The 72,089-nt window shown below is 44.8% G+C and overlaps 1 protein-coding gene and 2 pseudogenes across 3 annotated transcripts; 1 reads left to right on the forward strand and 2 right to left on the reverse strand.

The window, feature by feature from the left end:
* Positions 1–26,994: 26,994 nt before the first annotated feature.
* Positions 26,995–28,288, reverse strand: LOC147957277 (uncharacterized; annotated as a pseudogene).
* Positions 28,289–29,126: 838 nt separating this feature from the next.
* LOC147957278 (uncharacterized) lies at positions 29,127–41,183 on the forward strand. Of its 3 annotated transcripts, XR_015612138.1 has the most exons (9): positions 29,127–29,382; positions 29,713–29,851; positions 30,043–30,114; positions 32,692–32,826; positions 33,081–34,011; positions 34,150–35,602; positions 40,104–40,216; positions 40,534–40,722; positions 40,818–41,183. XR_015612138.1 is itself a non-coding variant. In XM_087537527.1 (5 exons), exons 2-4 carry the CDS (start codon positions 39,488–39,490, stop codon positions 40,712–40,714), a joined length of 438 nt encoding a protein of 145 aa, XP_087393653.1. In that variant the 5' UTR covers positions 35,033–35,602; positions 39,452–39,487; the 3' UTR covers positions 40,715–40,722; positions 40,818–41,183. The 3 variants fall into 3 exon arrangements, 2 of the variants coding, with proteins under 2 accessions (XP_087393653.1, XP_087393654.1); XM_087537527.1 differs by lacking the exons at positions 29,127–29,382; positions 29,713–29,851; positions 30,043–30,114; positions 32,692–32,826; positions 33,081–34,011 and adding an exon at positions 39,452–39,589 and having other exon boundaries at positions 35,033–35,602; positions 40,062–40,216; XM_087537528.1 differs by lacking the exons at positions 29,127–29,382; positions 29,713–29,851; positions 30,043–30,114; positions 32,692–32,826; positions 33,081–34,011 and adding an exon at positions 39,452–39,589 and having other exon boundaries at positions 35,049–35,602.
* LOC125518181 (exocyst complex component EXO84B pseudogene) lies at positions 30,901–36,755 on the reverse strand (annotated as a pseudogene).
* Positions 41,184–72,089: the final 30,906 nt, after the last annotated feature.

The raw sequence follows: 72,089 nt of genomic DNA on the forward strand, positions 1-72,089 counted from the left end.
GATACTTGACATTGGAAAACTCTAGCAAACGAACTATACGATCTTGTGCTATGTTTAGGATTGGGTCTCGTCCATCACATCATTCTCCTAATGATGTGATCTCGTTATCAATGACATCCAATGTCCATAGTCAGGAAACCATGACTATCTGTTGATCAACGAGCTAGTCAACTAGAGGCTCACTAGGGACATTTTGGTGTCTATTATTCACACATGTATTACGATTTCCGGATAACACAATTATAGCATGAATAAAGACAATTATCATGAACAAGGAAATATAATAATAATGCTTTTATTATTGCCTCTAGGGCATATTTACAACAGTCTCCCACTTGCACTAGAGTCAATAATCTAGTTACATTGTGATGAATTGAACACCCATGGAATTCTGGTGTTGATCATGTTTTGCCCTAGGGAGAGGTTTAGTCAACGGATCTGCTACATTCAGGTCCGTATGTACTTTACAAATATCTATGTCTCCATCTTGAACATTTTCACGAATGGAGTTGAAGCGACGCTTGATGTGCCTTGTCTTCTTGTGAAACCTGGGCTCCTGGGCAAGTGCAATAGCTCCAGTGTTGTCACAGAAGAGTTTGATTGGCCCCGACGCATTGGGTATGACTCCTAGGTCGGTGATGAACTCCTTCACCCATATTGCTTCATGTGCTGCCTCCGAGGCTGCCATGTACTCTGCTTCACATGTAGATCCCGCCACGACGCTCTGCTTGCAACTGCACCAGCTTACTGCCCCACCATTCAAAATATACACGTATCCGGTTTGTGACTTTGAGTCATCCAAATCTGTGTCGAAGCTAGCGTCGACGTAACCCTTTACGACGAGCTCTTCGTCAGCTCCATAAATGAGAAACATTTCCTTAGTCCTTTTCAGGTACTTCAGGATATTCTTGACTGCTATCCAGTGTTCCTTGCCGGGATTACTTTGGTACCTTCCTACCAAACTCACGGCAAGGTTTACATCAAGTCTGGTACACAGCATGGCATACATAATAGAACCTATGGCTGAGGCATAGGGGATGACACTCATCTCTTCTATATCTTCTGCCGTGGTCGGACATTGAGCTGAGCTCAATTTCATACCTTGTAACACAGGCAAGAACCCCTTCTTAGACTGATCCATATTGAACTTCTTCAATATCTTATCAAGGTATGTGCTTTGTGAAAGACCTATGAGGCGTCTCGATCTATCTCTATAGATCTTGATGCCTAATATATAAGCAGCTTCTCCAAGGTCCTTCATTGAAAAACTCTTATTCAAGTAGGCCTTGATGCTGTCCAAGAGTTCTATATCATTTCCCATCAAAAGTATGTCATCTACATATAATATGAGAAATGCTACAGAGCTCCCACTCACTTTCTTGTAAACGCAGGCTTCTCCATAAGTCTGCGTAAACCCAAATGCTTTGATCATCTCATCAAAGCGAATGTTCCAACTCCGAGATGCTTGCACCAGCCCATAAATCGAGCGTTGGAGCTTGCACACCTTGTCAGCATTCTTAGGATCAACAAAACCTTCCGGCTGCATCATATACAATTCTTCCTTAAGGAAACCATTAAGGAATGCCGTTTTGACGTCCATTTGCCATATCTCATAATCGTAGAATGCGACAATTGCTAACATGATTCGGACGGACTTTAGCTTCGCTACCGGTGAGAAAGTCTCATCGTAGTCAACCCCTTGAACTTGTCGATAACCCTTAGCGACAAGCCGAGCTTTATAGATGGTCACATTTGTTGGGGAACGTAGCATAAATTCAAAATTTTCTTACGTGTCACCAAGATCTATCTATGGAGTCATCTAGCAACGAGGGAGGAGTGGATCTACATACCCTTGTAGATCGCGCGCGGAAGCGTTCAAGAGAACGGGGTTGATGGAGTCGTACTCGTCGTGATCCAAATCACCGATGACCAAGTGCCGAACGGACGGCACCTCCGCGTTCAACACACGTACGGAACGGAGACGTCTCCCATGCCTTGATCCAGCAAGGAGGAGGGAGAGGTTGATGGAGATCCAGCAGCACGACGGCGTGGTGGAAGTAGCGGGATTCCAACAGGGCTTCGCTAAGCGCTGCGGGAAGAGGAAGATGTGTGACGGGAGGGAGAGGGAGGCGCCAGGCCTTAGATTGGTTTGCTCCTCCTTTTTCCCCACTATATATAGGGCCAAGGGAGAGGGGGAGGCGCAGCCCTTGCCCCTTCCTCCAAGGAAGGGTGCGGCCAAGGTTGGGGAGGAGTCCATCCTCCCCAAGGCACCTCGGAGATGCCTTCCCCTTTTAGGACTCTCCCCTTTTTCTCTTCTCTTGGCGCATGGGCCTCTTGGGGCTGGTGCCCTTGGCCCATATAGGCCAAGGCACACCCCCTACAGCCCATGTGGCCCCCCGGGGCAGGTGGCCCCACCCGGTGGACCCCCGGGACCCTTCCGGTGGTCCCGGTACAATACCGGTGACCCCGAAACTTGTCCCGATGGCCGAAATAGCACTTCCTATATATAATTCTTTACCTCCGGACCATTCCGGAACTCCTCGTGACGTCCGGGATCTCATCCGGGACTCCGAACAACTTTCGGGTTACCGCATACTAATATCTCTATAACCCTAGCGTCACCGAAACTTAAGTGTGTAGACCCTACGGGTTCGGGAGACATGCAGACATGACCGAGACGACTCTCCGGTCAATAACCAACAGCGGGATCTGGATACCCATGATGGCTCCCACATGTTCCACGATGATCTCATCGGATGAACCACGATGTCAAGGACTTAATCAATCCCGTATACAATTCCCTTTGTCTATCGGTATGTTACTTGCCCGAGATTCGATCGTCGGAATCCAATACCTAGTTCAATCTCGTTACCGGCAAGTCTCTTTACTCGTTCCGTAACACATCATCCCGTGATCAACTCTTTGGTCACATTGCGCATATGATGATGTCCTACCGACTGGGCCCAGAGATACCTCTCCGTTTACACGGAGTGACAAATCCCAGTCTCGATTCGTGCCAACCCAACAGACACTTTCGGAGATACCTGTAATGCACCTTTATAGTCACCCAGTTACGTTGTGACGTTTGATACACCCAAAGCGTTCCTACGGTATCCGGGAGTTGCACAATCTCATGGTCTAAGGAAATGATACTTGACATTAGAAAAGCTTTAGCATACGAACTACACGATCTTTGTGCTAGGCTTAGGATTGGGTCTTGTCCATCACATCATTCTCCTAATGATGTGATCCCGTTATCAACGACATCCAATGTCCATGGTTAGGAAACATAACCATCTATTGATCAACGAGCTAGTCAACTAGAGGCTCACTAGGGACATGGTGTTGTCTATGTATCCACACATGTATCTGAGTTTCCTATCAATACAATTATAGCATGGATAATAAACGATTATCATGAACAAGGAAATATATTAATAACTAATTTATTATTGCCTCTAGGGCATATTTCCAACAACATTACCATCCGCGTCTGTCTTCTTCTTAAAGATCCATTTATTTTCTATGGCTCGCCGTTCAACGGGCAAGTCAGTCAAAGTCCATACTTCGTTTTCATACATGGATCCTATCTCGGATTTCATGGCTTCTAGCCATTTGTCGGAATCCGGGCCCGCCATCGCTTCTTCATAGTTCGAAGGTTCACCGTTGTCTAACAACATGATTTCCAAGACAGGGTTGCCGTACCACTCTGGTGCGGAACGTGTCCTTGTGGACCTACGAATTTCAGTAGCAACTTGATCTGAAGTTTCATGATCATCATCATTAACTTCCTCTCTAGTCGGTGCAGGCGCCTCAGGAACATTTTCTTGAGTTGCGCCATTTTCCGGTTCAAGAGTTAATACTTCATTAAGTTCTACTTTCCTCCCACTTACTTCTTTCAAGAGAAACTCCTTCTCTAGAAAGGATCCATTCTTGGCAACAAAGATCTTGCCTTCGGATCTGAGGTAGAAGGTATACCCAACAGTTTCTTTAGGGTATCCTATGAAGACGCATTTTTCCGACTTGGGTTCGAGCTTTTCAGGTTGAAGTTTCTTGACATAAGCATCGCATCCCCAAACTTTTAGAAACGACGGCTTAGGTTTCTTCCCAAACCATAATTCAAACGGTGTCGTCTCAACGGATTTCGACGGAGCCCTATTTAAAGTGAATGCGGCAGTCTCTAAAGCATAGCCCCAAAAAGATAGCGGTAACTCGGTAAGAGACATCATAGATCGCACCATATCTAATAGAGTGCGATTACGACGTTCGGACACACCATTACACTGAGGTGTTCCAGGCGGCGTGAGTTGTGAAACTATTCCACATTTTCTTAAGTGTGTGCCAAATTCGTGACTCAAGTATTCTCCTCCACGATCTGATCGCAAAAACTTGATTTTCCTGTCACGTTGATTCTCAACCTCACTCTGAAATTCTTTGAACTTTTCAAAGGTCTCAGACTTGTGTTTCATTAAATAGACATACCCATATCTACTCAAGTCATCAGTGAGGGTGAGAAGATAACGATAGCCACCGCGAGCCTCAACACTCATTGGACCGCACACATCAGTATGTATGATTTCCAACAAGTTGGTTGCTCGCTCCATTGTTCCTGAGAATGGAGTCTTGGTCATCTTACCCATGAGGCATGGTTCGCACGTGTCAAATGATTCATAATGAAGAGACTCTAAAAGTCCATCTGCATGGAGCTTCTTCATGCGTTTGACACCTATATGACCAAGGCGGCAGTGCCACAAGTATGTGGGACTATCATTATCAACCTTACATCTTTTGGTACTCACATTATGAACATGTGTAGTATTACGTTCGAGATTCATAAAGAATAAACCATTCACCATAGGAGCATGACCATAAAATATATCTCTCATATAAATAGAACAACCATTATTCTCGGATTTAAATAAGTAGCCATCTCGAATTAAACGAGATCCTGATACAATATTCATGCTCAAAGCTGGCACTAAATAACAATTATTAAGGTTTAAAACTAATCCTGAAGGCAAATATAGAGGTAGCGTGCCGACGGCGATCACATTGACCTTGGAACCATTCCCGACGCGCATCGTCACCTCGTCCTTTGCCAGTCTCCGCTTATTCCGCAGCCCCTGCTTTGAGTTACAAATGTGAGCAACTGCACCGGTATCAAATACCCAGGAGCTACTATGGGTACTAGTAAGGTACACATCAATTACATGTATATCATATATATACCTTTTGTTTTGCCGGCCTTCTTGTCCGCTAAGTATTTGGGGCAGTTCCGCTTCCAGTGACCACTTCCCTTGCAATAAAAGCACTCAGTCTTGGGCTTGGGTCTATTCTTTGGCTTCTTCCCAGCAGCTTGCTTGCCGGGCGCGGCAACTTCCTTGCCGTCCTTCTTGAAGTTCTTTTTACCCTTGCCCTTCTTGAACTTGGTGGTTTTATTTACCATCAACACTTGATGTTCCTTCTTGACTTCTACCTCTGCTGATTTCAGCATTGCAAATACCTCAGGAATGGTCTTTTGCATCCCCTGCATATTGAAGTTCATCACAAAGCTCTTGTAACTTGGTGGAAGCGACTGGAGGATTCTGTCAATGACCGCGTCATCCGGGAGATTAACTCCCAGCTAAGTCAAGCGGTTATGTAACCCAGACATAGTGAGTATGTGCTCACTGACAGAACTATTTTCCTCCATCTTACAGCTAAAGGATTTGTCGGAGACTTCATATCTCTCGACCCGGGCATGAGCTTGAAAAACCAATTTCAGCTCTTCGAACATCTCATATGCTCCATGTCTCTCAAAACGCTTTTGGAGCCCCGGCTCTAAACTGTAAAGCATGCCGCACTGAACGAGGGAGTAGTCATCAGCACGTGTCTGCCAAGCGTTCATAACGTCTTGGTTCTGTGGGACAGGCGGGTCACCTAGCGGTGCTTGTAGGACATAATCTTTCTTGGCAGCTATGAGGATGATCCTCAGGTTCCGGACCCAGTCCGTATAGTTGCTGCCATCGTCTTTCAGCTTGGTTTTCTCTAGGAACGCGTTGAAGTTGAGGACTACGTTGGCCATTTGATCTACAAGACATATTGTAAATATTTTAGACTAAGTTCATGATAATAGAGTTCATCTAAATCAAATTATTCAATGAACTCCCACTTAGATAGACATCCCTCTGCTAGTCATCTAAGTATAACATGATCCGAGTCAACTAGGCCGTGTCCGATCATCACGTGAGACGGACTAGTCAACATCGGTGAACATCTTCATGTTGATCGTATCTACTATACGACTCATGCTCGACCTTTCGGTCTTCTGTGTTCCGAGGCCATGTCTATACACATGCTAGGCTCGTCAAGTCAACCTAAGTGTTTGCATGTGTAAATCTGTCTTACACCCGTTGTATGTGAATGTTTGGATCAAACACCCGATCATCACGTGGTGCATTGAAACAACGAACTGTCGCAACGGTGCACAGTTAGGGGGAACACTTTCTTGAAATTATTATGAGGGATCATCTTATTTACTACTGTCGTTCTAAGTAAACAAGATGCAAAACATGATAAACATCAAATGCAATCAAATAATAATAGTGACATGATATGGCCAATATCACATAGCTCCATTGATCTCCATCTTGGGGCTCCATGATCATCTTGTCACCGGCTTGACACCATGATCTCCATCATCATGATCTCCATCATCGTGTCTCCATGAAGTTGCTCGCCAACTATTACTTCTACTACTATGGCTAACGCGTTTAGCAATAAAGTAAAGTAATTTACATGGCGTTTCTCAATGACACGCAGGTCATATAAAAAATAAAGACAACTCCTATGGCTCCTGCCGGTTGTCATACTCATCGACATGCAAGTCGTGATTCCTGTTACAATAGCATGAACATCTCATACATCACATATATATCGTTCATCATCCATCACAACTTTGGCCATATCATATCACAAAGCACTTGCTGCAAAAACAAGTTAGACGTCCTCTAATTGTTGTTGCAAGTTTTACGTGGCTGAAATAGGGTTCTAGCAAGAACGTTTTCTTACCTACGTCAAAGCCACAACGTGATTTGTCAACTTCTATTTACCCTTCATAAGGACCCTTTTCATCGAATCCGCTCCAACTAAAGTAGGAGAGACAGACACCCGCCAGCCACCTTATGCAACTAGTGCATGTTAGTCGGTGGAACCGGTCTCACGTAAGCATACGTGTAAGGTTGGTCTGGGCCGCTTCATCCCACAATACCGTTGAAGCAAGATAAGACTAGTAGCAGCAAGAAGGTTGACAACATCTACGCCCACAACAAATTGTTTTCTACTCGCGCAAGAAGAACTACGCATAGACCTAGCTCATGATGCCACTGTTGGGGAACGTTGCAGAAAACAAAAATTTTCCAACGGTTTCACCAAGATCCATCTATGAGTTCATCTAGCAACGAGTGATCGGATGCATCTACATACCTTTGTAGATCGCGAGCGGAAGTGTTCAAAGAACGGGGATGATGTAGTCGAACACGACGTGATCCAAATCACCGGAGATCCTAGCGCCGAACGGACGGCACCTCCGCGTTCAACACACGTACGGTCAGCGTAACGTCTCCTTCTTCTTAATCCAGCAAGGGGGAAGGAGAGGTTGAGGAAGATGGCTCCAGCAGCAGCACGACGGCGTGGTGATGGTGGAGCTGCAGTACTCCGTCAGGGCTTCGCCAAGCACTATGGAGGAGGAGGAGGTGTTGGAGAGGGAGAAGGAGGCAACCAAATGCGTGTCTCAAGAGCCCTCCTTCCCCCACTATATATAGGAGGGCCAAGGGGGGGGCGCCGGCCCTAGGAGATCCAATCTCCTAGGGGGCGGCGGCCTAGGGAGGTTTCCCTCCCCCCCAAGGCACCTAAGGGGTGCCTTAGCCTAGTGGGACTCTTCCCTCTTAAACCCTAGGCGCATGGGCCTATGTTGGGGCTGGTGCCCTTGGCCCATGTAGGCCAAGGCGCACTCCCTACAGCCCATGTGGCCCCCGGGGCAGGTGGCCCCACCTGGTGGGCCCCCGAGACGACTCTCCGGTCAATAACCAACAGCGGGATCTGGATACCCATGTTGGCTCCCACATGCTCCACGATGATCTCATCGGATGAACCACGATGTCGAGGATTCAAGCAACCCCGTATGCAATTCCCTTTGTCAATCGGTATGTTACTTGCCCGAGATTCGATCGTCGGTATTCCAATACCTCGTTCAATCTCGTTACCGGCACGTCACTTTACTCGTACCGTAATGCATGATCCCGTGACCAGACACTTGGTCACTTTGAGCTCATAATGATGATGCATTACCGAGTGGGCCCAGTGATACCTCTCCGTCATACGGAGTGACAAATCCCATTCTTGATCCGTGTCAACCCAACAGACACTTTCGGAGATACTCGTAGTCTACCTTTATAGTCACCCAGTTACGTTGTGACGTTTGGTATACCCAAAGCACTCCTACGGTATCCGGGAGTTACACGATCTCATGGTCTAAGGAAATGATACTTGACATTGGAAAACTCTAGCAAACGAACTATACGATCTTGTGCTATGTTTAGGATTGGGTCTCGTCCATCACATCATTCTCCTAATGATGTGATCTCGTTATCAATGACATCCAATGTCCATAGTCAGGAAACCATGACTATCTGTTGATCAACGAGCTAGTCAACTAGAGGCTCACTAGGGACATGTTGGTGTCTGTTATTCACACATGTATTACGATTTCCGGATAACACAATTATAGCACGAATAAAGACAATTACATGAACAAGGAAATATAATAATAATGCTTTTATTATTGCCTCTAGGGCATATTTCCAACACCCGGTACTCCGGTAAAATCCCGATTTCACCCGGAACACTTTTGATATCCAAACATAGGCTTCCAATATATCAATCTTTATGTCTCGACCATTTCGAGACTCCTCGTCATGTCCGTGATCTCATCCGGGACTCCGAACAACCTTCGGTACATCAAAACCTATAAACTCATAATATAACTGTCATTGAAACCTTAAGCGTGCGGACCCTACGGGTTCGAGAACAATGTAGACATGACTGAGACACGTCTCCGGTCAATAACCAATAGCGGGACCTGGATGCCCATATTGGTTCCTACATATTCTACGAACATCTTTTATCGGTCAGACCGCATAACAACATACGTTGTTCCCTTTGTCATCGGTATGTTACTTGCCCGAGATTCGATCGTCGGTATCCAATACCTAGTTCAATCTCGTTACCGGCAAGTCTCTTCACTCGTTCCGTAATACATCATCCCGCAACTAACTCATTAGTTGCAATGCTTGCAAGGCTTAAGTGATGTGCATTACCGAGAGGGCCCAGAGATACCTCTCCGACGATCGGAGTGACAAATCCTAATCTCGAAATACGTCAACCCAACATGTACCTTTGGAGACACCTGTAGAGCACCTTTATAATCACCCAGTTACGTTGTGATGTTTGGTAGCACACAAAGTGTTCCTCCGGCACACGGGAGTTACATAATCTCATAGTCATAGGAACATGTATGAGTCATGAAGAAAGCAATAGCAACATACTAAATGATCGGGTGCTAAGCTAATGGAATGGGTCATGTCAATCAGATCATTCAACTAATGATGTGATCCCGTTAATCAAATGACAACTCTTTGTCCATGGTTAGGAAACATAACCATCTTTGATTAACGAGCTAGTCAAGTAGAGGCATACTAGTGACACTCTGTTTTTCTATGTATTCACACATGTATTATGTTTCCAGTTAATACAATTCTAGCATGAATAATAAACTTTTATCATGATATAAGGAAATAAATAATAACTTTATTATTGCCTCTAGGGCATATTTCCTTCAGTCTCCCACTTGCACTAGAGTCAATAATCTAGATTACACAGTAATGATTCTAACACCCATGGAGCTTTGGTGCTGATCATGTTTTGCTCGTGGAAGAGGCTTAGTCAACGGGTTTGCTACATTCAGCTCCGTATGTATCTTGCAAATCTCTATGTCTCCCACCTGGACTAGATCCCGGATGGAATTGAAGCGTCTCTTGATGTGTTTGGTTCTCTTGTGAAATCTGGATTCCTTTGCCAAGGCAATTGCACCAGTATTGTCACAAAAGATTTTCATTGGACCCGATGCACTAGGTATGACACCTAGATCGGATATGAACTCCTTCATCCAGACTCCTTCGTTTGCTGCTTCTGAAGCGGCTATGTACTCCGCTTCACATGTAGATCCCGCCACGACGCTTTGTTTAGAACTGCACCAACTGACAGCTCCACTGTTTAATGTAAACACGTATCCGGTTTGCGATTTAGAATCGTCCGGATCAGTGTCAAAGCTTGCATCAACGTAACCGTTTATGATGAGCTCTTTGTCACCTCCATATACGAGAAACATATCCTTAGTCCTTTTCAAGTACTTCAGGATGTTCTTGACCGCTGTCCAGTGATCCACTCCTGGATTACTTTGGTACCTCCCTGCTAAACTTATAGCAAGGCACACATTAGGTCTGGTACACAGCATTGCATACATGATAGAGCCTATGGCTGAAGCATAGGGAACATCTTCCATTTTCTCTCTATCTTCTGTAGTGGTCGGGCATTGAGTCTGACTCAACTTCACACCTTGTAACACAGGCAAGAACACTTTCTTTGCTTGATCCATTTTGAATTTCTTCAAAATCTTGTCAAGGTATGTGCTTTGTGAAAGTCCAATTAAGCGTCTTGATCTATCTCTATAGATCTTTATGCCTAATATGTAAGCAGCTTCACCGAGGTCTTTCATTGAAAAACTCTTATTCAAGTATCCCTTTATGCTATCCAGAAATTCTATATCATTTCCAATCAGTAATATGTCATCCACATATAATATCAGAAATGCTACAGAGCTCCCACTCACTTTCTTGTAAATACAGGCTTCTCCGAAAGTCTGTACAAAACCAAATGCTTTGATCACACTATCAAAGCGTTTATTCCAACTCCGAGAGGCTTGCACCAGTCCATAAATGGATCGCTGGAGCTTACGCACTTTGTTAGCTCCCTTTGGATCGACAAAACCTTCCGGTTGCATCATATACAACTCTTCTTCCAAAAATCCATTCAGGAATGCAGTTTTTACATCCATCTGCCAAATTTCATAATCATAAAATGCAGCAATTGCTAACATGATTCGGACAGACTTAAGCATCGCTACGGGTGAGAAGGTCTCATCGTAGTCAACCCCTTGAACTTATCGAAAACCTTTTGCGACAAGTCGAGCTTTGTAGACAGTAATATTACCGTCAGTCTTCTTCTTGAAGATACATTTATTCTCAATTGCTTGCCGATCATCGGGCAAGTCAACCAAAGTCCATACTTTGTTCTCATACATGGATCCCATCTCAGATTTCATGGCTTCAAGCCATTTTGCGGAATCTGGGCTCACCATCGCTTCTTCATAGTTTGTAGGTTCATCATGATCTAGTAGCATGATTTCCATAACAGGATTACCGTACCACTCTGGCGCGGATCTTACTCTGGTTGATCTACGAGGTTCAGTAGTATCTTGTTCTGAAGTTTCATGATCATTATCATTAGCTTCCTCACTAATTGGTGTGGGTGTCGCAGAAACAGGTTTCTGTGATGTACTACTTTCCAATAAGGGAGCAGGTACAGTTACCTCGTCAAGTTCTACTTTCCTCCCACCCACTTCTTTCGAGAGAAACTCCTTCTCTAGAGGATCCATTCTTAGCAACGAATGTCTTGCCTTCGGATCTGTGATAGAAGGTGTACCCAACAGTCTCCTTTGGGTATCCTATGAAGACACATTTCTTCGATTTGGGTTCGAGCTTATCAGGTTGAAGCTTTTTCACATAAGCATCGCAGCCCCAAACTTTAAGAAACGACAACTTTGGTTTCTTGCCAAACCATAGTTCATAAGGCGTCGTCTCAACGGATTTTGATGGTGCCCTATTTAACATGAATGCGGCCGTCTCTAAAGCATAACCCCAAAACGATAGCGGTAAATCAGTAAGAGACATCATAGATCGCACCATATCTAGTAAAGTACGATTACGACGTTCGGACACACCATTATGCTGTGGTGTTCCGGGTGGCGTGAGTTGCGAAACTATTGCGCATTGTTTCAAATGTACACCAAACTCGTAACTCAAATATTCTCCTCCACGATCAGATCGTAGAAACTTTATTTTCTTGTTACGATGATTTTCAACTTCACTCTGAAATTCTTTGAACTTTTCAAATGTTTCAGACTTTTGTTTCATTAAGTAGATATACCCATATCTGCTTTAAGTCATCTGTGAAGGTGAGAAAATAACGATATCCGCCACGAGCCTCAATATTCATTGGACCACATACATCTGTATGTATGATTTCCAACAAATCTGTTGCTCTCTCCATAGTACCGGAGAACGGTGTTTTAGTCATCTTGCCCATGAGGCACGGTTCGCAAGTACCAAGTGATTCATAATCAAGTGGTTCCAAAAGTCCATCAGTATGAAGTTTCTTCATGCGCTTTATACCGATATGACCTAAACGGTAGTGCCACAAATAAGTTGCACTATCATTATCAAATCTGCATCTTTTGGCTTCAACATTATGAATATGTGTGTTACTACTATCGAGATTCATCAAAAATAGACCACTCTTCAAAGGTGCATGACCATAAAAGATATTACTCATATAAATAGAACAACCATTATTCTCTGATTTAAATGAATAACCGTCTCGCATTAAACAAGATCCAGATATAATGTTCATGCTCAACGCTGGCACCAAATAACAATTATTTAGGTCTAATACTAATCCCGAAGGTAGATGTAGAGGTAGCGTGCCGACCGCGATCACATTGACTTTGGAACCATTTCCTACGCGCATCGTCACCTCGTCCTTTGTCAGTGTTCGCTTAATCCGTAGTCCCTGTTTTGAGTTGCAAATATTAGCAACAGAACCAGTATCAAATACCCAGGTGCTACTGCGAGCTCTAGTAAGGTACACATCAATAACATGTATATCACATATACCTTTGTTCACCTTGCCATCCTTCTTATCCGCCAAATACTTGGGGCAGTTCCGCTTCCAGTGACCAGTCTGCTTGCAGTAGAAGCACTCAGTCTCAGGCTTAGGTCCAGACTTGGGTTTCTTCTCTTGAGCAGCAACTTGCTTGCTGTTCTTCATGAAGTTCCCCTTCTTCTTCCCTTTGCCCTTTTTCTTGAAACTAGTGGTCTTGTTGACCATCAACACTTGATGCTCCTTTTTGATTTCTACCTCCGCAGCTTTCAGCATTGCGAAGAGCTCGGGAATAGTCTTATTCATCCCTTGCATATTATAGTTCATCACGAAGCTCTTGTAACTTGGTGGCAGTGATTGGAGAATTCTGTCAATGACGCAATCATCTGGAAGATTAACTCCCATCTGAATCAAGTGATTATTATACCCAGACATTTTGAGTATATGCTCACTGACAGAACTGTTCTCCTCCATCTTGCAGCTATAGAACTTATTGGAGACTTCATATCTCTCAATCCGGGCATTTGCTTGAAATATTAACTTCAACTCCAGGAACATCTCATATGCTCCATGACGTTCAAAACGTCGTTGAAGTCCCGATTCTAAGCCGTAAAGCATGGCACACTGAACTATCGAGTAGTCATCAGCTTTGCTCTGCCAGACGTTCATAACATCTGGTGTTGCTCCAGCAGCAGGCCTGGCACCCAGCGGTGCTTCCAGGACGTAATTCTTCTGTGCAGCAATGAGGATAATCCTCAAGTTACGCACCCAGTCCGTGTAATTGCTACCATCATCTTTCAACTTTGCTTTCTCAAGGAACGCATTAAAATTCAATGGAACAACAGCACGAGCCATCTATCTACAATCAACATAAACAAGCAAGATACTATCAGGTACTAAGTTCATGATAAATTTAAGTTCAATTAATCATATTACTTAAGAACTCCCACTTAGATAGACATCCCTCTAATCTTCTAAGTGATTACGTGATCCAAATCAACTAAACCATAACCGATCATCATGTGAGATGGAGTAGTTTTCAATGGTGAACATCGTTTATGTTGATCATATCTACTATATGATTCACGCTCGACCTTTCGGTCTCCGTATTCCGAGGCCATATCTGCATATGCTAGGCTCGCCAAGTTTAACCTGAGTATTCTGCGTGTGCAAAACTGGCTTGCACCCGTTGTAGATGGACGTAGAGCTTATCACACCCGATCATCACGTGGTGTCTGGGCACGACGAACTTTGGCAATGGTGCATACTCAGCGAGAACACTTTTATCTTGATAATTTAGTGAGAGATCATCTTATAATGCTACCGTCAATCAAAGCAAGATAAGATGCATAAAAGATAAACATCACATGCAATCAATATAAGTGATATGATATGGCCATCATCATCTTGTGCCTGTGATCTCCATCTCCGAAGCACCGTCATGATCACCATCGTCACCGGCGCGACACCTTGATCTCCATCGTAGCATCATTGTCGTCTCGCCAGTCTTATGCTTCCACGACTATTGCTACCGCTTAGTGATAAAGTAAAGCATTACAGCGCGATTGCATTGCATACAATAAAGCGACAACCATATGGCTCCTGCCAGTTGCCGATAACTCGGTTACAAAACATGATCATCTCATACAATAAAATTTAGCATCATGTCTTAACCATATCACATCACAACATGCCCTGCAAAAACAAGTTAGACGTCCTCTACTTTGTTGTTGCAAGTTTTACGTGGCTGCTACGGGCTTAAGCAAGAACCAATCTTACCTACGCATCAAAACCACAACGATAGTTTGTCAAGTTGGTGTTGTTTTAACCTTTGCAAGGACCGGGCGTAGCCACACTTGGTTCAACTAAAGTTGGAGAAACTGTCACCCGCAAGCCACCTATGTGCAAAGCACGTCGGGAGAACCGGTCTCGCGTAAGCGTACGCGTAATGTCGGTCTGGGCCACTTCGTCAAACAATACCGCCGAACCAAAGTATGACATCCTGGTAAGCAGTATGACTTATATCGCCCACAACTCACTTGTGTTCTACTCGTGCATATAACATCAACACATAAAACCTAGGCTCGGATGCCACTGTTGGGGAACGTGGTAATTTCAAAAAAATTCCTACGCACACGCAAGATCATGGTGATTCATAGCAACGAGAGGGGAGAGTGTGATCTATGTACCCTTGTAGATCGACAACGGAAGCGTTTGGTTGATGTAGTCGTATGTCTCCACGGCCCGACCGATCAAGCACCGAAACTACGGCACCTCCGAGTTCTAGCACACGTTCAGCTCGATGACGATCCCCGGACTCCGATCCAGCAAAGTGTCGGGGAGGAGTTCCGTCAGCACGACGGCGTGGTGACGATATTGATGTACTACTGTCGTAGGGCTTCGCCTAAGCACCGCTACAATATTATCAAGGACTATGGTGGAAGGGGGCGCCGCACACGGCTAAGAATATGATCACGTGGATCAACTTGTGTCTCTAGGGGTGCCCCTGCCTCTGTATATAAAGGTTCAAGAGGGGGAGGACGGTCGGCCATCATAGGGCGCGCCAGGAGGAGTCCTACTCCCTCCGGGAGTAGGACTTCCCCCCCCCCAATCCTAGTTGGAATAGGATTCGCGAGGTGGGAAAAGAGGGAGAGAGAAGGAGGGGGGCGCCGGCCCCCTCTCTCCTTGTCCTATTCGGACTAGGGGGAGGGGCGCGCGGCCCAGCCCTGGCCGCCTCTCCTCTTCTACCACTAAGACCCACTAAGGCCCATATAGCTCCCGGGGGGTTCCGGTAACCTCCCGGTACTCCGGTAAAATCCCGATTTCACCCGGAACACTTCCGATATCCAAACATAGGCTTCCAATATATCAATCTTTATGTCTCGACCATTTCGAGACTCCTCGTCATGTCCGTGATCTCATCCGGGACTCCGAACAACCTTCGGTACATCAAAACGTATAAACTCATAATATAACTGTCATCGAAACCTTAAGCGTGCGGACCCTACGGGTTCGAGAACAATGTAGACATGACTGAGACACGTCTCCGGTCAATAACCAATAGCGGGACCTGGATGCCCATATTGGTTCCTACATATTCTACGAAGATCTTTTATTGGTCAGACCGCATAACAACATACGTTGTTCCCTTTGTCATCGGTATGTTACTTGCCCGAGATTCGATCGTCGGTATCCAATACCTAGTTCAATCTCGTTACCGGCAAGTCTCTTTACTCGTTCCGTAATACATCATCCCGCAACTAACTCATTAGTTGCAATGCTTGCAAGGCTTAAGTGATGTGCACTACCGAGAGGGCCCAGAGATACCTCTCCGACGATCGGAGTGACAAATCCTAATCTCGAAATACGTCAACCCAACATGTACCTTTGGAGACACCTGTAGAGCACCTTTATAATCACCCAGTTACGTTGTGACGTTTGGTAGCACACAAAGTGTTCCTCCGGCACACGGGAGTTACATAATCTCATAGTCATAGGAACATGTATGAGTCATGAAGAAAGCAATAACAACATACTAAACGATCGGGTGCTAAGCTAATGGAATGGGTCATGTCAATCAGATCATTCAACTAATGATGTGATCCCATTAATCAAATGACAACTCTTTGTCCATGGTTAGGAAACATAACCATCTTTTGATTAACGAGCTAGTCAAGTAGAGGCATACTAGTGACACTCTCTTTGTCTATGTATTCACACATGTATTATGTTTCCGGTTAATACAATTCTAGCATGAATAATAAACTTTTATCATGATATAAGGAAATAAATAATAACTTTATTATTGCCTCTAGGGCATATTTCCTTCACCCCTGCCCCCGTATATAAAGGAGTGGAGGAGGGGGAGGGCCGGCCCTCTCTATGGCACGCCCTAGGGGAGTCCTACTCCCACCGGGAGTAGGATTCCCCCTTTCCTAGTAGAACTAGGAGCCCTTCCAAGTAGTAGGAGTAGGAGGGAAGGAAAGGGAAGGGAAAAGGAGAAGGAAGGAAGGGGGGGGCCTCCCTAGTCCAATTAGGACCAGCCCATGGGGAGGGGTGCGGCCACCCTTTGAGGCCTTTCTCTCCTTTCCCGTATGGCCCATTAAGGCCCAATACGAATTCCCGTAACTCCCCGGTACTCCCGAAAATACCCGAATCACTTGGAACCTTTCCGATGTCCGAATATAGTCGTCCAATATATCGATCTTTACGTCTCAATCATTTCGAGACTCCTCGTCATGTCCCCGATCTCATCCGGGACTCTGAACTCCTTCGGTACATCAAAACACATAAACTCATAATATAACCGTCATCCAACTTCAAGCGTGCGGACCCTACGGGTTCGAGAACTATGTAGACATGACCGAGACACGTCTCCGGTCAATAACCAATAGCGGAACCTAGATGCTCATATTGGCTCCTACATATTCTACGAAGATCTTTATCGGTCAAACCGCATAACAACATACGTTGTTTCCTTTGTCATCGGTATGTTACTTGCCCGAGATTCGATCGCCGGTATCTCAATACCTAGTTCAATCTCGTTACCGGCAAGTCTCTTTACTCCTTTCGTAACACATCATCCCGCAACTAACTCATTAGTTGCAATGCTTGCAAGGCTTATAGTGATGTGCATTACCGAGTGGGCCCAGAGATACCTCTCCGACAATCGGAGTGACAATCCTAATCTCGAAATACGCCAACCCAACAAGTACCTTCGGAGACACCTGTAGAACACCTTTATAATCACCCAGTTACGTTGTGACGTTTGGTAGCATACAAAGTGTTCCTCCGGTAAACGGGAGTTGCATAATCTCATAGTCATAGGAACATGTATAAGTCATGAAAAAAGCAATAGCAACAAATTAAACGATCAAGTGCTATGCTAACGGAATGGGTCAAGTCAATCACATCATTCTCCTAATGATGTGATCTCGTTAATCAAATGACAACTCATGTCTATGGTTAGGAAACATAACCATCTTTGATCAACGAGCTAGTCAAGTAGAGGCATACCAGTGACACTCTGTTTGTCTATGTATTCACACATGTATTATGTTTCTGGTTAATACAATTCTAGCATGAATAATAAACATTTATCATGATATAAGGAAATAAATAATAACTTTATTATTGCCTCTAGGGCATATTTCCTTCAAGGTTCACCATCATAGAAAGATGATCGAGTCTCCGGAATCCTCAAATCTGCAGCCAAACTCATTCTTTTGAATCTATATTCATACTCACAGTTGTGGTTTTGAAGGTCATAGACTTGGGCTTGGAGGTGCTCTATCTTCTCAGATAGCTTGAAGATGGCTTCCTCGGTGTTCTTGGCATCCGGCTTGTAGTTGTTAGTGAACTCTGCGAGCATCGTGTGGCTAGCGTTGATTCCACGCTCCACCATCCCCTGGCACTTGAAAACTTGTTGCTCCAATGCTTCAAGCCTCGTTTCTATGCTTCCGATCCCCTTTGGTCCCTCTTTATCGCGGATGTGCAGCAACCCATCACGCAACTCAATGGTTTGAGGGTGTCGCAACACCTCCGCGAGGTAAGGGTTGATGACCATCTCGAAGAACTTGTCCTTGGAGGCGCTTGGGGCCGTCATGATAACCTAGATCTGTCAGAAAAATAGCTCGAAACAAAAACAGGAGATTTTTGCGTGATACGGAAGTCAAAACCTCCGGGAGATTATATAATGAATTTTTACCGACCAAAATACGTAACGTGCAAGAAAACGGAGTCTGGAAGGCACACGAGGTGCTCACGAGGTAGGGGGCACGCCCAGGGGGGTAGGGCGCGCCCACCACCCTCGTGGGGCCCTCGTGTCCTTCCCGGACTACTACTTATTTTTCTATTTTTCTAAATATTCCAAAACAGAGAAATATTGCCTTAAAAATTGTTTTGGAGTCGGTTTACTTACCGTACCACATACCTATTCCTTTTCGGAGTCTGAAACGTTCAGGAAAGTGTCTCTTATGTATTCCTCCGGGGTTACGGTTTCAATGATATTGGTTTCAACATTTATGGGATTACCTGAGATATAATGTTTGATTCTTTGACCGTTTACCACCTTCGGATTTGTGCCTTCGAAGTTGTTGATTTTTATGGCACCGGAACGATAGACCTCTTCGATAACATAGGGGCCTTCCCATTTAGAGAGATGTTTTCCTGCAAAAAATCTTAAATGAGAGTTGTATAGCAATACATAATCACCTACATTAAACTCACGCTTTTGTATCCTTTTGTCATGCCATCTTTTAACTTTTTCTTTAAACAACTTGGCATTTTCATAAGCTTGGGTTCTCCATTCATCAAGTGAGCTAATATCAAATAACCTCTTTTCACCGGCAAGTTTAAAATCATAGTTAAGCTCTTTAATAGCCCAATATGCCTTATGTTCTAGTTCGAGAGGTAAGTGACATGCTTTTCCATAGACCATTTTATACGGAGACATACCCATAGGATTTTTGTATGCAGTTCTATAAGCCCATAACGCATCATCAAGTTTCTTAGACAAATTCTTTCTAAACCTATTAACAGTCTTTTGCAAAAATTAATTTGAGCTCTCTATTGCTCAACTCTACTTGACCACTAGACTGAGGGTGATAAGGAGATGCAATTCTATGATTAACATCATATTTAGCAAGCATTTTACGGAATGCACCATGAATAAAGTGTGAACCACCATCAGTCATTAAATATCTAGGGACTCTAAACCTCGGGAAAATAACGTCTTTAAGCATTTTAATAGAAGTGTTATGATCAGCACTACTAGTTGGAATAGCTTCTACCCACTTAGTAACACAATCAGCAGCAACTAGAATATGTGTGTATCCATTAGAGGCAGGAAAAGGTCCCATATAATCAAAGCCCAAACATCAAACGGTTCAATAACAAGAGAATAATTCATAGGCATTTCTTGACGTCTACTAATATTACCAATTCTTTGACATTCATCACAAGACAAGACAAACTTACGGGCATCCTTGAAGAGAGTAGGCCAATAAAAACCAGATTGCAATACCTTATGTGCAGTTCTATCTCCAGCGTGGTGTCCTCCATAAGACTCGGAATGACACTTGCGTAGGATCTGTTCCTGTTCATGCTCAGGTACACAACGTCTAATAACACCATCTACCCCTTCTTTATAAAGATGTGGGTCATCCCAAAAGTAATGTCTTAAATAATAGAAAACCTTTTTCTTTTGTTGGTATGTGAAGCTAGGTGGTATAAATTTAGCAACAATATAATTAGCATAATCAGCATACCATGGAGTACTATGAGAAGTACTTATAACATTTAATTGTTCATCAGGAAAGCTATCATTAATAGGTAGTGGGTCATCAAAAATATTTTCTAACCTAGACAGGTTGTCTGCAACGGGGTTCTCAGCTCCCTTTCTATCAACAATATGTAAATCAAATTCTTGTAGCAAGAGAACCCATCTAATAAGTTTAGGTTTAGCATCTTTCTTTTCCATAAGATATTTAATAGCAGGATGATCAGTTTGAATAGTTACTTTAGAATCAACAATATAAGATCTGAACTTATCACAAGCAAATACAACTGCTAAGAGTTCTTTTTCAGTAGTAGCATAATTTCTTTGAGCATTGTCTAGAGTCTTACTAGCATAATGAATAACATTTAATTTCTTATCAACTCTTTGCCCTAGAACAGCACCTACAGCATAATCACTAGCATCACACATAATTTCAAAGGATAGGTTCCAATCAGGTGGCTGAACAACAGGTGCAGAGACTAATGCTTTCTTAAGTATTTCAAATGCTTCTACACAATCATCATCAAAGACAAATGGTATATCTTTTTGCAATAAATTAGTGAGAGGCCGAGAAATTTTTGAGAAGTCCTTAATGAACCTCCTGTAAAATCCGGCGTGACCAAGGAAACTTCTTATACCTTTGATGTCCTTGGGACATGGCATCTTTTCAATAGCATCAACCTTGGCTTTATCAACTTCAATACCTCTTTCAGAAACTTTATGCCCCAAGACAATACCTTCATTAACCATAAAGTGGCACTTTTCCTAATTCAAGACAAGATTAGTTTCTTCACATCTCTGCAAAACTCGATCAAGATTGCTCAAGCAATCATCAAAAGAGGAACCATAGATGGAAAAGTCGTCCATGAAAACCTCACAAATCTTTTTCACAAAAGTCAGAGAATATAGCCATCATGCATCTTTGAAAGGTAGCAGGTGCATTACATAAACCAAAAGGCATACGTCTATAAGCAAAAGTACCAAAAGGGCATGTAAAAGTAGTCTTTGATTGATCTCTAGCCGGCACAGGTATTTGAGAGAAACCAGAATAACCATCTAGAAAGCAATAGTGTGTATGTTTGCATAATCGTTCTAGCATTTGATCAATAAAAGGTAAGGGGTAATGATCTTTCTTAGTAGCTTTATTTAATTTTTGGAAATCAATTACCATCCTATAACCTGTGATAATTCTTTGTGGAATCAATTCATCTTTATCATTAGGAACAACAGTAATACCTCCCTTCTTAGGGACACAATGGGCAGGACTTACCCACTCACTATCAGCAACGGGATAGATTATACCTGCCTCCAGAAGCTTGAGTATTTCTTTTCTTACCACTTCTTTCATTTTAGGATTCAGACGTCGTTGAGGATCACGAACTGGTTTGGCATCTGCTTCCAAATTTATTTTATGTTGACATAGAGTGGGACTAATGCCCTTAAGATCATCAAGAGTATATCCAATAGCAGCATGATGCTTCTTCAGAGTTTTCAATAATCTTTCTTCTTCATGCTCTGAAAGGTTAGCACTAATAATAACAGGATATATCTTCTTTTCATCAAGATAAGCATATTTAAGATTATCAGGCAAGGGTTTGAGCTCAAACACGGGATCACCCTTGGGTGGAGGAGGATCCCCTAAAATTTCAACAGGCAAGTCGTGATGCAGAATAGGTTCCTGTTTAAAGAATACTTCTTCTATTTCCCTTCTTTCATTCATGAACATATCATTTTCATGGTCTAGCAAATAATGTTCTAAAGGATCACTAGGAGGTACGGCAACAGAAGCAAGACCAATAATTTCATCCTTACTAGGTAATTCTTCCTCACGATGTTGTTTACTAAATTTAGAGAAATTAAACTCATGAACCATATCATCCAAACCAACAGTAACAATATTCTTAGTGCAGTCTATGGTAGCATTGACAGTGTTTAAGAAAGGTCTACCAAATATAATTGGACAAAAGCTATCTTGCGGAGAAGTAAGAACAAGAAAATCAGCAGGATATTTAGTTTTCCCACACAAGACTTCAACATCTCTAACAATTCCAATTGGTGAAATAGTATCTCTATTGGCAAGTTTAATAGTAACATCAATATCTTCTAACTCAACAGGTGCAATTCCATTCTTAATTTCTTTGTATAAGTCATGAGGTATAACACTAGAACTAGCACCCATATCACATAAGCCATGATAACAATGATCTCCTATTTTAACAGAAATAACATGCACGCCTACCACAGGTCTATGTTTATCTTTAGCACAAGGTTTAGCAATTCTAGCAGTTTCACCTTCGAACTGAATAACATGCCCATCAATATACAAGAGATCTTTAACAATAGCAATATTAGGTTCTACTTTAACTTGCTGAGGAGGTGTATAAGTTCTAATATTGCTTTTACGAAAAACAGTTGAAGCTTTAGCATGATCCTTTATTCTAACAGGGAAAGGTGGTTTCTCAATGTAAGAAGTAGGAACAATATGATCATTATAAGTGACAGTCTTTTCTTCAAGTTTAATAGGTGCAACTACTTTTACTTCTATGGGAGGATGATATTTAAACCACTTCTCCTTAGGGAGATCAACATAAGTAGCAAAAGATTCACAGAAAGAAGCTACTAACTCAGAGTCAAGTCCATATTTAGTGCTAAACTTACGGAAAATATCGGTGTCCATAAAAGATTTAACACAATCAAACTTAGGTGTCATTCCTGACTCCTTACCTTCGTCGAGGTCCCAATCTTCAGAGTTGTGTTTAATTCTATCCAATAAATTCCAGCTGAATTCAATAGTTTTCATCATAAAAGAGCTAGCACAAGAAGTATCGAGCATGGTGCGATTGTTTTCAGAAAGACGAGCATAAAAACTTTGCATAATTATTTATCTTGAGAGCTCATGATTGGGGCATGAATATAACATTGATTTAAGCCTCCCCCAAGCTTGAGCGATGCTTTCTCCTTCGCGAGGCCAGAAATTATATATATAATTGCGATCACGATGAACAAGATGGATAGGGTAATACTTTTGATGAAATTCCAGCTTCAATCTTTTATAGTCCCATGATCTCATATCATCACAAAGCCTATACCATATCAATGTGTCTCCCTTCAAAGATAAAGGGAAGACCTTCTTCTTAGCAACATCATCGGGTATACCTGCAAGCTTAAATAATCCACAAACTTCATCCACATATATTAAGTGCTCATCGGGATGCTTTGTTCCATCTCCTGTGAAAGGGTTAGCTAGCAGTTTTTCTATCATACCCGAAGGATACTCATAAGGAATTTCATTTTCAATAGGTTCAGTAGGTTGAGGAGCAACTCTTTGCTCTACTGGACGGGGTGAAGATATCCCGAACAAGCCCCTCAGAGAATTACTTTCCATAGTAACAAGTGACAGTAAATTTCAGCACACTATATAAATTTTTCATTACCGAATTCCACCTACCAAAGGCGCTACACTCCCCGGCAACGGCGCCAGAAAAGAGTCTTGATGACCCACAAGTATAGGGGATCTATCGTAGTCCTTTCGATAAGTAAGAGTGTCGAACCCAACGAGGAGCAGAAGGAAATGATAAGCGGTTTTCAACAAGGTATTCTCTGCAAGTACTAAAATAAGTGGTAACAAATAGTTTTGTGATAAGATAGATTGTAACGAGCAACAAGTAACAAAAGTAAATAAAGTGCAGCAAGGTGGCCCAATCCTTTTGTACCAAAGGACAAGCCAGAACAAACTCTTATAATAGGAAGAGCGCTCCCGAGGACACATGGGAATATCATCAAGCTAGTTTTCATCACGTTCATATGATTCGCGTTCGATACTTTGATAATTTGATATGTGGGTGGACCGGTGCTTGGGTGTTGTTCTTACTTGAACAAGCATCCCACTTATGATTAACCTCTATTGCAAGCATCTGCAACTACAACAAAAGTATTAAGGTAAACCTAACCATAGCATGAAACATATGGATCCAAATCAGCCCCTTACGAAGCAACACATAAACTAGGGTTTAAGCTTCTGTCACTCTAGCAACCCATCATCTACTTATTACTTCCCAATACCTTCCTCTAGGACCAAATAATGGTGAAGTGTTATGTAGTCGACGTTCACATAACACCACTAGAGGCTAGAGAACATACATCTTATCAAAATATCAAATGAATACCAAATTCACATGACTACTCATAGCAAGACTTCTCCCTTGTCCTCAGGAATGAACGTAATTACTCACAAAGCATATTCATGTTCATAATCAGAGGGGTAATAATATGCATATAGGATCTGAACATATGATCTTCCACCAATTAAACCAACTAGCATCAACTACAAGGAGTAATCAACACTACTAGCAACCTACTAGCACCAATCCCGGACTTTGAGACAAGAATTGGATACAAGAGTTGAACTAGGTTTGGAGATGAGACGGTGCTGGTGAAGATGTTGATGGAGATTGCCCTCTCCCGATGAGAGGAGCGTTGGTGATGACGATGGTGATGATTTCCCCCTCTGGGAGAGAAGTTTCCCCGGCAGAACAGCTGTGCCAAGGTTCCGCCTCGTGGCGGCGGAGTCTCGTCCCGAAAAGTTACGTCTTGTTTTTTTCTCATCGAAAGACCTCATATAGGAGAAGATGGGCATCAAAGAGCCACCAGGGGGCCCATGAGGTAGGGGGGCGCCCCCCACCCTTGTGAGAAGGGTGTGGGCCCCCTGGCCTTCATCTTTGGCGTGGATTTTTCTTTATTTCTTTTAAGACGTTCCGTGGAGTTTCAGGATTTTTGGAGTTGCGCAGAATAGGTCTCTAATATTTGCTCCTTTTCCAGACCAGAATTCTAGCTGCCGGCATTCTCTCTCTTTATGTAAACCTTGTAAAATAAGAGAAAATAGCCATAAGTATTGTGACATAAAGTGAAATAACAGTCCATAATGCGATAAATATCGATATAAAAGCATGATGCAAAATGGACGTATTAGAGCGCCGGCTGCAGCTCCTTGAGCAGATCGGGGCAAGGCGTGAAGCCCGGATCACCGTCGGGTTACCTCCGGATGCAGTTTATCCGGAGGAGGAGGTTGAGGAGGAGGAGGAGGAGGAGGTTGAGGAGGAGTAGGAGGAGCCGGAGGAGGATGTGGGGGACGCTGGCGACGCGGATCTGCAGGCGGAGCAGCAGGCCATCCTCGATCCCCTCTGCTTGGAGTCGGCTGCGGAGGCCAGACGCCGTTGCCGGCAGGAGATGGTGGCACATCAGGTCGCGGAGGAGTAGGAGATGCTCGCCTACATGGATGAGGTCGAGCAAGAGGAGGATGAGTCGGAGCCCTCCCACACACCCATCCACCCGGCGCCCGACACCGACGTTGTGGACATGTCCGACGACGAAGATTAGCTAGGGTAGTACGTAGGATCTGTGTTTGCATGCTTTGTATGGATCTAGGAGTTGAAATATAAGAGACTCGGATGCAGAGTGGCTAATTTGAGGCGTGACCGGTCACTGTCTGCGGACGCGCACGGTCGCGTCTGTGGGCATTTGAGGGATCGGATTTGTCAGGTCCGGCTGTAGATGCTCTAAAGGGAAGGGGGAGAGGAGAAGAACGAAAAGCAATAGGTTAAGGAAGGCAGAGCTTCGCGAGGAGGCGATGGAGCGTGGTCGCACGAGAGGAACGAGGCGGTGGGAATTTCCGAGTGTGTGGAGGCGTGGGTCCACTGGCTAGGGAAAGAAAGGGGTTCGGGCTGGTGCACCCCGCAGATTGAGTCGTCCAAATGCCGGGCTTGATTTTCCTGGCAAGAGTTTACACATGGTTTCAGGCCCTGGAAAAAGGAAGGGATTCGAAGGAGGGGGGTGATCAGGAAACCAAATGAGTCCTGGCGTGGTCTTTCGGGTCTTCTTCGCCTCTATCAACATTGAGTGCCTATTCGGAATCTCTCCGGTCTCAAAACTCCGCTCCCGAGCGAGAAGCTCGGTTTAAGCCACTCCCTGCAATTATGATGCCTCTCCCTCAGCTCCGCGAGCTGCAGTTATGGAGCGGAGAGGATCCGAACAGGGGTTGAGTGTCAGCTACGGCTTTGCCACGTCTCACAATACCTTGTCACTGTTTACACCCCGGTGAGCGGACTAGGCGTAGAGAGAAGTACACGGAAGGCGCACTAAAAAAGAAAGAAAGAATAGGAGTATTTGTAATGCCAAACATAACATTTTTTTATTTTATAACAATATGCTAGAAAAATGGTACAGTTGATGAGTTCGAGTGTCAATCTACTTCTGTTTTTTCCAAACCTTGTTTACTCCCGCACGGTCTTATGGCCATGCTCGACGTTGACGGTGAGTGCCAGTGACTATTCCGCATCCCCTCTTAGATCATTTCCAGCCGTTGGCCTCCCCAGGAGGCATAAAAATCGCCTCTGGGGGCGAGCCGACGATACAATGGGCGCTGGGGCGGTTGGGCATCCAGTCGTCGCCCCCAGGCGTCGATATTGGCTCAGTTTTCAGCCCACTTTCGGCGAACAGATGCCCCATATGGGCGAGAATCGGCCCATATTCGGCGTGATTCGTCGTTGCTCGGCGTTCAGTTATCAACATAAAATATTTTTTATCACATAGTTCATCATAGAAAATTAAATAGATCAACAAAATAGTGCAACAACAAATAGTTCAATACAAATAATATAGTTCAACAAATAAAAACTCATTTTTCATCGCACGTAGAGCCCGACGTCGCCCTTGATCCTCCATAGGTGCTCCACCAGATCCTGCTGCAGTTGATGCACCTGTGGATCTCGAATCTCCTGACGCATACTGAGGCAGGCATGCCAGTTTGCCGGTAGCTGGTGATCAACTTTGGCTAGAGGACCCTGCCTATAGTATGGTGGCTCTTCCTGCTCGCTCTTGATGATCTTGTTGTGCAAGATGACACAGCAAGTCATGATCTCCCACATTTGATCTTTTGACCAGGTCTGAGCAGGGTACCGGACAACAGCAAATCGAGTTTGGAGCACACCAAATGCCCGCTCGACATCCTTCCCGCAAGCCTCCTGCATCTTGGCAAAGTGGGACTTCTTGCCTCCTGGCACAGCGTTTGAGAGTCTTCACAAATGTAGACCATCTTGGATAGACGCGGTCAGCTAGGTGGTACCCCTTGTTGTAGTGCCGCCCATTGATCTCGAAGTTCACCGGAGGAGAATGACCTTCAACAAGCTTGGCAAAGACAGGGGAGCATTGCAGCACGTTGATGTCATTGTGAGTTCCTGGCATACCAAAGAAGGAGTGCCAAATCCAGAGGTCCTGTGTGGCCACCGCCTCAAGTACCACACTGCAACCGCCTTTGGCGCCTTTGTACATCCCCTGCCAAGCAAATGGGCAGTTCTTCCATTTCCAATGCATGCAGTCGATGCTTCCAAGCATCCCAGGAAATCCTCTTGCTGCATTCTATGCTAGGATCCGAGCAGTGCCTTTCGCATTGGGTGTTCGCAAGTATTGCGGTCCAAACACTGCCACCACTGCCCGACAGAACTTGTAGAAACACTCAGTGGTGGTGGACTCGGCCATGCGCCCGTAGTCGTCGAGTGAATCACCGGGAGCTCTGTATGCAAGCATCCTCATCGCTGTCGTGCACTTCTGGATTGAGGTGAATCCAAGTGTGCCGGTGCAATCCATCTTGCATTTGAAGTAGCTGTCGAGCTCCCGGATGGAATTCACAATCCTGAGGAAGAGTTTTCGGCTCATCCGATAACGGCGCCGAAATGTTTTGTCGCCGTGCAGTGGAGCATCGGCGAAGTAGTCAGAGTAGAGCATGTAGTAGCCTTCGAGACGATGCCGGTTCTTTGCTTTCATCCGCCCCGGCGCGGAGCCACCTCGCCGCGGCTTTTCATTGGTCGCCAACAGCTGGGCGAGGGCGGCGAGCACCATGAGATGTTCCTCTTCCTGGACGTCGGCCTCGGCTTCCTCCTCCAGCAGCGTGGCGAGCGCTTCCTCGTCGTCCGAGTCCATCGCCGAGGCAGGCAAATCGCCGAACACCTTGCGCCCGGCTCCGGCTTCCTCCGCCGCTAAACTGCCCCTCCGCGGCCGAAAACGGCGGAAAAATGCCCAGCTGCTGGTGGAGGGGGCTGCCTCGGCGAACCTTTGCTCTTTTTCCGGCGGGGATTGGCTATCTAGCGGCGGCGGGCGCCGCGCGGTGCCGTGATACTGCTGTTGGCGGCCGAGCGCGGGGGGGGGGGGGGGGGGGGGGGAGGGGGGGGAGACCAGTCGGGGAAGAAAGACTTGACTTTTCGCCTGAAGATGTGGGCCGGAGCCCCCGAGCGCCCTCCAATGCGCCGGGTTCCGCCTGCGAACGCCGGGCCCAAAAACGAGCCGAACCGGCGGATTTCGGCGTCCTGGAGACGCGACTGGGGCGTTTTTTCGGCGACGGCGCCGAAAAGTCTCTTGAGGAGCCTGTTGGGGGCGTGATTGAAGATGCTCTTAGTACTTGGCCACCGTTTGTCACACAATTGGTGTGTGCTCGAAATGGAGAGGGGGGAGGAGAGAGAAAGACTATTTGATACCAGAATGGCTGTGAGCATAATCCAAAAGTAATAATATTTGCAAAAGAGTTAATGCAAAATTAATCATCAAACAATAATCCACGAGCAAAATAAATCCTCGTTTCATTTTTTTTTTCTGAGAGTCGTTTCACTCCTAACCGGTCACCGCAGCCGTGCCCCCAAGACTCCACTGCCGGGCCGTTTTTACAGTGCACACCACTCCATGCTCTGCTCCCCACCCCACCCCACCCCGCCGAGGCGCAGCTTGTCGCCGTGCGTTCCCGGCCGCCGCCCCCCCCCCCCCCCCCCCCCCCCCCCCCGCGCGCCCCCCGGCTCCGGGTTCCGCCCCGGCCTGCGTTCACTGGTTCCTCAAATTTGCCTGCAGCCCAGCGGGGGCGCCGGTCGGACAGACCGGCGATGGTGCCGCCACCCACGGAACCCCTGAGTACCGAGGAGGGGCTCCCCTAGGGTTCGTGCCACGGCGTGGGAAGAGGGCAGGTGGCCACCAGCCCCAGGCGGAGAACTCCGGAACGCCAAAGAGAGGTGAAACTTGCGAGCCCGCAGGTGGGTCTCTTGTCGGAAAGAGACTTAATTGTCAGAAATACTAGTACAAAATTATTTTTCTACATCCTGCCATGAACTGGGAGATAGATGTCGCTTCTGCGGGTACGCGCGAGTTATATCCTTCCTGCCACCAATAGATGACGCTTTTCCAGTAACCAATTCTTGACTTATGTACAGTAATTAGTAGTTCCAATCATGTGTTTCCTCCACCCTTATGTATGAATGATTTATAAAGCATATGGGACTGAGAATGAGGGGATTGTGATAGGAGCAGCATATTTTGCAAATATATGATATCTATCACTTAACTGTGGCAGTATCTCTCCACAGTGCCACTCAGCCATGGCCTGGCTCCTTCAACGATGACCGGAGCCGCTGGGGGCTGTAAGGACATCATCCTCATCAACTGCGGCTTCCTCCACCATCAACTTTTGCGCTGCTGTCAACGCTGCTACTTCCATCAGGAAAGGTCTTGGCAAGTCCTACTTTCTCACTCCCCTGTTCTTTTGCATAAAACCGTGGTGTGTGTATCTGATATCCATACTGGTTTTAGTGCCATTCCTTATGATTTATGAATTGTAAGTTGCAATGTCTGCTTATTAGTCCAGGTCCTTGCAAATGCTCCAATAACTTAGTATTATCGCTTATACTTCAATGCAGAACATTTTACTCGAGTAGCTCACAGTGGTATGATAGAGACAGACACTGAGAGAAGAGCTGGATGATCTTCAGGTCAGGTTTTGTCGTATCACTTAAAATCACAGTGGTTATATTTGTGTGCGCTTGCCAAGCAAATCTGATAATGGGCTGCGTATGAACCTTCAGAATCCATTACTGCCCAAGAGCTTCACAAAGTAGCAGCCTCTATCCTGAGGTTCACCAGCTGTCCAGGGTCTACCAGCGATGGCTGTTAGGTGGACGAGTGAGGTCTGAGGCGGTTACTTGGCATGCAGCATCGAACTCTAAACAAGTTCAAGGATGCTGGCTTACCATGCCACTGGCCAAAGTGTTTTATGAAACTCAAGCATTTGTTGGTAAGTCCAGATGGATGCCACACAGAAGAACAACTGCCACATGAGCTCCATGTTGGACCAAATCCACCTTTGATTGGGCTTAGGGTTTAAATAGTTCGTTGAGATCGATGTTCGTACTGTTGCATCACATTAGTGCAAACCATACATTATTGATGCTTGCCATGATTCCAAAAAGGGTCATTTTAGCACAAAATGTCATGCCCCTGTCCCAGTGAAATAGCAAGCCAACCATACAAAAGATGAAAATCCCGTACAGAAAACCCTTCTATGGTATCCCACCTCATATTTCCCACCTCACACAAACACCTAACAAGTTCAAGTGGCTGTAATTGAAAGGATCGAGATGGACCTAGAGGTTGTTGTGTAGTGTAGAACACACAATATTATTATGCCATGTTTTGCAGTACCAAGCATGCCAAGATGGATAGGTCACTACCATTTAGATGAAAACAGCAAGAAGGAAAGATTCATTCATTTTGCTCAATCAAAATGGATCAATCATTACCTGAACCATAGAATTGAAACGATGTGCACTGCTTGAGAGTTTTGGTTGAAGTGCCAAATTAGCAACAGAAGATCTAGCTAATGGGCGAATACCATTTGGGGGATAAGTGAGTGTCCAGTTATCAGCTGCACCAAGTGCAGCAGTACTCTTTTCGATTCTCCTCAAGTTAGCATCTAATGCTTGCTCAAGACTGGGCTTGAACTGCTTCAGGAGGACAGCAGAAACAGATAGACCACGAGCTTCCAGCAAGGAACAATGGCCAAATGATATTTGAACACATCCTGCAGCTGCTCTCAAGCCTCCAGCGGCTGCACAAGAAGACAACACATGCCTCTTTACCAGGAGTGCAAAGGACAAGACCTGCTGGGTAGCCCATGTAACCAGCTCAGATGCATAACATGACTCATCACCAAAAACTTCCACAGAATCACTGAGCGCCTGAGCTACAACTGAAAAAACTTGTTGAGCAAGTGCAGCAGTGTATGCCCCACCATATGAAGTGCTTGACGGATGTTTGGTTTGCAAATTACATTGAAGCCTTTGAATATGTGCACTGATTAACAGACTGTGAGCTCGAGGGCCATCACCAAGCCTTTTGAGAGCAGAAGCGGCAGCATGAAGCTCAATGGCACGAGTAGAAGACTGACAAGCAGCTTCAGCAAGCTGGTCTGCCAGCTTTTGACGATTATCAGAGACGGCACTTCTCAAAGCCGAAATTTCAGCTGTAGTTAGAGTTTGTGTCCGGTCTGCAGTAACTCGCTCCGCTTCATCTAGTGCATCTAGCGCTTCATCCACTCTTCTCTCAGCTAGCAAAACATCAAGCATGTCTGGGAAATCTGCAGACCATTTCTGTATTTCTGAAGGCTCCTGGCCATCAACATTGGATATGTCCTCTTCTGTAGAACCTTCAGTGCCCGAAGTCAGGGAATCTATCTGAACTCCTTCAGATAGACCATGGATTAAAGCTGCCTGTGTATTGAGTAAATTACTAATTGACAACCCCCAAGGACTTCTTCGTGTCGCATTTGAAGCTCAAGATGGGGTTGAGTCAAGGTTCTTTTCTCCGGTAACTGACCGGTTACCGGAAATTCCCTTGCCTCCTGAAATTTTTTGTGACCGTTCATTTATTTTTTTGAAAATTTTGAATTTAAATGTTAAGGCCATGTCAAATAGACCCTGTATGCCTAATGGATCACACAATGGCTCATGTTTTACTAGAGAAGTCGATGACACCTTAGCCCAAGGTCGTGCGGTTGACTCCCCATGCTGCCGATTATATTTTTTGTGTGGTAGTCACGCTTGGAGGACAAAAACAATCACTGTGCGGCAAGGAGGATCGAACCCATGGCTTTGGCAAGCCCTTCACTTACCATTGCATTGTTTATATATAGGAATTTAGTCCATGATCAAATTATAACAATCTCATGAGAGTATGCATAACAAAACTTTAATAACTATGTTCTCTCACGATAAGATCCCAACAAAATAGAGAATTATAATCAGCAATCTTGAAGCACCAACAATATGAGGAACATATGTGATGTCCCGATGGGGAACAAGATGGGAGTGGTTGCTTTGAGATACATGGATTCACGTGGCGTTCTTATTATTGCTTTTGGTCTGGTACATATCTAGTTATCCTGTTTTTACCATGAAGTAGTTTTGTTCCATATATTTGCAGTCTGGAATAGTCATTGATGGAGTTTACCAGAAATGCTTACTGAATTTCTAGTAAGATGGAGTCTCATTATGATTTCTTTCACGTTTCAGAAACCCTATGATATTGCCCATCACATAGGCCGTTTACACTGCTGTTATGGCAACATCGCCTGTGCAAAATTCTTACGGTTTTCAATCAGTTCACAAGGTAGCAGCCTCTATCCCGTTGATCCTTCAGATCCTCAGGTGCGCATATAATAATCCGTAAATCCTACTGATTTCTTTCTGTTTATTAATGATTTAAGTTTATCAAAGTTTGTCATCTGAGCTATACCCATTCATTGGTTCACGAAGTATTTCTGCAAATTTATTGCAAAAGGTTAGATGTTCTGTTCTGCAACACACTGTAGAAGATGATACAAGCTTTCTTAGAAAATGTTAGTAGACGAACACAGTGTTTTAGCAGTTGAAATAGGGTTGTAATGTAGTTTTTGGTGCAGATCCACGCAACGAAGTTAACATTAGCTGAAGACGAGTATCATGATGGGCAAAGATGATTTTCTTGGTGGTCATATGGAAGCAATATATTATGAGACTGCATTGCGTGCCCAAAGAGAGCACATGGTGCAGGTAGGACATGTAAATCAGATATCCCTTGTCATTTCAGCACTCCGAGCTAACTATTTACTAATTTCAACGCGCAGTAGAGGCACACACGATATATTGCAGTAAGCCACTCTGTTGAACTGACAGCATCCCTAATAGCAGCCCCATTTTAGGGCACAAAAAGTGGTTGGAGTAAGAAAAATTGGGCACCAAAACTTGCTTTTTCTGGGCACGAAAAAGTGGCGTGTCCACCAGCAGCCATATAATAGGGCACAAGTGCTCCAACAGCTTCCTTAAAATAGTGCAGACGCACACATCACAATTTGTTGTCCGCATTTTCTTTTTTGAGGATGTGTCGCCCACATTTTACATACGGCATAAACAAAATGTATGAACTAGTTGGCATTGCCTAAAAAGGAAGGATGAATAACCATCAGTTCACTCTGAAAATGTAATAATTCAACGTTCATTTGCCTTTTCTGGTATTACTATTTGTAGAATTCAAGTTTGAATGGTGGACTGACAAATTGACTAAAGCCTAATCGAGATTCACATTCCCAGAACTGTAACACTTTGCATGCATCCATACCAGTGAGCATGTAGTTTGTGACATGGACTATGTAGCTTTACGGAAGTGGAATAAAATCTTGTTTGTAGTTCAGAGAAACTTGATAAGCTAGGGTGGACCTGCCTTGAGGCCTGCAGAGAAGACCCTGGGGGACAGCGTCGAATCCTACAGAGCATCTGGCATCCTGAACTGAACATCCAAACTGCTGGTGTACAAATTCAGAATGGTACGAGAGTCAGACATCCTCGGTTAGATGGGTACGTCTTTCCATGTCTCAGTTTGTTGGCGTAATGAAACTAAAAAAGCACTGTATGTCGAGAGTGGGTGACTTAGAACTTGTTAATATGAAAATCAATTCCATTCATTAACTGACCATTATGTTGAACTGAAAACAGGGGCCTGCTGGAACGACTGAATCGCGGCAACCCTAGAAATCAGTAACTGCTGTTAGTAACTGCCACAAAAACGCCAAAGCGCTCCGGCTAAGGGGCCCGTCTGGCCATGGCGTAGGACAGCACTATTCGGAGAACGATCGGCAACATCTCCTTCGACGAGGACCCAGACCTCACAGATGGCTCCAGCTTCGACAATGACGCACCTCCGGCCGTCGACGCCTACACGGAGAGGTACAACCGCACCGTCGACCACAAGGGGAAGTGGACGACGAGGAGATGGCGGTTTCCTCCGCCCTTCTTCGTCTCTTCGTTTTATCTGGGTTTTTTTTTCATGTTTAGCTAGTATTATCCGGCGATGAACACTTGTTCTTTTGGTTGTCCTGCCTATGACCGGTACTGTGTGATTGATGCCCGAATTATGTACGTTTGTTGCTAAATGTGTTGATCTACGTACTTTTATGTGTTTATTACTCTCTTTGTTCTTAAATAGTACAAGTCTTTGTAGAAAATAGAGGGAGTACATTGCATGAGTTGCATGGATATACATGAGACGCTTACGGAGACAACAAAATGAGGGGTGACCGGGCTTGGTTCGTGGACGTTTGAAGTGGCAGATGAAGAGATGGTTGGCGGACGTTTGTAGGGCCGGACCAGCGGCCATAGATGCTTTTGGAGTTTTACTACTCCTTCCGTCTCATAATATAAAAATGTTTTTGACACTATACGAGCGAGTATTTTCTTTAGCATGGCATGCACGCAGCGCATAGGATTCTTCTCCCGTCCGTCCCCGCGTGATAAACAAAGGTAGGTGGGGCGCGGGGTCTGTATCATGGCACCGAAAGGGACCAAAACTCGTGGGCCGTGTCGGGCACGGGTGCGACTTTTCCGGCCGTCCGGCCAGATCTGGCCTCGGTACCCGGCATTTAATACCAAGTTAATGAATTCCGGCCGGAGCGATCAGGCAGGCGCGAGCCAGCTGCGCAAACAACTAATAGTTTCCTTTCCTATACTATTCCGTGCTCATAACAAACGCCACACAAAAGCCGCTAGAGATCAAGCCAGATGCGCACGCAAGCCGTGAGGCTCCCCTATCTTTTCTCCGTTTCTTCCTCTGTCCATGGCTCTACCAAACCTCGCCGCCGGGCACCCCCGTCGCCGACGCCCGCCGCCGGGCCGACCAGGCCTTCTCTTCCCGACGCATGCCTGCGCTGGGCGTCGCTCGAAGCACGCCGCTGGGTCGGACGTGTGACGTGGCCGTCGTCGTCGAAGCACGGCACACCGCCGGATCGATCCCCCCGTCGATGCAATCCCGGGCCGTCCTCGATGCACGTCGCCGTCGGCGAAGCGCTCCGCCGGTGTCGACGTATGGCTGGGCCGGTCGTCCAAGCACGTACGTGGCTGGATTGATCGATCCTGGCCATGACTGAAGCGCAAGGAAGCCAAATTTCCACAGGTAAATTCCTCGGTTTTTGTTTACGATTGTTTGCATCAAGTCCATGTTCGTTTCAAATCAGTTGACCCTCATATAATCGTCGTGTTGAAAACCTTGTCGGTTATGAGAGAGACTTCTGGAAAAGATGGGAAATTTAATTAACCTTCACGTTGGTAAGAAACACGGCTATATACAGATCCATGCATAATCTCCCGGTCTGAAAACATAAAAAAATATAACCAAAGATACTGAGATAATATTCTAAAGTACCTCGGTCATACTGAGATGCCACGGTGCAAGTTTGATCAGTGGCGAAAGAGTAGAGTACAACGAAAGGAGAGTCTGCCCAGGGCCATCAATTATCGTGCCAGAACAAAACGGTCATGCCAAAGTTTACCTGGGAAATCCATTTAGATGGAAATCCACAAATTTTCCCAACTCGAAAGCGTTCTTCATCTCAGCCTTACTCTCCTCAAGATGAACTTCTTCATCGACACATGTTGTTGATCCAGATGCCATGCACATTGAGTTTCAACCAACAACACATCAATATGAAGGGCTTGGCCTCCATTGTGTTGTACACTGCGTCTGCTAGTTTGGGCCCGACAATTGCATAATCAATAAGTTGCAGCATTGAGCAAATCAATGAAATGATCAACCAATAAAGCAACAAGAAGCAAAACTTATGAACTCTTCGGATGACGCACCCCTTAGCCACTGTATTTGCGGTCGTGCATACGCATCACAATACTTGGTGACGACCGTTTGAGTAATGTGCCGTGACTGGGCTCCACGATCATGGACCACTTCCACATTGTGCGGTGCTTAGAGCATCTACAACCGCATATGATAAATATGATCCCTCAAACGCCTACGGACGCGTCCACTGGGAGTGACCGGCCACGTCCAAATTAGCACAACTGCATTCGGACACCTCATACTTGATTCTTAAATCCATATAAAAGCATGCAAAGGAGAAAACTTATGCTCTGACCTCCTCCTCTGTCTTCACGTCGAGTTCGGCGAAGAGCGCGTTGGTCGTCACCCGCTCCTACCGGAGGAACTGCCGGTTGGCCTCCACATAGGCCTCATCCTGGATGGATTCCAGGATGGCCTGCTGCTCCGCCATCTCCGCGGCTTGGGCAACGGCGAACTCTGCCTCCACCACCTCCATGTTGAACCCCGGAGCAGGCTACTCCGCCTTGTCCTTCCCCAGATTTGCCACCTTCATTGGCTCCGACAGCTGCTCTTCCTCCTCCTCCTTCGGCTCCGGCGAGTCCTGAGGCAACCTAGCAGCGATGCGGGCGGCACGCCTAGCCTGGATCTCCTCTGCGACCTGCCTCCGGCGTGAGCATAGCGTACGTGATGATCTTCCGCCGGACCATGGCGATGTCGAAGAGTGTGGGAGAGAGGGGGAGAGGAGGCGGACGGGCTCGGGTGACGGTGTAGAGAGGGAGGAGGTGGATGGGCTAGGGTTGGGGGACGCCGGCCGGCTTAAATAGCCGGATTTGGCCTCAGGCCGCGAGATGGAGCAGCGCCACACAACGTGCACGCCACGGCGACGTAGGAGGCGTCCGTCGGACCGCCGGGTTTCCGGGCGATTCCGCGTGGGATCCCATCGTTAGTCCTACGTGGCGGGCGCGCCCGATCGCCCCATATCGTCCCCATATTTGCGCTGGATATAAGGGGCGTTTGAGCCCGTTTGAGGCGCCTGTCTAGGTCAGATTTTTGTGACCGGTCAGAGACAGGGAGGGGGGGGGGAGGGGGGGGGGGGGCTGGGCATTTCAGGCCGTTTGGAGCGCCCGGCTGTAGATGCTCTTAGTGCTTGTGCGCATGAAACCAACACGTGCACATGTTACCAAAAATGCCCCGTGGTATTTTGCTTCTTGCATTAAAACCAACCATGCCTCGCACAATAATTCATCTTCCTTCACGAGCACATTGCCTTGTGTTTGCTTCGTAGTAAACAACAAGAACGCCAATTTTTTTTGGCAATGCCATTTTTTCGAATGCTTGCAGGCGGGTGGTGTCTGTCATGAATGGTGTTGGTAGGGGTGGATGATGCCTCGGCCGAGGTTGGATCCGAGGTGGAATGACGGTGTAGTACAAGGCGGGCAACGTGTGGGTGGAGCAGTGGAGGCCTAGTAAGGCCTAGGTGGTGGGTAGGATGGTACAATGACTGCGTCGGTCTCTGAGGGTGCGGATACAAAGCATACGATGGCGTCGATCATCGAGGGTGCTGATACAAAGCATACGATGGCATCGGTCTCCAAGGGTGCCAATACAAAGCATAGGGAAAGGGACGAAGTTGGGGAGAAACGACTTCGGGTAGGGTATTTCGATGGGCCGGAGGTGTCAAAGTTCGACGCGGCGGTTTGATGATCCCCATTGGATGATAATTTTGTTCCGACTAACCAATCATTTATGGGAAGATTGATGGCGCGCGTTGGAGTTCTTGTAAAACTGGTTTATGACAAGTTAGAAGAAGTTGTCTGGACCAACTTTTATCAGTTCCTCTAAACTTCTTCTCCTACCTCCATTTTCTTATTTTATCTTTAAATAGAAAAGAGATTATTGCCTAGGACCCGCCGTTTAGTGACACATGTGACGGCAGGCGATGCGGTGGACGTCGGCCATCGGCGGCCGGCAGCGGTCTGGCGGGGCACGCGGTAAAGTTTCAGGCGGTTACTAGCCCGCCAAAAAGATACAGAGGAAGATGATCCGCTCGTAAATCTGCGAGGAGAAAAGATCACTTTTATAGGATCCTTTATTTACAGGAAATGTTGGAGAGATTTTTTTTTTGCCTCAAATTTTTTCTTTTTACAAACAACGCTTATATTTTAAAGTTGGGAGCTGTTGAAGCTGCTTGTCCCTGTTCATCCACAATTCTGCACAAACCCAATTCTGGGCCCCGCGCGACGAGGTGAGCTGCCGGACCCAATCCTCTGCCCTAACCCGTCTCTGTAGGTATCTTGCCCTGTTCCCCCTCGGGATTGAGAGTTTGACACCGTCCGCCCGATGCAGTTTACTTAGACGACGTGTTGTTCTTTTCGATTCGAAATCTCTTGTGCCCGACCGACGTGATAGTGGTGTGATTCGAAATCCGTTTCCCTTTGAATTCGTTGGGTCGAGATGGTTTTTTTCAAACAAATTGCAGACAAATCTGTCGCTTATTATGGTGCCAGTACTAACCTAGTGTTGCGAGATGCGTTTTCTGCAAGAAAATGTCTCCCCAAGCCTCTTGGATCATTAAGATTAGGGTTTATTCTCACCCATTATGGTAACAGACGCTACCGATGGTGGGAGTTTGCTTTTGTACTTACTTAAATGCTTGGCTGCTGGCTTGGTATGTTGATTGTACTGTGTTGATTTGCTCAAAACAAATTATCTCATGCCTGATTTGATGCTGTTACAGAGATACCATGACCCAAACATCAAGACTTATCAGTTCTTTTGGGGTGTGAAACCGTGATCCTTGTGTTTAAAGTGGGCATGCCAGTTCTGTACAAGTTATGTTTGCTTGCACATTATGACTTCACAAGAAGTTCTGTTTAGTTTAGCAAGCTTTCTGTACTTTAGGGGCCAATGATCAGAACCTGGTTCGTGTTCTCCCTGCATTGGTTCTTCTTCTTTTCGGTTATGACATTGGCGCAGCTTCTGGAGCGACCATATCTGTGCGACGGGCATCAGTGATGATGTGGTTTCTTCTGTTACTAACGAAAATTGGTTTGTCGCTGGCATTCTATGTTTGTTATGTTGTTTTGTTTTGCTCAAAACAACATGTCTCATGCCTAATTTGATGTGCATTAAATGTTTGTGTAACTGTTATTTTTCTGACTTAAACATGTATTTGCTTTTCTGATGTTACAGAGATCAGCCCTACAGCATGAGCACCAGCTCATCGCAATGAAGAAAAACAGCAACCATGACCCGCACTTAAGGACTGACATGGAGGATGATGATGATAATATTATATACCTTACATCCACTCGCCTCGTTGATGATGAGGTATGGCTGATTACCTTCTAATGCTAATCACTTGTGTGATGCCCAATTAATTTTCTTGCGAAATTACCCATGTTAGATTTTATCCAGTGCTATACTGATGCGATATTAGGCTTCAGAATCTTTTACTAATATGACTGGATATGTGCTTTAAAGCTTTCTGATGATTTCGGTTAAACATTGCACTTTATCCAGAGCTTTTGCTCTTTGCTAAACTCAGTCTGGTACTTTGTGAGAATTACTGATGTAATATTAGGCTTTAGAATCTTTTACCAATATGACTGGATATGTGCTTTAAAGCTTTTCGCTGATTTTGGTTAAACATTGCAAGCTTTGAATGAAATTGTTTGAATCAGGAAGAGGGAACTTCCTAGTTTATTTAGTCTCATAGGCGTGTGTATATATTAGGGCGTTTTTCTAGTGCTTCTATAAGCATTAATTTTTTATTTTTTGTGCTTTGGTCTTGTTACATTAGACTTACCGCTCTTCGGCTGCTAAGTATATCTTTGCAAATCAGGAGCTTAAACGCATACAACTTCCTGCGTGGATTGCTCATGAACCAAGGGAAGTGCAACAACACAATAAAGGACTCTGTACAAAGTATAACACAATGGGTCTAAACCGGCGCAGGTGATGTTTCTTATCTTTGCATTTACCTTACCTGGTACTGCTGTCCTATTCTCAGTGTTATCCAGAAGTATTTGGATGGATTAAGCAAAAATGAAATAAAAATAGTTAACTAAATTCTTGTAAACCATATCCTGTTTCTAGGATTTGCAGGCAGAGAGATTTCAATTTTTGTAGTTGATGACACATTCTATTTTTGTTCTATCACGTTCATTCAGTTTCATAGGTTCATACTTATGGCCTTGTTTTTCCATTTTGGCGTGTGCTTTGCATGTGTGACTGCATGTTAACAATAATATAACTATGCGGTCTATTGTCAGATATTATCGGCTCATGGTTAGGGACCGTCATGTATCCGCTGAGGGCAAGAAGATCTTGGATCAGTTAGATGACTGTAAGAAAGAGGTTGTGTTGCTCCAGGCGATGTTAACAGATATCAACGGTTCAATCTTCCAGATGCCAGATATACTTTCCAAGCCAATGAAGTTGAAGAAGCCATAAAAATAGAGGTATTAAAAACTTTTTCCATTGCTTTAGGCATAGCAATCTATGATAGCCCCAGCATGAATTCCTTGAGCTAAAATTTCTCTCTGATGTGCTGCAGACTCTGTTTGTTCGTCTGGTAACTGGGTTGTCAGGATACTGCCTTGGACATGATACTGTGCAGACTAGGTGCTTAGTAGAACCATTTTCTCTCTGTGGATCGGAAGTTATAAACTCCCAACTGTTTCGTCTTAATTCGACACTGTCGAGTTTCTCAGTCCGTTAAGGCTACATGATTCTAGTTTCTTTTTTGGTTCTTACCACTTGCAAGATTTTGTGTAGGGGTGCTTGTTAGAACCATTGTTCTCCCTGTGGATTGGAAGTTATAAACTCCCAACTGTTTCGTATTGATTCGAGACTTAAGTTTCTCAGATCGTTGAGCCGCCGTGGCTGCTAAATGAAAGACATGGTTGAATAGTTTGGAACACATGATCCTAGTTTCTTTTTCCTGTTGTTTTTAAACTAGTGTTATACTTTATTCTTGCATGCGTGGTGTTTACCATCGTTCTCCCTGTGGATCGAAAGTTCTAAACTCAATACTTTTTTGTCTTACTTTGATACTGTCGATTACTAAAATCACTAAGGTGCTGTGGTTGCTAAATTGATCCAAGGTTTCAGTTTTGTGTCCTCAACCCATATAGGTGATGGTGGATCAACAATATCACTTCACTGTCAGTCTGCAATCTTTACTTAACTTTTTCTGTTCTTCTCGAAAGCTAATAAGAACTTTTGTATCATGTTTGAGTTCCTGCATTTTTACTGAAGCAAGTCACTCATTTGCTATGTAATGCACAACCGCGCCTGTGTGCCATGAGGGGCGCACATAGGTGTACCATAGCTTTATACAAGGTAGAATGTCAATTACAAGAAAACTAGCATTCGTCGCGACGAGCGTAGGTGTGGTACGCCTGGTTATAGAAGGCAGAATGTCAATTATAAGAAAACTAACACTCGTTGCGATCAACGAGCGTAGTGGCGTAGTACACACCATGTCTGGGGAAGATCAAACCGCAAAGCAAACCACAACACCAAAGGGCCTATCCTAAGTTGATAGACAACACCGCGCCATGACCGACGTAGGTCACCTCCAAAGACCACTACTACTGTAGAGCTTCTCTCGTATGCACCATCCACTCTCGTCGACTCGATCCAATCCGAACAAGACACCGGCGAGACGTCACCTCCAAAGACCACTACTACTGTAGAGCTTCTCTCGTATGCACCATCCACTCTCGTCGACTCGATCCAATCCGAACAAGACACCGGCGACGGGCGTACATGGCACCGCAGAGGATCAAGAATGGACAGCGGCGAGCACCGGAGGAGAACAACGAGGTAGTAGCCATGTCTCCAAACACCATGCTCCCAACGGAGGAACGACGTCGAGGACGCTGTCATCGTGCCGATCCACCACCGAATCGAGTCTTTCACCCGAAGACAGCCACCAACTCCAATAGAGCGAGGGAAATGATGAACACGCTTCAGCGACGCCTCCAAGGAGGGGAATGACAACCACAGTGCCATCTTTGTCGGCCCGGCAAAAATTGTGCAAGATTTTTATCCGCGCGTCGCACTTCACCACACCTCTAGGGACTTGGCGAAACCGTCCAAATAGCCTCATACCGCCGCCACCGCAACACCTAGTCAACGTAACCGCAAAGCCAAGGGCCGCCGACCGGTCGCACGCACGACAAGGGGAAAACACGTCCACACCACCAACTCGTAGCCTGGACAAAGAACCGTAAGCACCCCACTCCTCCGACAAAGTCCAGGACCGCCCACGACGACCGTCGCCCATTCCAAGGGACGGTCTTGTGACGGCCAGATTTGCCTCACCACGAAGAACTCCCATGCTGGCACCACCCAAAGCGCACCACCGCTCGCCACACCGCACAGGGATGACCGGCGGCTTGCTGCTGCCAGAACTCCATTCTGGCCAAGCCATTTCAGCGTCGTTACCAGCCTGACCGTGGGCTCACGCCGTTGCCTCTGGACAGCACCGACTCCACCACAGACGCACCACCGCACCACTGCCGGTCCCCGCCAGACCTGCCGCTCCACCACGCCTCCAACCATGCTCCAGTCGTCGCTCTCACATTTGGCTAGATTGGATCTGGCCCGGCCGGAACCTCACCGCAACGAGATGCGCTGCACCAGCCGTCTGCTCCCACCGCCGCAACGCGCCACAGATCACAAGTGGGCTACGCCACCCTGCTTCGCCGCCTGCCAGCGCGCCCCGCCGGCCACCGGGCTCGCCATCAGGTCGAGGAGAATGCCCCCCGCGACCCCTGCTCCACAAACGGGCGATAGAGATCCCGCCGCCACCAGCACCGCACGGGCTTATTCTTCCCGTTGGCGTGCAAACAAAAAAAATGTATTGGCTACGTCATTCAGAGATCACTGAAACTAGAAAAGAAGGAATTACAACACAATTTTTAAACTGAGAAACGTTCGTATCCGGCCGACCGGCTCAAAAACTTGGGTCGGTCGCCTCGCTCGCTAATGCGTATGTGCGCTCGCGCACGAGCCACGTAGCTCTTGGCCCCACGCGCACCACTTCTTTCCTTCGTCTTAGGGCATGTACAATGATTGATAAGATAGTCTTATCTTAAGTTTTGCATGTAAATTAGAGATGACAAAAAAAACATGTCTACAATGGCTCATCTCTTAGCTTTATCTTCAATAATTAGTTGTTCCTAAAAATATGGTGAGACAGATTGTGCTAAAAGATCATCTCCTATCTTTTCTTAAATAAAATAAGACAAGCCTTCTCTTATGATTTCTCTCTCCTTCACCTCATCATTTATCCTATGTGGCACCCTTAAGATAGAACCATTGTACATGCCCTTATCCTCCCCGACACAGCACAACCGCTCATGTCGCCCGTCTCTCTCTTCCCAATCCTCCACCTCCGAAACAAGGCCATGGTCAGCCCGCACACGGACATTTTTCGGCGAGCGGCTCCCCGAAGCGGTGCTCGTGCGGCTCCTGCCTCCCAACAGCTGCGGCTCTCGCTTGGCTCCTCCTTCTCCCATCGACACGGCGGGGCAGTGTGTGAGGCGGTGCTGCAACTGGGGCGACGGCGGCCATGGGCGAGTAGCAGCTATACTAGCTGATGGAGACGACGCCCCGGTGCTACAACCGTTTAGTTTTTTTGCTGGAACCGGCTGGGCAAAAAGCTGCAACCAGCTGCTGCCGGCGGTGGAAGATGGCGGCCTCCGATGCTACAGCCGATGTTTGTTCTTGTCGGAACCGGCGGCAAAAAAGTTGCATCAACACACGCGAGTGTTGGAACTGGATGACGATATGGGTTGTTTTGCTAGCACCGGCCTTTTGTTTTGCTACAACTGACATCTTTTTTGCTGGATCTGGTGAGGTTCTTTTGTTGCGACCCTCGACGATGATGCATTTTTTGGCGCAACTATTGTTGCTTTTTGGTATGAATTGCTTTTCTTTTTTTGCTACCACCGGCGAACACTATTCTGTCGATTTTTTGTTGATGACCACTGGCGCAACCATTGTCGGGTTTTGTTACCACATGTGTCGATTGCTACATTAGTTTTCATGAGGTTGCTACATCGACTGTTTTTCCCCGTCGGTTTTTGCTGCAACCATGTTTTGATTTTGCTGGAACCGGTGCTGCCAGATGTTGGAACCGGCGATGAGCATGGGAGCGGGTTTTTTTTAGCAGAGGGGAGGTTATCTGCGTGAGCGGTGAGCGGCGGCGAACTGGTGGTACAGCAGTGCTGCGAGCTCAGTTGCCTCGCGCAGGGGTATGGTGTGGGCCGGTGACGTCGTGTGGGAGCGATTTCTGTTGGGGAAATAAGAGGGCTCGATGTGGGAGGGGGGAACGAAGCGATCGAACGGTTTGGGAGAGCCGAATCTGGCGGTTGCGTGGCGACCGACCAAAATTTTGGCCGGTCGCCCGATGCTGATTCCATTTATTCTCACGTTGCAAGAGTAAACTATACCTACCAACGGTGGCCCAATGCCTCTCCGTCCCCTCCCTCTCCGTCGGCATGGCCTCCATCACTCTGTGGCCCGAGCGAGCTCGGCTTAACTCGGTCGTGTCTCTCTGTCTGTCCTCCACTACGCAGAGCAGCGCATCGACCATGCCGTCGTCTCCTACGCCCACGCACGCGTCTACATGGAAACCAGAGTCGCATCCGCTCTTCACGGAGCCGAAGACTACGGCCGGATCAGCGCCTCCCCGCCAATCTCTATGTCTCCTCCCGGACCTCTACTCCGTGTCCGATCCACCAGTGGTGAGCCGCCTCTCCTCCCAGATTTCTATCCTCGTCGATCTCGTTCTGTAGTAGTTGATCTGCTCATGCCGAGACCGCGCCCACCATGCTCTTGCCACGGCTGATGTGACGGCGAGTTCACCACACCCCTGCTGCCTCGCCGCGGACTGAGACAAGCACGATTTCCCCCTCTATACCCGCGCATGACGATCCGCACGCCCGACGGTGCACCATAGCGGCAGCGGTCGCCGCCTTGCTCATCACCATCGTCTTCGGCATCCACTATGCGCCCATGGTGATTTAAAGGCTTTACACTATCTTAAAGGAGCCGACCCCTCCATTGAGCGCAAGCACAACTCGAGCCCCAGTGGAAGGCGTCCCTCTAATTCGACCAGGTAGCTCTTGGGTTTGAATCTGGCGCACGCGGTCACACAGCATGTCCCGATTGTACCGACCGAACCAACAAGCGTGGCCTACACGCCGACAGGCTGGTCAAGGCACGACTTTGCATGCAAGAAACCGTGCAGTGCCTCACCCACCGGCGCGACGGCCTCCACCCAATGATGATGGTCCCCGGTGAGCCCTCGATCGACCTGTCATCTACTCCACAAAATTGAGTTATCTATTTTGAAATGGAGAGAGTACCTCTCAATCAGGATGCCGGGTGCAAGTTCGTGCAAATCGGACAGCTCGCATCGTCCCCGAGAGCCTCCCGCCACAAGCCATCTGGTAATGGACGACAGGTAGGCTCTCTTTGCACTGGAGCAACCCAGGAAGGCGGGTACTCTGCCATCCTTTATAGGAGTAAAGGGCAAGTGGTTGTAAAGGAAAAAGTCTTTTCATCCTCATCTCATTCCCTTTCTCTCGACTTCTTCCTTGAACTCTGCCTTGCCCCACGAGCCTTTCTACTTACGCCCATTGTTCATGAATTCGTCTGATTAATCAGTTAACGGGCCAGTTAATCATTATTCATAGGATGACCGAATTGAATAGGACCTATTCATCGTGTTAACTTGTTAGGCCGATCAATTGGCCCGTTAGACCAATTAATCGGTTGTTAGGCCTATTAATCAATGCTGACCCATTAACTTGTGGGCAAATAAAGCCCAACTTTTTTTTCCTGTAACCCCTCACATCCCCCTCTCGCTCCTCGATAGCTAGTGTTCGACCAAATAGTAGCATATTTTGGTATATTACATTGCCAAGAGCATGAGAGTATGGTTTAATACATAAAAAGCTAGATATATGCTGGCAATTCCTATTTAATCCACTGGTTAATGGTTGATTGATTAATCCAGTTTATAGGCCGATTCACCGATTAATCACTACCCGCAAGCTGACCGAGCAGCTACTAGTTATCGATTTCCTTAACATTGCTTACGCCAATGGTCGGAATCATTCTCTGAGAAAATTCAGGGGCGTGATATGTCTCCATCGTATGTACTTTTTCAAACACTTTTGCTCTTGTCTTGGACTCTAATTTGCATGATTTGGATGAAACTAATATGAAGTGATGCTGTTTTCAGCAGAAATACCATGGTGTTGTTTTTATGTAGAAAATAAAAGTCCTCGGAATCGAGCGAAACTTTGTGGAGATTTTCTATTGAATAAATAAAAAATACTGGAACAAAAATCTACTGGAGGGGACCCACTTGCTGCCCACAAGGCAACACGGCGCGCCCTGATGCCTTATGGGGCCCACGAGTCTCCGTCTGGCCTAATTCGAAGCCTATAAATTTCGTCTTCCCGAGGAAACAAATTAGAGAAGAAGTTTCATCACGTTTTATGATATGGAGCTGCTGGCACCTCCCGTTCTTCATCAGGAGGGATGTTCTGGAGTCCGTTCGGGGCTCTGAAGAGGGCCGGGAATTCATCGCCCTCGTCATCATCAACCCTTCTTCATCACCAATTCCATGATGCTCACCACCGGGAATGAGTAATTCCATCGTAGGATTGCTGGAAGGTGATGGAGTTGGATGATATTTATCATGTAATCGAGTCAAATTGATAGGGCTTGATCCCTAGTATCCACTATGTTTGACATTTAAAATGTTGCTATGACTTTGTTATGCTTAATACTTGTGACTAGGGCCCGGGTGCTATGATTTCAGCTATGAACCCTCTATTTTATCATCAATATATTTGAGTTCTTGATCCTATCTGCTAGTTGTATGTACTTTTTATTGTTCTGATCCATAGAACCCAAGGTGACAATATTGGGATACTCTCCGGGATGACTGTAATTCGAGGAGTTCATGTATTCACCATGTATTAATGCTTTGTTCCAGTTCTCAATATCCCTTAGATTTCCTTATGGACTCCGTTTCCACGGGAGGCTAGGACAGAAGATGTCATGCAAGTTCTTATTATAAGCACATATGACTATTTATGGAATACATGCCTACATTGAATTGATGAATTGGAGCTATTGTGTATTGCTCTAGGTTGTGACTGTTACATGATAAATGTCATCCACACAAATATCCATCGCTGATCCAATGCCTATGCTTTGCTCATATTGTCTTTGCTAAGTTACTACTATTGCTGCTCTTGTTACAATCACTACAAAACTGCTACTATTACCGTTACCTTGTGGGGTGAATATGATTCATCATATTTCCGCAACTCTTCTGAAGAACTGCCTCTAACTGTTCCATCATATTGGATATCATTGACGTCAAGTTTGTTGGCTGTTACATTGCTCCGCGAGGTTCTTGTGGATATATTAGTGCGTGCAATTATATCTGACATGAATGGAGGACAACTAGTAGTTAGATTATGTAATGAGTGCCTGTAGGAGACGACTGAAATAGTAGAACTTGACTTAACTAGCAGCAACAGGTCTAAGAAACTAAAGGGATAACACAGATGAAAGCTACATACTATATTGTTTGTATTCGAGATTAACTAGATGGCACACAAAATTATTAAAGAACAAAAACATAGATAATACTGGAAGTGGTATAATCACCAGCCCATGGGATAACATTGGCTGATGGATGATAACTATGGAACAACATTAACTCCTGAACAAGTCTCTTATCTAAACTATGGAACAACGTTAACTCCTGAACAAGACTCTTAAGAGATCATCATGAATATACAGTGACATGTGATAATCTATTTTCCATGCTTAGATTAATAACGAAGCCATAAATGTTGCACATAAGTAAGATGAGGATACAACCTATCTGGCTGCCATCCATAGGAGTAAGCATCATCTACTGACTTGTCGATGGCCCTGTGGTTGTTGTGGCTGTCCATGTCGGGCAGTCACATTCGAGGCAGAGAACTGTTGAGTGGGGACTATAGCTCCCTTCTGGTGTATGTTTCCCTTATTGGAGAGCTGCAATGAGAAGGAAGACGGTGTGGCTGAAGATGCAGAAAACACACAATATTAAGAATGACACATATCTATGATCTGAAGAAATACCCTAAGAGATCAACACTAAGGTACGAGACTGGTCACACCTCTGTTGACTGGAAATTAAATGGGGTCACACGCTTTTTTTTGGTACTGTCCAATCTACGCCGGATGGCTGGATGACCGTCTTGTGCCTCCCCGTTGACACTATTCAGGATCTTCCCCGAGGAGCCAGCGACCACCGGTCGAGCAGCCTGCCTCCGCCGTCCCTGGCTTCGACAGCTCCGACTTAATTCCCGGCCCCCGCCCCACCGCACGGCCGTGGTTGTGACGCCCCCGGCCAAACCACAAAGACTCGCCGTCATCCAGATCCGGCGGCGGCAGTACCTTCACCCCACGCAACACTAAGATAGGCACCTAAGCGCTGCTTCTGTGGCAAACCCGTGCCCCCGCATCCCTAAGATAGACACCGGGGCACTGCTACCCCAGCCAACTGGCAGCCTAGGAGCTCCGCTGCCTCAAGGGGTGCTGTTTCCGTCCATTGGGAATCGACTGGCCCAGGAGAAAAATCCAGGCGACTGATGCCTAAATAAAGTGATTTAAGATGAGTGTATAACCTATCTTGCGCCCCGTTGAAGTAGGCAGTTTCAGCTGCCGAGTCGGTGAGGCCAACGTGGTTGCGGTGGCCCCTGGTGTTGGGAAACGTAGTAGAAACCAATTTTTTTCTCCCTACAAACACCCAGGAATAATATGAAGATGCATAACGGGTTGTGATCAACGATCGTTACCGACTTCGGGGGTGCAACGGAAGTAGATGAGTTGGTGTAGATCGTACTTGAAGTCTCTCAAACGTTGATGACGATCCCGCTGTTCGCACACGAACACATCACCGTGTACCCTCGACGCCGGGGGTGATGCACCGCAGCTCACGCTGAAGGAGACTCGTCCGGAAGCACGGTACGCAACCAATCCGGCAGGTGCTTTTAAGGACCCGAAACCCCACACGCCCGGGAGGGACCCCGTCAGGGCGCACGGCGGCTATGGGCTGTCCTAGGTCAACCTGATCGCCCCTAGGGCCTCGAGGTTCGCCGCCCTGCAACAAGAAGAACAGACGAAGAATGAGGAAGAAGAAGAACTAGGGTTAAGGAGAAAAGATAAAAGATAAAAAGTGGTAGATGATTTTGTCGATTGTGTGTTGTTCAATCGACCACCACCCCTTATAGGTATATAAGAGGCGGCTGGACTTCCCGTGCAAGGAAAAACCTTGGATTCATGTCCAAAACTCTAGTCAAATTCGGATTGGTTTTGTCTGAACTTTTCAAAACTGTTCGGTTTAAACTGGCTGCACATTGCGGGTCTTTTTTGTGGTGGTAAACGATTTCGGATGGAAAGGAGTCCAAAAGAAATCTTGAACGTTTCGACGAGACGAACAACTTTCATGTTGACCGTTTTTTGATCAGAGGTCATCTTGAGGGTCAAATAGCTCGCGCAAAACATCTGTTTGCTCGCGCTACCCATCAGACATGGCGTTTGGTGGGGCGCGCCATATTTCGCCTCCTGACAGGGCTGCATTCCGATAGCTCTAAATTTTGCATACGAACTTGAATTGGGATGATTTTTATTTCAGAATCGATCGTTTCGACGAGACGAAGACAATTCGTGTAGATCATTTTTCCATACGGGGCTGTCCTGGGGGTGTAATCAGCCGAATAGTATTCTGAATACAAAATCTCAGTACTTCAAACACAACTTCGGCCTTAGAGATGAGTTCGGATGGCTATGGCCCAAATATTAAAGTTTCTTCTTTTGATGATACGGAACTTCCTCACTTTGAGCACTTTTCCATTTGAGGCCATCTTAGTTATGTTTTTGACCATGCCAAAATCTGATGTCAACACATGCCCCCCTGTTTTTCGGAAAAGCTTGTGTGTCGAAAAATAACTCGCATATAGCTTGTTCTAAGGACGATGTCAACACTCCATCGGGCATTTTGCATGTTCTTAGGACGATAAGTATATATCGGCCATTGCTTGTTTGAACCTCCTGATTCAAACTTGGGTGAAAACTTCTCAGCTTCTATAACAATCCGGTGATAAGGCTCCATAGATCAAAACCATCCTACGAACCTTATTGTTCACCCTTTTGTTAGGATTTTGCAAATAATCAAGAATGAACTACCTCCAATCCTTACTTCGCCTGCATAAAAGTTTCATTAGTGGCCGAAGCGGTGGGCTTCGGTTCGGCCTTACCTATGTTGACAAGACCTAGCATCGGCTATTGATAGAAATACAATACACCATGGTTAACATAGTAGCCAGATGCTTGCTGTGCCAACTCTTTTGAATTTTCATGTCTAGATGTATGAACAATTTTAAAGCAACCCAAGGTAAATCTTGCATCTAGTCATACCAAAAAATAAACTATAAGTAATTCGTCAAAACATTGATAACCCTTGAATATTTGTTGCACTACTAATAATGAATCACCGGAAGCCTCAATATATATAGCACCTATAGCAAGGCAAAGCTCCAATCCGAATAACAATGCATATTCGGCTTTGATCATTGTGCAAAAATATTTTAAGTGGCATGAGGCTTCACAAAATAGCTCCATATGGAGATAAATAAACAACACCAACACCTTGGCCATTGCCACAAATTTAACTGTCGAAAATAATCTCCATAGTACTAGAAAGACAAGGGCAATATCAATGAACATGTACCTCATTTTGGCCTCAAATTGAACTAAGGACGATGTTAGGATACTACATCAGCCATGCTTTGACATATTCTTAGGGCGATAGATAAATATCGGCCATTAACATAAGGTCCATGTAGAATTCATTCACCAAATCACGTATAGCCGAAATAAAAAAATAAAATATCAATCAAATATTTCGGCCCTTTGAATTAGCAAGAAAAAAATGTATCTAATAAAATGTATAGAGATTTGGTAATACCCTCTCATGATGCAGAAAATTGTGTCGCTTCCATCGATCAAAATAAATCCAGGATAGGTAATTAATCATACCTGATGATGAATTCCATGGCAAAGGCATCAATGGTATGGTTGAAGAATATGGATGATGTGCTAACCGAAGATTTTTATGTTGTGATGCGCACCTTTGGCTTAATTGTTTGTTGCTTTCATTCTTTTCCTTCTTCACTTTTATTGTACTTGTTACAATAGAAACATGCACATCACTTTTGTTTTGATTGATCTTCTTGGGAACCCATGCCATGTTCTTCTTTCTCATCTCTTGTGCACTAAGATTTTGTAATTCCTTCTTTTGCCAATACGATAAGCCAAGTGGGCATCTTGGCTGCGATTTTTTTGACCAATGGAAATTCTTTTTTGGCCTTGTGCACTCTCAACTTCTTTTCTTCGGATTTGGCACTTTGACTCTCAACAATTGATCACTTCATTTCATTGCCTTTAGCCAATGTCAACATTTTAATTGGCTCTTTTTCATTTGAGATCAATTGTGAATTAGCACTCTTACGACCATCTCTTTTAACATGGTACACTTGTTTGACCACCTCTTTCTTCTTCTTTGAGCTCCAGACCGATTCCTTATGATTGAAACAATCTTTAACATATGATTGTTCAAATGTTGATCTTCTCGGAGATGCATAATATTGGTGAGATGGTCTAAAATAAGATGCAGAGTGTGCCCTTGTATCATATTTGTCCCATGATGGATATGGATCTACATGAGCATAGGGATGCATCCACAACATTGGCACTGGCGGCCCAAAATAAGGATATGAATATGTTGCATTAAAACGATCACTTTGCCAATACCGATCCTTATATTTGCGCCTTGGGGGTGATCTTGGTTTCTTTGCATGATTTGGCCGATAAGCATTCTTCTCTTCATTCTTCTTTTGATATTTACCCAATAGTTCAGCGAAGGTGATTTTTGATCTCTTACACTTGCGCTTATTTCGGCCTTTGTTTTTTTGGTTTTCTTTCATCGATCACTTGATTTGCTTGTTGCCCCCAGTCCTTGGCGTCTTCATTGTAGCTTCGATGGAATTCTCGCCCTCAAGATTATGTTCATTATGCTCTTCAACAACTTCTTTACTTGAAAGCTTGATCCCGTCACATGCAGCTTTTACCTTCTCTTTAAATGGATCGGCTTGAAGCAGCCGATGCAAAAATTTTCTGCCAACAAAAATTTTCTGCCATCGGGACCAATCGTAATAGACTGGTCATCTCTTGGTGTCTCAACAAATTTCAATCGTCCTTTGTCAATGGCCGATTTAACTATTTGACGAAACATGTTGCAATCCTCAAAACTATGCTTGGACGAATCATGCAACTTACAATACATTTGTCCCTAGACAGATGGCTCAACATGGTGATCAAGAATTCTAATATAATTATTTCTCAACAACAAATCAAATATTTGATCACACATGCTTGAATTGAAGGTAAACATTTTATTCTCTAGCCGATCTTGTTGTGGGAACGGCTTTGGAGTTAAGCAAACAAATGGTTCAGATTTTGCATCACCCCATTCGGCTATGCATTGTGTTTTGCACTCGATCTCCGATGTCTTTGGATAAGAAACTATACTGGCATCGGTTTGCTCGGAAGATTTTAACCTTGGCTTTAAATTTCTGAAACGAAAATAGTTAGAACATACATGTCTCAATTGAGACCAAGTGTAAGCCAAGTAAGAAATAAGTAGAACTACCCAATTAGATATGAGCTTTAGATAAAGCAATGGGGAAAGCCTTGGCTGCAATAATTTTTCGCAATCGGTCTTTCTGAATGGTGCAATATGTTGACCGATATGGTTTGTGACAATCTGATTGCTAACAAATAAATTACCCTTCTTCATTGGTCTCTCAATATTTCTTATGAAGATTTTTTTAATATATGCATCAACAACTAAGTCATGACCAAATCTGAAAACAGGTAAATTAATTGCTAGACATACCTCTTCAAATATGTTGGGATAGCATGATGGTGGTGTGACTTGAAGAATATCTTGCTCCGCCTTCGGATAGCTCCCCAACACCTTGTCATCATCTTTCTCTTGATTTCGTGCATCATTAGTTTGAAGGACTTCGTCCACCAAACTTTCTTCGGCCACTTGTTCTTGTTCTTGAGGCTCATCAATTTCTATGGCACGAAACTCATAGGGCAGGAAGTAGGTTCCATTAACTTCAGAAAAGTCAAGTATGGCTGTCTTGTTATACTTTCCATGCCCTTTCTCAACAATGTTTGCCTCTTTGGATTTGATGGATTCAGACTATATACTACTCGATTCGGCTTTTTCAACCGAAGAACTTTTAGTTTCCGAATCATCATTCTTTTCACCGGTTATATCAATTGTCAAGGATTCTTTTCTTTGAGCTAATTCCCTATCAATTCTCTCTTGGCGAAGTACTTTCACCCTATCGCGCAAAGCTTTAACTCCCCTCTCAGTTTCAGCCCGCTCTAGATTAGTTTTCCCCCCAATGCTTTTAGGATCTTTCGGCAATGAAGTGTTAGTGTTGCCGAAATTTTGCAATTGTGTAGGGGATGTATAATATGCTGTGGTACTAGGTGGAGGTGTATGCACTGCTGTATAACGATATGCTCTCTCGCAAATTCTATTGATTGATGAAGTTTCATCTTCTTGCAAAACTCTAGCCTTTATTGCAGCATAATCAAGAAACAACCCCTTTTCATATTGTTCAAGGCAAAGAGCACTAACCCTCTTGTTTTGTGCCAAGCTCTTTTTTAATGCAGCCACAACCGCTTCTGGAAGAGATTGCTCTGCAATACTTTCAGATTCTTTCGGCAATGATTCGCGAGTGTTGCCGAAATTCTCAAATTACGTAGAGCATGCATTATATGCTACAGTATTAGATGACAACACATGCCTTCATGTAAAATTTTCACTTATTCGGCTATGACCATGCAAGTGCGGGGCCGAATTATGAACATCTACAGTTGCGTACAGTGCTGAAAATTTACTAACAAGAGGTGTAGCATACGATGGTTGAGAGTAATTGGCCGAATAGCTAGTAGTAGCATGGCCAAATCTCCCATCCATCGGCATGGTTGGATTCACATATTACAAATTAGTTGCCCATGAATAAAAAGGTGAAACACTTTCTTGTATGCTATTGGAAATTTTAACATGAGGTGTTTCAAATTGATTAACCAAACCTATCATGTTGTTCATCGGCATATGGATTTGTGGGGTTGCCGATGCATGAGAGTTTGGATACATATGTTGTATGTTGCTAAAATCATAAGAATTTGAAGCATGAAGATTGCTTTGCATCGGCCCTTGGGCATAATTAGATGCATGATTGATAAAATTAGGGCTAGCCGATACATTATGCTCATTAGGTGATCCAGCAACAACATATGGATTATTTGCATCTACAAAGAGGAATTGGGTATTCATATTACCTTTGTAGATTACAGCAACTTGATGACGATCTCTTCGTAGCAAGAACGGGCTGGAGACCGTTCAAAGCTTCGTCCCCAGCGGAGTCGCCAAAAAGTGTGTTCACACACGAATACGTCACCGTGTACCCTCGACGCCTGGGGTGATGCACTGCAGCTCACGTCGAAGGAGAACTGTCCGGAAGCGTGGTACGCAACCAATCCGGTGGGTGCTTTTAAGGACCCGAAACCCCACACGCCCGGGAGGGACCCCGTCAGGGCGCGCAGCGGCTATAGGCTACCCTAGGTCGACCTGATCGCCCCTAGGGCCTTGAGGTTCGCCGCTTTGCAACAAGAAGAACAGACGAAGAACGGGGAAGAAGAAGAACTAGGGTTAAGGAGAAAAGATAAAAGATGAAAAGTGGTAGATGATTTTGTCGATTGTGTGTTGTTCAATCGGTCGTCACCTCTTAGGTATATAAGACGTGGATGGACTTCCCGTGCAAGAAAAAGCTTGGATTCACGTCCAAAACCCTAGTCAAATTAGGATTGGTTTTGTCCGAACTTTCCAAAACTGTTCGGTTTAAACTAGCTGCACCTTGCGGGTCTTTTTTGTGGTGGTAAACGATCACGGATAGAAACGAGTCCAAAAGCAATCATGACCGTTTCGATGAGACGAACAACTTTCATGTTGAACGTTTTTTTATCAAAGGTCATCTTCAGGGTCAAATAGCTCATGCAAAACATCTGTTTGCTCGCGCTACCCATCAGACATGGCGTCTGGTGGGGCGCACCATATTTCGCCTCCTGACAGGGCTGGATTCTGATAGCTCTAACTTTTGCATACGAACTTGGATTGGGATGATTTTTATATCAAAATCGATAGTTTCGACGAGACGAAGACAATTCATGTAGATTATTTTTCCATACGAGGCAGTCCTGGGGGTGTAATCAGCCGAATAGTGTTCTGAATACAAAATCTCAGTACTTCAAACACAACTTCGGCCTTAGAGATGAGTTCGGATGGCTATGGCCCAAATATCAAAGTTTCTCCTTTTGATGATATGGAACTTCCTCAGTTTGAGCACTTTTCCATTTGAGGCCATCTTAATTATGTTTTTGACCATGCCAAAATCTGATGTCAACACCCGCGAACCGCCCACGAAAGATCCCTCGAACGGAAGATCGAAAGAACGACCTCTCTACTTGGTTGCAAGTGTACGATTGATATGTCTCCAATGTATCTATAATTTTTTATTGTTCCATGCTATTATATTATCTATCTTGGATGTTTTATATGCATTTTGGTACTATTTTATATAATTTTTTGGGACTAACCTATTAACCTAGTGCCCAGTGTCAGTTGCTGTTTTTTCCTTGTTTTTGGCTTTTTCAGAAAGGAATATCAAACGGAGTCCAAACAGAATAAAACTTTTGCGATGATTTTTCTTGGACCAGAAGACACCCAGAAGGCTTGGGGAGGGGGTCAGAAGACTCACGAGGAGTCCACAAGCCCTCAGGGCGCGCCTCGGGGGGGGGGGGCTGGCTTGTGGGCCCCACGGGAGTCCCCCAACCCTAATTTTTGCACTATAAATTCCAAAATATTTGCCAACCATCAGAAGCGTCCACAAAAATACTTTTCCACTGTCGCAAGGTTCTTTTCTCGTGTGATCCCATCTTGGGGCCTTTTTCGGCGATGTGCCGGAGGGCGATTCGATCACGGAGGGCTTCTGCATTAACCTTGCTGCCCTACCGATGATGTGCGTGTTGGGGAACGTAGTAATTTCAAAATTTTCCTACGCACACGCAAGATCATGGTGATGCATAGCAACGAGAGGGGAGAGTCTAGTCTACGTACCCTCGTAGACCGACAGCGGAAGCATTATGACAACGCGGTTGATGTAGTCGAACGTCTTCACGGCCCGACCGATCAAGCACCGAAACTACGGCACCTCCGAGTTCTAGCACACGTTCAGCTCGATGACGATCCCCGGACTCCGATCCAGCAAAGTGTCGGGGAAGAGTTCCGTCAGCACGACGGCGTGGTGACGATCTTGATGTTCTACTGTCGCAGGGCTTCGCCTAAGCACCACTACAATATTATCGGGGACTATGGTGGAGGGGGGCACCGCACACGGCTAAGAGAACGATCTTGAAGATAAACTTCTGTGTCTAGAGGTGCCCCATGCCCCCGTATATAAAGGAGCAAGGGGGGAGGCCGGCCGGCCCTTGGGCGCGCCAAGGAGGAGGAGTCCTCCTCCTAGTAGGAGTAGGAAAGATTTCCTACTCCTACTAGGAGGGGGAAAGGAAGGGGGAGAGGGAGAAGGAAAGGGGGGCGCCGCTCCCCCTCTCCTAGTCCAATTCGGACCAGAGGGGGAGGGGGCGCGCGGCCCACCCTGGCCGCCCCTCTCTCTCTCCACTAGGGCCCATAAAGCCCATTACTTCTCCCGGGGGGTCCGGTAACCCTCCGGCACTCCGGTTTTCTCCGAAATCATCCGGAACACTTCCGGTGTCCGAGTATAGCCGTCCAATATATCAATCTTTATGTCTCGACCATTTCGAGACTCCTCGTCATGTTCGTGATCACATCCGGGAGTCCGAACAAACTTCGGTACATCAAAATGTATAAACTCATAATGAAACTGTCATCGTAACGTTAAGCGTGCGGACCCTACGGGTTCGAGAACAATGTAAACATGACCGAGACATGTCTCCGGTCAATAACCAATAGCGGAACCTGGATGCTCATATTGGCTCCCACATATTCTACGAGATCTTTATCGGTCAGACCGCATAACAACATACTTTGTTCCCTTTGTCATCGGTATGTTACTTGCCCGAGATTCGATCGTCGGTATCTCAATACCTGGTTCAATCTTGTTACCGGCAAGTCTCTTTTACTCGTTCTGTAATGCATCATCCCGCAACTAACTCATTAGTTGAAATGCTTGCAAGGCTTAAGTGATGTGCATTACCGAGAGGGCCCAAAGATACCTCTCCGACAATCGGAGTGACAAATCCTAATCTCGAAATACGCCAACCCAACAAGTACCTTCGGAGACACCTGTAGAGCACCTTTATAATCACCCAGTTACGTGTGACGTTTGGTAGCACACAAAGTGTTCCTCCGGCAAACGGGAGTTGCATAATCTCATAGTCATAGGAACATGTATAAGTCATGAAGAAAGCAATAGCAACATACTAAACGATCGGGTGCTAAGCTAATGGAATGGGTCATGTCAATCACATCATTCTCCTAATGTTGTGATCCCGTTAATCAAATGACAACACATGTATATGGTTAGGAAACATAACCATCTTTGATTAACGAGCTAGTCAAGTAGAGGCACACTAGTGACGTTTTAGTTTGTCTATGTATTCACATAAGTATTATGTTTCCGGATAAATCAATTCTAGCATGAATAATAAACATTTATCATGATATAAGGAAATAAATAATAACTTTATTATTGCCTCTAGGGCATATTTCCTTCAGTCTCCCACTTGCACTAGAGTCAATAATCTAGATTACACAGTAATGATTCTAACACCCATGGAGCTTTGGTGCTGATCATGTTTTGCTTGTGGAAGAGGCTTAGTCAACGGGTCTGCTACATTCAGATCCGTATATATCTTGCAAATCTCTATGTCTCCCACCTGGACTAGATCCCGGATGGAATTGAAGCGTCTCTTGATGTGTTTGGTTCTCTTGTGAAATCTGGATTCCTTTGCCAAGGCAATTGCACCAGTATTGTCACAAAAGATTTTCATTGGACCCGATGCACTAGGTATACCACCTAGATCGGATACGAACTCCTTCATCCAGACTCCTTCATTTGCTGCTTCCGAAGCAGCTATGTACTCCGCTTCACATGTAGATCCCGCCACAACGCTTTGTTTAGAACTGCACCAATTGACAGCTCCACCGTTTAATGTAAACACGTATCCGGTTTGCGATTTAGAATCGTCCGGATCAGTGCCAAAGCTTGCATCAACGTAACCATTTACGATGAGCTCTTTGTCACCTCCATATACGAGAAACATATCCTTAGTCCTTTTCAAGTATTTCAGGATGTTCTTGACCGCTGTCCAGTGATCCACTCCTGGATTACTTTGGTACCTCCCTGCTAGACTTATAGCAAGACATACATCAGGTCTGGTACACAGCATTGCATACATGATAGTGAAGGAAATATGCCCTAGAGGCAATAATAAAGTTATTATTTATTTCCTTATAATCATGATAAATGTTTATTATTCATGCTAGAATTGTATTAACCGGAAACATAATACATGTGTGAATACATAGACAAATAAAGTGTCACTAGTATGCCTCTACTTGACTAGCTCGTTAATCAAAGATGGTTATGTTTCCTAACCATGAACAATGAGTTGTTATTTGATTAACGAGGTCACATCATTAGTTGAATGATCTGATTGACATGACCCATTCCATTAGCTTAGCACCCGATCGTTTAGTATGTTGCTATTGCTTTTCTTCATGACTTATACATGTTCCTATGACTATGAGATTATGCAACTCCCGTTTGCCGGAGGAACACTTTGGGTGCTACCAAACGTCACAACGTAACTGAGTGATTATAAAGGAGCATTACAGGTGTCTCCAAAGATAGATGTTGGGTTGGCGTATTTCGAGATTAGGTTTTGTCACTCCGATTGTCGGAGAGGTATCTCTGGGCCCTCTCGGTAATACACATCACATAAGCCTTGCAAGCATTACAACTAATATGTTAGTTGTGAGATGATGTATTACGGAACGAGTAAAGAGACTTGCTGGTAACGAGATTGAACTAGGTATTGGATACCGACGATCGAATCTCGGGCAAGTAACATACCGATGACAAAGGGAACAACGTATGTTGTTATGCGGTCTGACCGATAAAGATCTTCGTAGAATATGTAGGAGCCAATATGGGCATCCAGGTCCCGCTATTGGTTATTGACCGGAGACATGTCTCGGTCATGTCTACATTGTTCTCGAACCCGTAGGGTCCGCACGCTTAAGGTTACGATGACAGTTATATTATGAGTTTATGCATTTTGATGTACCGAAGGTTGTTCGGAGTCCCGGATGTGATCACGGACATGACGAGGAGTCTCGAAATGGTCGAGACGTAAAGATTGATATATTGGAAGCCTATGTTTGGATATCGGAAGTGTTCCGGGTGAAATCGGGATTTTACCGGAATACCGGGAGGGTTACCGGAACCCCCCGGGAACCATATGGGCCTTCGTGGGCCTTAGTGGAAAGGAGAAAGGGGCAGCCCAAGGTGGCTGCGCCACTTCCCCCTCCCCTAGTCCTATTAGGACTAGGAGAAGGTGGTCGGGCCCCCTCTCCCTCTTTCCCCCTTTGGGGAATCCTAGTTGGAATAGGATTGGGGGGGAGTCCTACTCCCGGAAGGAGTAGGACTCCTCCTGCGCCCTCCTCCCTTGGCCGGCGCCCCCTCCCCCCTTGGCTCCTTTATATACTGAGGCAGAGGCACCCCAGAAACACACAAGTTGATCCACGTGATCTATTCCTTAGCCGTGTGCGGTGCCCCCTGCCACCATATTCCTCGATAATACTGTAGCGGAGTTTAGGCGAAGCCCTGCTGCTGTAGTTCATCAAGATCGTCACCACGCCGTCGTGCTGACGGAACTCTTCCCCGACACTTTGCTGGATCGGAGTCCGGGGATCGTCATCGAGCTGAACGTGTGCTCGAACTCGGAGGTGCCGTAGTTTCGGTGCTTGATCGGTTGGATCGTGAAGACGTACGACTACTTCCTCTACGTTGTGTGATCGCTTCCGCAGTCGGTCTGCGTTGGGTACGTAGACAACACTCTCCCCCTCGTTGCTATGCATCACATGATCTTGCGTGTGCGTAGGAAATTTTTTGAAATTACTACGAAACCCAACAGTGGTATCAGAGCCTAGGTTATTTATGTTGATGTTATCTGCACGAGTAGAACACAAGTGAGTTGTGGACGATACAAGTCATACTGCCTACCAGCATGTCATACTTTGGTTCGGCGGTATTGTTGGACGAGACGACCCAGACCAACATTACGCGTACGCTTACGCGAGACCGGTTCTCCCGACGTGCTTTGCACACAGGTGGCTTGCGGGCGACTGTCTCTCCAACTTTAGTTGAACCAAATGTGGCTACGCCCGGTCCTTGCGAAGGTTAAAATGGAGTCTATTTGACAAACTATCGTTGTGGTTTTGATGCGTAGGTGAGATTGGTTCTTGCTTAAGCCCGTAGCAGCCACGTAAAACTTGCAACAACAAAGTAGAGGACGTCTAACTTGTTTTTACAGGGCATGTTGTGATGTGATATGGTCAAGGCATGATGCTGAATTTTATTGTATGAGATGATCATGTTTTGTAACCGAGTTATCGGCAACTGGCAGGAGCCATATGGTTGTCGCTTTATTGTATGCAATGCAATCGCGATGTAATGCTTTACTTTATTACTAAACGGTAGTGATAGTCGTGGAAGCATAAGATTGGCGAGACGACAACGATGCTACGATGGAGATCAAGGTGTCGCGCCGGTGACGATGGTGATCATGACGGTGCTTCGGAGATGGAGATCACAAGCACAAGATGATGATGGCCATATCATATCACTTATATTGATTGCATGTGATGTTTATCTTTTTATGCATCTTATCTTGCTTTGATTGACGGTAGCATTATAAGATGATCTCTCACTAAATTATCAAGAAGTGTTCTCCCTAAGTATGCACCGTTGCAAAAGTTCTTCGTGCTGAGACACCACGTGATGATCGGGTGTGATAGGCTCTACGTTCAAATACAACGGGTGCAAAACAGTTGCGCACGTGGAATACTCAGGTTATACTTGACGAGCCAAGCATATACAGATATGGCCTCGGAACACGGAGACCGAAAGGTCGAGCGTGAATCATATAGTAGATATGATCAGCATAATGATGTTCACCGATGAAACTACTCCATCTCACATGATGATCGGTCATGGTTTAGTTGATTTGGATCACGTAATCACTTAGAGGATTAGAGGGATGTCTATCTAAGTGGGAGTTCTTAAGTAATATGATTAATTGAACTTTAATTTATCATGAACTTAGTCCTGGTAGTATTAGCATATCTATGTTCTGGATCAATAGCTCGCGTTGTTGCTTTCATATGTTTATTTTGGTATGTTCCTAGAGAAAATTGTGTTGAAAGATGTTAGTAGCAAAGATGCGGATTGGATCCGTGATCCGAGGTTTATCCTCATTGCTGCACAGAAGAATTATGTCCTTGATGCACCGCTAGGTGACGGACCTATTGCAGGAGCAGATGCAGACGTTATGAATGTTTGGCTAGCTCAATATGATGACTACTTGATAGTTTAGTGCACCATGCTTAATGGCTTAGAATCGGGACTTCAAAGACGTTTTGAACGTCGTGGACTATATGAGATGTTCCAGGAGTTGAAGTTAATATTTCAAGCAAATACCCGAGTTGAGAGATATGAAGTCTCCAACAAGTTCTATAGCTGAAAGATGGAGGAGAATCGCTCAAGTAGTGAGCATGTGCTCAGATTGTCTGGGTACTACAATCGCTTGAATCAAGTGGGAGTTAATCTTCCAGATAAGGTAGTGATTGACAGAATTCTCTAGTCACCATCACCAAGTTAGTAGAACTTCGTGATGAACTATGATATGCAAGGGATAACGGAAACGATTCCCAAGCTCTTCGTAATGCGAAAATTGACGAAGGTAGAAATCGAGAAAAACATCAAGTGTTGATGGTAGACAAGACCACTAGTTTCAAGAAAAGGGCAGAGGGAAGAAGGGGAACTTCAAGAAGAACAGCAAGCAAGTTGTTGCTCAAGTGAAGAAGCCCAAGTCTGATCCTAAGCCTGAGACTAAGTGTTTCTACTGCAAAGGGACTGGTCACTGGAAGCGGAACTACCCCAAGTGATTGGCAGATAAGAAGGATGGCAAAGTGAACATAAGTATATTTGATATACATGTTATTGATGTGTACTTTACTAGTGTTTATAGCAACCCCTCAGTATTTGATACTAGTTCAGTTGCTAAGATTAGTAACTCAAAACGGGAGTTGCAGAATAAACAGAGACTAGTTAAGGGTGAAGTGATGATGTGTGTTGGAAGTGGTTCCAAGATTGATATGATCATCGTCGCACACTCCCTATACTTTCGGGATTAGTGTTGAACCTGAATAAGTGTTATTTGGTGTTTGCGTTGAGCATGAATATGATTTGATCATGTTTATTGTAATACGGTTATTCATTTAAGTAAGAGAATAAATTGTTGTTCTGTTTACATGAATAAAACCTTATATGGTTACACACCCAATGAAAATAGTTCGTTGGATCTCGATCGTAGTGATACACATAATCATAATATTGAAACCAAAAGATGCAAAGTTAATAATGATAAGTGCAACTTGTTTGTAGCACTGCCGTTTAGGTCATATTGGTGTAAAGCGCATGAAGAAACTCCATACTGATGGGCTTTTGGAATCACTTGATTATGAATCAGTTGATGCTTGCGATCCATGCCTCATGGGCAAGATGACTAAGACTCTGTTCTTCGGAACAATGAAGCGAGCAACAGATTTGTTGGAAATCATACATACTGATGTATGTGGTCCGATGAATATTGAGGCTCGCGACAGGTATCATTATTTTCTGATCTTCACAGATGATTTGAGCAGATAAGAGTATATCTACTTGATGAAACATAAGTCTGAAACATTTGAAAAGTTCAAAGAATTTCAGAGTGAAGTGAAAAATCATCGTAACAAGAAAATAAAGTTTCTACGATCTGATCGTAGAGAAGAGTATTTGAGTTACGAGTTTGGCCTTCAGTTAAAAACAATGTGAAATAGTTTCACTACTCATGCCACCTGGAACACCACAATGTAATGGTGTGTCCGAACGTCATAACCGTACTTTATTAGATATGGTGCGATCTATGATGTCTCTTACCGATCTACCACTATCATTTTGGGGTTATGCTCTAGAGACGGCTGCATTCACGTTAAATAGGGCACCATCAAAATCCGTTGAGACGACGCCTTATGAACTGTGGTTTGGCAAGAAGCCAAAGTTGTCGTTTCTTAAATTTGGGGTTGCGATGCTTATATGAAAAAGTTTCATCCTGATAAGCTCAAACTCAAATCGGAGAAGTGCATCTTCATAGGATATCCGAAGGAAACTATTGGATACACCTTCTATCACAGATCCGAAGGCAAGACTTTTGTTGCTAAATTCGGAAACTTTCTGGAGAAGGAGTTTCTCTCGAAAGAAGTGAGTGGGAGGAAAGTAGAACTTGACGAGGTAACTGTACCTGCTCCCTTATTGGAAAGTAGTACATCACAGAAAACTGTTTCTGTGACACCTACACCAGTTAGTGAGGAAGCTAATGATGATGATCATGAAACTTCAGAACAAGATACTACTGAACCTCGTAGATCAACCAGAGTAAGATCCGCGCCAGAGTGGTACGATAATCCTTTTCTGGAAGTCATGCTACTAGATCATGATGAACCTACGAACTATGAAGAAGCGATGGTGGGCCCAGATTCCGCAAAATGGCTTGAGGCCATGAAATCTGAGATGGGATCCATGTATGAGAACAAAGTATGGACTTTGGTTGACTTGCCCGATGATCGGCAAGCCATAGAAAATAAATGGATCTTCAAGAGGAAGACGGACGATGATGGTAGTGTTGCTATCTACAAAGCTAGAATTGTCGCAAAAGGTTTCCGACAAGTTCAAGGTGTTGAATACGATGAGAGTTTCTCACTCATATCTATGCTTAAGTCTGTCTGAATCATGTTAGCAATTGCCGCATTTTATGAAATCTGGCAAATGGATAAACAAAACTGCATTCCTTAATAGATTTATTAAAGAAGAGTTGTGTATGATACAACCAGAAGGTTTTGTCAATCCTAAAGGTGCTAACAAAATATGCAAGCTCCAGCGATCCATCTATGGACTGGTGCAAGCATCTCGGAGTTGGAATATACGCTTTGATAAGTTGATCAAAGCATTTGGTTTTATACAGACTTTCGGAGAAGCCTGTATTTACAAGAAAGTGAGTGGGAGCTCTGTAGCATTTCTAATATTATATTTGGATGACATATTGCTGATTGGAAATGATATAGAATTTCTGGATAGCATAAAGGGATACTTGAATAAAAGTTTTTCAATGAAAGACCTCGGTGAAGCTGCTTACATATTAGGCATTAAGATCTATAGAGATAGATCAAGACGCTTAATTGGACTTTCACAAAGCACATACCTTGACAAGATTTTGAAAATAATTCAAAATGGATCAAGCAAAGAAAGGATTCTTGCCTGTGTTACAAGGTGTGAAGTTGAGTAAGACTCAATGCCCAACCACTGCAGAAGATAGAGAGAATATGAAAGATGTTCCCTATGCATCAGCCATAGGCTCTATCATGTATGCAATGCTGTGTACCAGACCTGATGTGTGCCTTGCTATAAGTTTAGCAGGGAGGTACCAAAGTGATCTAGGAGTAGATCACCGGACAGCGGTCAGAATTATCCTTAGTGAAATAAGGATAAGTTTCTCGATTATGGACGTGACAAAAAGGTTCGTCGTAAAGGGTTACGTCGATGCAAGTTTTTGACACTGATCCAGATGATTCTAAGTCTCAATCTGGATACATATTGAAAGTGGGAGCAATTAGCTAGAGTAGCTCCGTGCAGAGCATTGTTGACATAGAAATTCGCAAAATACTTACAGATCTGTATGTGACAGACCCGTTGACTAAAATCATCTCACAAGCAAAACATGATCACACCTTAGTACTCTTTGGGTGTTAATCACATAGCGATGTGAACTAGATTACTGACTCTAGTAAACCCTTTGGGTGTTGATCACATATCGATGTGAACTATGGGTGTTAATCACATGGTGATGTGAACTATTGCTATTAAATCACATGGCGATGTGAACTAGATTATTGACTCTAGTGCAAGTGGGAGACTGAAGGAAATATGCCCTAGAGGCAATAATAAAGTTATTATTTATTTCCTTATAATCATGATAAATGTTTATTATTCATGCTAGAATTGTATTAACCGGAAACATAATACATGTGTGAATACATAGACAAATAAAGTGTCACTAGTATGCCTCTACTTGACTAGCTCGTTAATCAAAGATGGTTATGTTTCCTAACCATGAACAATGAGTTGTTATTTGATTAACGAGGTCACATCATTAGTTGAATGATCTGATTGACATGACCCATTCCATTAGCTTAGCACCCGATCGTTTAGTATGTTGCTATTGCTTTTCTTCATGACTTATACATGTTCCTATGACTATGAGATTATGCAACTCCCGTTTGCCGGAGGAACACTTTGGGTGCTACCAAACGTCACAACGTAACTGAGTGATTATAAAGGAGCATTACAGGTGTCTCCAAAGATAGATGTTGGGTTGGCGTATTTCGAGATTAGGTTTTGTCACTCCGATTGTCGGAGAGGTATCTCTGGGCCCTCTCGGTAATACACATCACATAAGCCTTGCAAGCATTACAACTAATATGTTAGTTGTGAGATGATGTATTACGGAACGAGTAAAGAGACTTGCTGGTAACGAGATTGAACTAGGTATTGGATACCGACGATCGAATCTCGGGCAAGTAACATACCGATGACAAAGGGAACAACGTATGTTGTTATGCGGTCTGACCGATAAAGATCTTCGTAGAATATGTAGGAGCCAATATGGGCATCCAGGTCCCGCTATTGGTTATTGACCGGAGACATGTCTCGGTCATGTCTACATTGTTCTCGAACCCGTAGGGTCCGCACGCTTAAGGTTACGATGACAGTTATATTATGAGTTTATGCATTTTGATGTACCGAAGGTTGTTCGGAGTCCCGGATGTGATCACGGACATGACGAGGAGTCTCGAAATGGTCGAGACGTAAAGATTGATATATTGGAAGCCTATGTTTGGATATCGGAAGTGTTCCGGGTGAAATCGGGATTTTACCGGAATACCGGGAGGGTTACCGGAACCCCCCGGGAACCATATGGGCCTTCGTGGGCCTTAGTGGAAAGGAGAAAGGGGCAGCCCAAGGTGGCTGCGCCACTTCCCCCTCCCCTAGTCCTATTAGGACTAGGAGAAGGTGGTCGGGCCCCCTCTCCCTCTTTCCCCCTTTGGGGAATCCTAGTTGGAATAGGATTGGGGGGGAGTCCTACTCCCGGAAGGAGTAGGACTCCTCCTGCGCCCTCCTCCCTTGGCCGGCGCCCCCTCCCCCCTTGGCTCCTTTATATACTGAGGCAGAGGCACCCCAGAAACACACAAGTTGATCCACGTGATCTATTCCTTAGCCGTGTGCGGTGCCCCCTGCCACCATATTCCTCGATAATACTGTAGCGGAGTTTAGGCGAAGCCCTGCTGCTGTAGTTCATCAAGATCGTCACCACGCCGTCGTGCTGACGGAACTCTTCCCCGACACTTTGCTGGATCGGAGTCCGGGGATCGTCATCGAGCTGAACATGTGCTCGAACTCGGAGGTGCCGTAGTTTCGGTGCTTGATCGGTTGGATCGTGAAGACGTACGACTACTTCCTCTACGTTGTGTGATCGCTTCCGCAGTCGGTCTGCGTTGGGTACGTAGACAACACTCTCCCCCTCGTTGCTATGCATCACATGATCTTGCGTGTGCGTAGGAAATTTTTTGAAATTACTACGAAACCCAACAGATAGAGCCTATGGCTGAAGCATAGGGAACATCTTTCATTTTCTCTCTATCTTCTGCAGTGGTCGGGCATTGAGTCTTACTCAATTTCACACCTTGTAACACAGGCAAGAATCCTTTCTTTGCTTGATCCATTTTGAACTTCTTCAAAATTTTGTCAAGGTATGTGCTTTGTGAAAGTCCAATTAAGCGTCTTGATCTATCTCTATAGATCTTAATGCCCAATATGTAAGCAGCTTCACCGAGGTTTTTCATTGAAAAACTCTTATTCAAGTATCCCTTTATGCTATCCAGAAATTCTATATCATTTCCGATTAGTAATATGTCATATACATATAATATCAGAAATGCTACAGAGCTCCCACTCACTTTCTTGTAAATACAGGCTTCTCCAAAAGTCTGTACAAAACCAAATGCTTTGATCACATTATCAAAGCATTTATTCCAACTCCGAGAGGCTTGCACCAGTCCATAAATGGATCGCTGGAGCTTGCACACTTTGTTAGCTCCCTTTGGATCGACAAAACCTTCTGGCTGCATCATATACAACTCTTCTTCCAGAAATCCATTCAGGAATGCAGTTTTGACATCCATCTGCCAAATTTCATAATCATAAAATGCGGCAATTGCTAACATGATTCGGACAGACTTAAGCATCGCTACGGGTGAGAAGGTCTCATCGTAGTCAATCCCTTGAACTTGTCAAAAACCTTTTGCGACAAGTCGAGCTTTGTAGACAGTAACATTACCGTCAGCGTCAGTCTTCTTCTTGAAGATCCATTTATTCTCAATTGCTTGCCGATCTTTGGGCAAGTCAACCAAAGTCCACACTTTGTTCTCATACATGGATCCCATCTCAGATTTCATGGCTTCAAGCCATTTTGCGGAATCTGGGCTCACCATCGCTTCTTCATAGTTCATAGGTTCATCATGATCTAGTAGCATGACTTCCAGAACAGGATTACCGTACCACTCTGGTGCGGATCTTACTCTGGTTGATCTACGAGGTTCAGTAGTAACTTGTTCTGAAGTTTCATGATCATCATCATTAGCTTCCTCACTAATTGGTGTAGGTGTCACAGAAACCGGTTTCTATGATGTACTACTTTCCAATAAGGGAGCAGGTACAGTTACCTCATCAAGTTCTACTTTCCTCCCACTCACTTCTTTCGAGAGAAACTCCTTCTCTAGAAAGTTTCCGAATTTAGCAACAAAAGTCTTGCCTTCGGATCTGTGATAGAAGGTGTATCCAATAGTTTCCTTTGGATATCCTATGAAGACACATTTCTCCGATTTGGGTTCGAGCTTATCAAGTTGAAGCTTTTTCACATAAGCATCGCAGCCCCAAACTTTCAGAAACGACAACTTTGGTTTCTTGCCAAACCATAGTTCATAAGGCGTCGTCTCAACGGATTTTGATGGTGCCCTATTTAACGTGAATGCGGCCGTCTCTAAAGCATCACCCCAAAACGATAGCGGTAAATCAGTAAGAGACATCATAAATCGCACCATATCTAGTAAAGTATGATTACGACGTTCGGACACACCATTACGTTGTGGTGTTCCGGGTGGCGTGAGTTGAGAAACTATTCCGCATGTTTCAAATGTACACCAAACTCGTAACTCAAATATTCTCCTCCACGATCAGATCGTAGGAATTTTATTTTCTTGTTACGATGATTTTCAACTTCACTCTGAAATTCTTTGAACTTTTCAAATGTTTCAGACTTATGTTTCATTAAGTAGAGATACCCATATCTGCTTAAGTCATCTGTGAAGGTGAGAAAATAACGATATCCGCCACGAGCCTCAATATTCATCGGACCACATACATCTGTATGTATGATTTCCAACAAATCTGTTGCTCTCTCCATAGTACCGAAGAACGGTGTTTTGGTCATCTTGCCCATAAGGCACGGTTCGCAAGTACCAAGTGATTCATAATCAAGTGGTTCCAAAAGTCCATCAGTATGGAGTTTCTTCATGCGCTTTACACCGATATGACCTAAACGGCAGTGCCACAAATAAGTTGCACTATCATTATCAACTCTGCATCTTTTGGCTTCAACATTATGAATATGTGCGTCACTACTATCGAGATTTAATAAGAATAGACCACTCTTCAAGGGTGCATGACCATAAAAGATATTACTCATATAAATAGAACAACCATTATTCTCTGATTTAAATGAATAACCGTCTCGCATCAAACAAGATCCAGATATAATGTTCATGCTCAACGCTGGCACCAAATAACAATTATTTAGGTCTAATACTAATCCCGAAGGTAGATGTAGAGGTAGCGTGCCGACCGCGATCACATCGACTTTGGAACCATTTCCCACGCGCATCGTCACCTCGTCCTTAGCCAATCTTCGCTTAATCCGTAGTCCCTGTTTCGAGTTGCAAATAATAGCAACGGAACCAGTATCAAATACCCAGGTGCTACTGCGAGCATTAGTAAGGTACACATCAATAACATGTATATCATATATACCTTTGTTCACCTTGCCATCCTTCTTTTCCGCCAAATACTTGGGGCATTTCCGCTTCCAGTGACTAGTCTGCTTGCAGTAGAAGCACTCAGTTTCAGGCTTAGGTCCAGGTTTGGTTTTCTACTCTTGAGCAGCAACTTGCTTGCTGTTCTTTTTGAAGTTTCCCTTCTTCTTTCCTTTGCCCTTTTTCTTGAAACTAGTGGTCTTGTTGACCATCAACACTTGATGCTCCTTCTTGATTTCTACCTCCGCAGCTTTCAGCATTGCGAAGAGCTCGGGAATAGTCTTATTCATCCCTTGCATATTATAGTTCATCACGAAGCTCTTGTAGCTTGGTGGCAGTGATTGGAGAATTCTTTCAATGACGGAATCATCTGGAAGATTAACTCCCAATTGAATCAAGTGATTATTATACCCAGACATTTTGAGTATATGCTCACTGACAGAACTGTTCTCCTCCATCTTGCAGCTATAGAACTTATTGGAGACTTCATATCTCTCAATCCGGGCATTTGCTTGAAATATTAACTTCAACTCCTGGAACATCTCATATGCTCCATGACGTTCAAAACGTCGTTGAAGTCCCGATTCTAAGCCGTACAACATGGCACACTGAACTATCGAGTAGTCATCAGCTTTGCTCTGCCAGACGTTCATAACATCTGGTGTTGCTCCAGCAACAGGCCTGGCACCCAGCAGTGCTTCTAGGACGTAATTCTTTTGTGCAGCAATGAGGATAATCCTCAAGTTACGGACCCAGTCCGTGTAATTGCTACCATCATCTTTCAACTTTGCTTTCTCAAGGAACGCATTAAAATTCAACGGAACAACAGCACGGGCCATCTATCTACAATCAAACATAAACAGGCAAGATACTATCAGGTACTGAGTTCATGATAAATTTAAGTTCAATTAATCATATTACTAAAGAACTCCCACTTAGATAGACATCCCTCTAATCCTCTAAGTGATCACGTGATCCAAATCAACTAAACCATGTCCGATCATCATGTGAGATGGAGTAGTTTCATTGGTGAACATCACTATGTTGATCATATCTACTATATGATTCACGCTCGACCTTTCGGTCTCCGTGTTCCGAGGCCATATCTGTATATGCTTGGCTCGTCAAGTATAACCTGAGTATTCCGCGTGTGCAACTGTTTTGCACCCATTGTATTTGAACGTAGAGCCTATCACACCCGATCATCACGTGGTGTCTCAGCACGAAGAACTTTCGCAACGGTGCATACTCAGGGAGAACACTTCTTGATAATTTAGTGAGAGATCATCTTAAAATGCTACCGTCAATCAAAGCAAGATAAGATGCATAAAAGATAAACATCACATACAATCAATATAAGTGATATGATATGGCCATCATCATCTTGTGCTTGCGATCTCCATCTTCGAAGCACGATCATGATCACCATCATCACTGGCGCGACACCTTGATCTCCATCGTAGCATCGTTGTTGTCTCGCCAATCTTATGCTTCTACGACTATCGCTACCGCTTAGTGATAAAGTAAAGCATTACAGGGCGATTGCATTGCATACAATAAAGCGACTACCATATGGCTCCTGCCAGTTGCTGATAACTTGGTTACAAAACATGATCATCTCATAAAATAAAATTTAGCATCATGTCTTGACCATATCACATCACAACATGCCCTGCAAAAACAAGTTAGACGTCCTCTACTTTGTTTGTTGCAAGTTTTTACGTGGCTGCTACGGGCTTAAGCAAGAACCAATCTTACCTACGCATCAAAAACCACAACGATAGTTTGTCAATTTGGTGTTGTTTTAACCTTCGCAAGGACCGAGCGTAGCCACACTCGGTTCAACTATGGTTGGAGAAACTGACACCCGCCAGCCACCTGTGTGCAAAGCACGTCGGTAGAACCAGTCTCGCGTAAGCGTATGCGTAATGTCGGTCCGAGCCGCTTCATCCAACTATACCGCCGAACCAAAGTATGACATGCTGGTAAGCAGTATGACTTATATCGCCCACAACTCACTTGTGTTCTACTCGTGCACAACATCAACGCATAAAACCTGGCTCTGATGCCACTGTTGGGGAACGTAGT

Source organism: Triticum urartu, chromosome 7A (assembly GCF_056163025.1).
Source record: "Triticum urartu cultivar PI428250 chromosome 7A, HENAU_Tu73, whole genome shotgun sequence".
Classification (NCBI taxonomy): Eukaryota; Viridiplantae; Streptophyta; class Magnoliopsida; order Poales; family Poaceae; genus Triticum; species Triticum urartu.

Coding starts and splice junctions, on each gene's coding strand:
- LOC147957278 (XM_087537527.1), top strand. CDS start 39,488: ATGAAGAAAAACAGCAACCATGACCCGCACTTAAGGACTGACATGGAG. Junction 39,590..40,061: donor CTCGCCTCGTTGATGATGAG/GTATGGCTGATT, acceptor TTGTTACATTAG/ACTTACCGCTCTTCGGCTGC. Junction 40,217..40,533: donor ATGGGTCTAAACCGGCGCAG/GTGATGTTTCTT, acceptor GTCTATTGTCAG/ATATTATCGGCTCATGGTTA.